Raw genomic sequence first — 72,089 nt, forward strand, 5'->3', positions numbered from 1 at the left:
TGCTTTCTTTGAGAAAAAGGTTTCCTCACTGATAAAAATCCAACAAGGTTTATGTAACTATATGGGTCTCCTTGGTCCCTTTTCAATCCTTTACTCTGTGCTGAGAGTCAAGACACATCATCTTTCTTGTAGTCTCCTCACATTAGAACTGTCCTCTTCAGGACTTGGGTTTATTGGCAGAGAGATCCCCTCTACCCACTCTTTGAGCAAACTGTGGCTTGTCTCCTGACCCCACAACCCACAGGCTGCCAAACCTAAAGTTCGAATGTATCCAGTTCAGTAAATGTTTTCAAGGGAAAACTTGATTCTGTGCTGAGCCCATCTCTATAAAGCCATACTTTCACTTTGTTGTGGGGTTCTGACTATTACTTAATTTCTTGAGGAAAGTTAAGGGCATTTAAGTAGTTTTGAAATATTTTATCCAACATTATTAGTTGTTTCTAACCAAAGATGGTCAAGGAATCGAGGCTTCATTCTTTTTCAATTGTAAGATTTCTCAAATTCTTAGGTGTTTTTGGACTGTTTCCCTAATTTTTGTTTCTGCAATTCTTTCTTTTGTTCTGTATAATACTCTAGTATTTTCTAACTCCACCTCAACATGTTAACTGCTTCTATCCATGTGTTTGATGCATTTAGAGCAATGACATTAATCATAAAAATATCGGTTGGCTTTTTTCTTCATGATAGGCCCTGTGGTCAATGCTGGAGGCCATATGAAGAGCAAGAGGGGCCAATAGTGTGGCGTGACCTTGAAGAAGGGGTGGCCAACCTGGAGCAGAAGTGAGCCCAGAGAAGGAGGCTGCAGGCCAAGGTAGGGGACTCTCCAGACAGATTATTTTATATCTACAGAAATAAATGAAAGAAATGATTTAACATGGAATGTTTAAATGAAACCTTGTTAGCCTGGTCACTTGCCACTTAGATCAGCCAATCAGATTCAATCTTTTTTATTTCAAACCATTTCATTATTCTTATTTTAGAGGCTATCTTTAAGTGCATGCTTTAGCCATGCTTTCATTTCTCATCAGCTCCACCTAATGCCACAGTGTAGTCAGAAATAATTTTAGATATGTGGACATTTAAAGAAGATGCTCTTATTTGACATTTGACTTTTGTTGCATACAATTTGGTTACAGGCTGACCTGAAGGAGGCAACCATGGTGGAGAGAAATTAGCAAGAAGCGCTGGATGAGAAGGCCTCAGGTTTGATGCTCTCTCTTTTTCACCTGTTGATTTCCATGGACAAGTTAGGAAGGACCCTCCCTGAGCCTCAGTTTCCTCTTGTATTGAATAGAGGCAACACTGAATTTCCTTTTCCACTTTTGGCTAGAACAAAAATTATAAAAATTCCACGCTAAATTGATGCTTATAAAAATTTAATTAATTCATTTCACACTCCTGCTTAAAACCCTTCTATGTCTTGTCATTTTACTTGGAATAAAATTTGATACCCTTACTAGTGACCAGAGACTGATGCATTCGTGTGGCAGGGACAGAAAGACCAAAAAACATCCAAGTGCCTAACAGCATTGTCACCCTAACTCTAATACCACCTAGTTCCAGGACCTTTGAAAATGTGGGATGACAATGTTGGATTCTGTTGTCCACAGAGTCCCTCAGATGCTCTCCTCTGGCTGGCTCCCCATGGAATGTAAGTAAGCCCCTTGAGGGCTAGGATTTTGTCTTTCTTGACCACTTCTTTTGAGTTTTAAATTCCATAGCAGCTACAAAGTATTCTATTAGTGCATCTGGAATAAATGAATAAGTACCAGCTAGCATGCTTATTTAAAACTAGGTTGCATTATTCAAATGCATGGCATTTTGACTCCAGTTTATAGTTTATTTCTTACGTAGCCCAAAATTACTTTACCTCTGAGTCTCTAAGGATAGAAATTACCCGTGTAAATTCTAGTGTCTTTTGGGTGGATTCAGGGTGGGATGATCTAAGTGGCAGAACCCCCATGATAACCAGGCACTAGGCTCACACCAGCTCGGGTGTCCATGAGGGCTGCTCAGGGCACTGTTGGAAATCCTGAATTCTAAAGTGCATTTTAGAACTGGATACGGAGACAATGTCTGTGTGATGGCGACCCCTCACATTCCAGCTCTGACAGGTGCAGAGGTGGTGCCTGCTCAGGCATGTCTCATCACATGGAAATCTCTTCTTTGTGTACTGAGGTCAGCAGGAGCTGCTTTAATAACACCTTAAAATTCTGAAGTGCTTTTCATGGACATCCAGAACCCCCTTTGTACTGCCCGTGGCTTTCCATGTCATCATTCTACTCAGACACACAGCTGACTTTATAACAGCATCGCACTGCGAACACCACAGGGCACGTGGCCATTGACAGGTGTCTCAGATATGTGGCCTCTTTGGTTCTTGTGTCAGTGGTCAAGCATGTAATGTAACTGCTCCCCAAAGGTGCCATGTGAGACAGCAGTCTAAGCCAAGCAAAAATCACTTAGTGTGTCTTCTCAACCATGTGGAATGATCTTTCAACCCGAGTGTGGTACAATCCATCTCAGTGCAGTCAGGAAGCCACTCCACTGCTCAGCTCACCCAGACACGCTGCCGTAGAGTCCTGCCCTACTCCTCCCGGCACCAAGTCCTGCTATTGAACATTGCTTTGTTTCTAACATATGCATCGTTTCTCTGTCACAAGTTCTGGGGAACAGTGATGAGAGATAATCAGCAGAACCCTGCTTGTTTCTTTGTTTTCCTCCTTAAAACGCCTATTTTAAGGCCCTTGATCCTTGATGGGAAGTTAACCTCTTTACCCTGGAAGGTTGCCTTCTGTGACCAAGCTTTTATTTAGAGGAGGGACTGATGGATGCATGAGGGGAGGAGGGCATACCTGTCTGTACAGGGGGATGGGTCTAACTTACTCAGTGCTTACAGAACAAGGGGTGTGTATCCAGACATACCCAGTTCTGCCACACCTTCATTGCCTTTCACACTTCAACTCTCTTTCTGGTGTGATTTGAGATTCTGCTCCTCCATGAAGCCTTTCTACAATAATCCATCCTCCAATGATATCTGGGTTTATCATTAATCCAAAGGCAATTATGCCTTCAGTTAGCTTTTCTTACAGACTGGAGAACTTCTCTGTCCTCTATCTGACTGTTGGATTTTCTAGTCTCTGCATGGATATGCCCAGAACTGAAGAGTTTATGTCATTCATTTTTGTAGACTATTCCTTATCCTGTGCAATCATATGGCACTCTGTATTGTTAGTATTTTTGTGGAGAGGGCACAGAAGTTAGTCATATGTGCTCTGGATATTGGCCTATTACTAGCTGGGTAAACTTAGTCAAGCCACTTAATCTTTCTACTCAGCTTTTATATCTATAAGTGGGAATAAAATCATAATAATATATACCTCAGAGGTATTAATAAACATGATGAACTTAGACTATTGCCTACATGTAGAAAAATGTATTAATTATTATTATATGCATCTTTCATAGTCCCATAGAATTTAGCATATTGACATTCAACTCAAAGTCCAAAATTATCAATTTATGTAACCTACACTGTGAGATTTCAGAAACAAAGTCATAGTGTAAACATTCAGTGATATATATCCTGAATTTCATTTATTCAACTTTACCTAAGGCCATGTGCTCACCCTGGCTCAGTGCCAGACCAGCTCAGTGCCACTTTCTGGGTGTAGTCAATCATTGGGGTTCATTAGGCTTTGATGAAGTGTGGGGGCTTGACTAGTGCCCGAGGCTTCAGGAGAGTGCCGATGAAGTCCTGCATGATAGATGGATTGGCACCACAACACAGTCAGGGCATGCTGTCCTCAGCCCATGAGCTTGGAAACGATGTAGCTGATGCTGACTCTATTCTCACAACCCCAGGCTGTGTGTTGGGCTGGGCTCTGGACTCTGGTCAGAATTGATGGCGGGGTGCTGTGGTGGGTCAGTTAGGGGCTTGTCTAATACTGACATTTTTGGGGTCACGTTATCAGTGATCCCGAAGCAGGTGGTATCAGAATTAGGGCTGCAGTTCCACAATATTGTTAAGCACTCAGGTGTCTTTCTGTTCTTCTGTTTCTGCCACATGAACACAACAGGCTCTCTGGTTCCAATAGGGACATGCATTCAGGGTACTACCTGCAGACAGGATGGCATCCGATGAGAGAGAGTTGTTTTCTTCTTTTAGATACTTACCGTGAATATAAAGAATTCCCCCTGTAGCCACCTTAGGCCCTTTCAGGGAGGATTGGGTCACAGACTCCTTTTCTTCCTGGAAGAGGGGCAGATGGAGAAATCTGGCATATTCAGTCTGAGGTTGGAGAAGAATAAGCAGTAAGGTTCTATCTATCTCAGGAGTGTCAGGTGCTGTGTTTCTTTCTGGAAATATACTTAAGAATAAAACATAATGTGCTGTCATAGAACGTAAGGGCTAGGGAAAGGGACATAAGTAAACAGGAACTTGCCTTCAGGGTGATGAATGAGACCAATAGTATAGGCACAGGGAGTGACAGAAACATTCCAGAAGGCACTGCGCCCCAGTCTGGGGACACGCCTAGAGAGTGGCTCCCAAGCCAGGGTCACTTGGGCTGAAGCCCAAGGAGCATATAGTTCTGGTCCAAATGGAGCAAAATAGAGGGGTAGAAATTTAACTGGGGGAAGCATTCACTTATAAATGGCCAGACATGTGTAAAAGAGATCACTGCAAAGATGTGCTATAATTCCATTTGCCTAGAGATTGGGAGTATGTGTTTGGGGGGCGATCTGGAAGGATCTCCTGGCATCACCTCCTTGTCCCCTGGATCAGATGATGGTCAATGGGCTGTTACACCCAACAGCAGTATCTGGCATGTGGTACAGAGCTCCACTTTACCTTAAGTCGCAATGCACATGGGCAGCATCCATATTAGTGTGAACGGACTTCTACAAGTATTGTTTTATTCAGTTTTTTACTTAATAAACATTCACTAACACTTGCCATGTGCAAACAAGTGGAAGAGAGTTAGGAAAAACGTGCCATTCATGTGGGTTCCCATCTTGAGATGATCTGGTTCCTATAGAAAACAGGCACAAAACACATGGAACCCAGAGTGAAAAACATAAAAACACAGGGAGCTCAGAATATCGCCATTCCAGTGTGAACGCTATAACTGACATGGTCTCATGGTTTGTAAATAGCAGTATACATGTATCTTCTCCATTAAAATGCAAACATTTGACTTTATAAAGTTTCAGGTTCCATATAGTAAAGGTAGAAAATTTCCATATCATTGCAGACTCTATGAAAGAAGCTTTTAAAAAGATTTCGAAATGTTTAGTAGCCTTGTAATAAAGTCATTCTCTAATCAGTCGACAAATTTATCAACTTTGATGAGTGTTACTGCAAATATTTCAGAATCCTTTATAATAATGCTTTACCTCTGAGTCTCTAAGGATAGAAATTACCTGTGGTTTCCAGCATCTACACACATTTGATTGCCTTTCTTCAACTCTCAAGCTTTACTTCATTAATGTACATGGATAATGTTCAGTTCTGTCACATCTTATTAAGAACTAATGAAGCTCATCTAGACTTAATTTTAGGACCCAGTGGCTGCCTAGATTTTCTTGTGTCAGCATTTACTTTTGTCATCACAAGCCTTGGTAATTTCTCCTTTTCACAACGGCCGATTTTGTGATCATGGTTGCCCCAAAGCATCTTCCCGCCCCAGGATTCTGCCGTGGACATCGCAGGAATTCTGTTCTTGCAGAAATTTGGTTCTGTGTACCTTCCCCATCGCAGGTACCTCAAGGTCCTAAGCACAACATGAAAATTTCACCTTCCACTCATCAGCAGTATAAATCAGGCAATGAGTGCTCACACTGTTATAAAACACATTTTCTCTCATTCCTTGTTTTTTAAATGTTTTTTTTTTTTTTTTATTCTGTACAATTGCTGTCTTAAAACATGTAGTATCTCCTTTGGGGAATGAATTCACTATAGTGAATATAATTAAGTACATTTTCAGAGTTCTAGGGTTTTAAATTCTATGTCATAACATTGACTTGCTGTCTAATAAAGTCAAGTAATGATGATAATAATAATAATAGCAGCACCACTCACAACAATAGTATCCACCACACTGCTGATTGCAAAGTGCTTGGGGAAAAATTACAAGCCTGGTAATGCAGTTAGTGGATTTCAAGTACTGAGCAACTTTTTATCTTCCTTTTCTTTTCATAGAGACACTAACTCTTCAGGACAATATAACCTGACAACTATTTATGAAAAGTGATGCCCTTCCCTTAGGGAAAAGGAGAGCGAGTGTTTTTGTAAAATATTCTAATTCCCATGAATCTTTTTGTAACTTCCCTTTTCCTCTTAGCCTCCCCATATCAAGGTGCAGGAAAAGCTTGCTGCATTTCAAAAGGGGAAAATAATGTGGGAGATTTTATGTGCTTTATGAAAATGATCTGCAAGTCAACTAAGGTCTTTAAAACAAGGAAAACTGAAGTCTTTGTCTTTCATGTTGCCAGGTGAGTCATAGATTCACTCACCTGTTGGATTTACATCCAGAAAGTCAACACCACTTCTGCATGTTTGTTCACATTGAAGAGTTTGTCAGCCAAGAGCTGAAAGTTGATCCTGCTGTGCTTCATGAATGTTCAAAAAAATTCCTGTGCGATAATCAATTCTATTCATTTCTCTGTGATAAGAGAAATTGCAACCTCATTCTTTCCCATGTGCATTTGTTACCATTGTTAAATGAACACTCCTGAGAAACTTTATATCACCTGAACTATGTTTAAAAAGTATTCTGAAGTCTTAGTTCACAAACCTCCAAGGGTTCAATAGAAGCAATTAGTATGAATCCGAATTAAATACTACAGAATGAACCCTCTTCTTCTACAACAGCCTACTGTAGTTATAAGAAAGGAAAGGAAGTTAGCCGGGATGTGTCTGGCTTGCATACTCTCACTCTTGAATGTAAACAAGTGGGCTTGATATTACATCTTTCAGAAAGCACTGTGCTTGTGGAAATGCCATGAAGACGGAGAGGAAATGATTCAGTTTCCAGATGTTCCTGCATATTCATGATAGATTTAGTGAAAGCTGTTTAGAGTTCCCTTAAGAGGCACAAGTGTCCTTGTCTCATGGACTCAATCACGAGAGAGAAAGATTCCTAACTGGTTGGGCAAAGTCAAGTCAATCTATGATATGTCCAGAGAGGATGGGGTCTGCCTTTAGAAATGGCAATGTATTTGGGGAGCAAGTGCATCCTTGTCTCTGAAGGCCCCTCAGGGTCCAGCTGCCACGGGAGACCACATAGGTGGTCTGGTCAAGAGTCCAGCCTCTACCCGGAGCACCACCCAGGGAACTGGACATGTTAGTGAGCAACCTCCATGACCATGTTCCCTGAGTGATCCTGACATCAGGAGTCTTGTGAAGCCTCAGATGTCATGGAGTAGAGACAAACCTCTCTAATTTACTAGCTCACAAAGTCCAGGGCCAAATACAATAGTTGTTGATTGCAACACTAAGTTAAAGGTTTATTACACCAGCAATAGCTAACTGAGTGGCAGAGGGTATGTTGGTGTGCAGGTAATGGAAGACCCATAGGCCGATACAAGACCCCACATCCCTATGTAGAGATGCCTTGGTTAGGGCAGGGTGGGCAGAGAGGATAGTGCCGTTTTAGAAGAAACAGATTGGTGAGGAATTTTGAGAATTGAACTTGACTCTCATTTCAGCAGTGACTATAATGTATGAAAGGCACTAAAGCCAGAAGATACTAGAATAACTTTAACATTTTAATCTGCTCTTCAACCAGATTGGAGTCCTTAGGATGGTAAGACTCATTTTACAAATGAGAGTGACATTTATTGTACCAGTCAACCTGTATAGTTCAAGTTGACACCATTCACTTACTCAGTGAAGGAAAGTTAGTTACCCTGTGGAGACTGGGTCTTTGAGAAGTAAAGCTGAACTGGAGTGTGAATGCCATTGGCAATTTTCATGAAAACTGAGCATTTTTGTTCATTGAATTGTATTGACAATTAGTCATTTGTAGCGAGTGAGTTAAAGCTGTGCTGCTGTGTCTTTTCCCATGAGATGATTTATTTTCTAGGCATTTCGCTATCCAAAACAAGAAGTACACTATTCATTTATCAGGTTTATGGAGACCTTCGGAGGCTCATTTGCACCAACTAAGTCCAGTGGAGGAGTCACTGAACCTCCACACTCACATCCTTTCATGTGTAAAATGAGCCAAGAAAAACTCCATGGAGCACAGATCCGCAAAGGAAATGTGATTCTGAGACAGCAGCATTCTGACATCTGGCCCATGGGGGAGAAAGGCAGGAAAATAAGTTACAGGAAAAGGAATGAGGCTATTACAAATGGTGGATAATTAGTGACTATAAATATGATGTTTTCACTGTATTTCTTCATTTTTGATTCTGATTAATGGTGAAAGACTTCAGCAAATATGTATATCATTTTATTGAATGTTTTCCCCAGCAAATGCCTCATTGAGACCAGATGTAAAATTACTTAAAAATTAGTCAGCAGTGTTCCTCAAAGGCATGAATGATCAAAGGTTGCTGCTCAGAGATGATATATGAGTTCTCCTAGAAGCACCCAGTGATGAGTAAAATATTCATGTTTCTTTCTTTATCCATCTCACAAGGAGATGTAACTGGGTGAGGAAGAGGCACCTTATCACGTGTGGTTTTGTGGTTGTCTGTGAGCCAGTATGATTGCTCATGTCAAGAAGAAATGACAAATTTCACCAAGTTTCACCTTAGATCAGACAGGTAGAATTAATAAAGGAGAGTCACAAAGACAAAAGGTATTTTTAAGACAGTGAAGTGTGTTGAGAATAGTACATTAGGGTGTACAGATGCTGTGCACATTAAGCATTGCTGTGCCGGAAGAATGGGCTTGTCTCAAGCACTTTGCCAAAACACTTTTATGCTTTTTCTAATTATTAACACACTTTTTAATGCTCAGGAAAACATGCTATTTTTTTTTGCACTGAATCAATGAGGTTTAATAAGAAAGGAAGAGAACCCTCCTCCTGTCTATAAAATACTCTGTGGTTTTTTTTTTCAAAACAGCAATAATGAAAATAATGATGCTACTTCACAATTACATTCTGATTTTATACTTACACAGATATTTTACAAATTTATTTATAACAAAATTGTGAGAGGAATAAAACAATCCTAAATCAGCCACCAGCAGAATTTCAAAAGCAGATTGATGGCCTCTTGTTGACTACTCAGAGAGGAAAATCACGATGGAATAGGAATTGGGTACAAGGACATTTGCATCCTATTTCTAATGCCTTAATGACCTTATTAATGTCTTTAGTCAAGTCATGAAATTGTGTTTGTGTCTTTGTTTCCTTATGCATAGAAGTTGAATCATAAATTACTATCGATCTGTGTGACACTCTAATAAAAGAGTTAACATACAAATACACATAACAACTCACATAATTAAAGGAATCTGAATATGAGTTTTAACTATAAAAGATGTGAATAAGTATCTGTGACATACAACTGGATTAGCAATATATTTCTTAGGCCAGTAGATTTTTCTTGCTTATTTACAGCTCTGCAAAGTGGGGTAATAATAGTACCATTTTATCGTGAAGATGAAATGAATTGATCTACATAAAGTAATTAGAACAGGGCTAGCAAAATGGTCATAACTATATAAAAGTTGGTTGTTATTAAATCCTAGCAAGCATTTCAGCAGCAGTTGACCCATCTTGGATTTTCATGAATAATTAATTCATTTTTACCAAACAATGAACCTTCATTTTACTTAACCTTGTATATATTGTTTTAATATAATAAACATACCCGAGTTATATTTATACTTTTAGTCATTTTTGGGGTCAATTTTAAGAGTAATTCTGTTTGTTGATAATGAAGAGGTGTTCATCTTCCTGTGATATACTGCTATTTACATTTGTAATTTTTTTTATTGTTTTATTGCTTAAAGTATTACAAAGGGTATTACATATGTGTCCTTTTTTCCCCCCACCCTTGACAATCCCCTGGCCTCCCCTACCCCCCCCCGGTGTCTTATGTCCATTGGTTATGCTTATATGCATGCATACAAGTCCTTCGGTTGATCTCTTAGCCTGCTCCCTCCTGCCCCCCAACCCTCCCTGGCCTTCCCGCTGCAGTTTGACAGTCAGTTTGAAGCAGCTCTGCCTCTGTATCTATTATTGTTCATAGTTTATAATGGTCTTTATTATCCATGAATGAGTGAGATCATGTGGTGTTTTTCCTTCATTGACTGGCTTATTTCACTTAGCATAATGTTCTCCAGTTCCATCCATGCCGTTGCAAATGGTAAGAGTTCCTTCTTTTTTACAGCAGCATAGTATTCCATCGTGTAGATGTACCACAGTTTTCTAATCCATTCATCTACTGATGGGCACATAGGCTGTACATTTGTAATTTTGATGACATATATGAACTTGTTATTCTGATACATGTGATTTTAGTTTTGTGCCGTTTCATTTGATAAGTGTGAATCTCTCTTAAATTCTCTTAAAACCTTTTTAAAGGTAGATGAGTGTTAATTCCTGGATGTCTAAGGTATTACCTGGCTTGTGGCAAGCCCACATGCTTTACTTTAAAACTGGATTCATTATCAACTCCTTAATATTTGTTAGGTAATTTCTGAGTGCTGGAAAGTATGTACAGATTTTACATACTGTTCTATCATATCTTTGTATTAATAGAAATAGTGCATTGATTTCTATAACATGGAAAGACACAGCTCTGTATATCCCAAGTTAATAGGAAGCCCAGTTTGAGAAGCAGGCACAATATTTTAAGACCTAATATTTTAACAATTTCTTTTCTTTTGTTTCATTATTCATTTATTTAATTAAACATTTTTCTGTGCTTATTATATTCTATAATATCTTTTTTATTTTAATAAAAATCTTAAGGCACTGTTTTAGAATCAAATCCATTGAAGCCATATGGTCTGTGCAGTTTTTTTCCAAGTTCATTATTTGCTAACATCATCTGCCACACTTAAATTAGAGTAGAGAGGTTTGGATAAAGGCCAAACAGCATTACATTTCTCACATTCTTGTTGACTCATCTAGTTTATGGATTTTAAAACATTGTATTAGTTGCCAAGGAAATAATGTTTGATCTAAATATTGAACAAATGGTATAAAGTAAATAAGAATTTAATAATTTGAAGCTAATGAAGTATAGTAAAAGGAAAAATTGAGATCTTGTAGCTATCATAACAGAATTTACATATATAAAGATTCTATTGTATTTAACTAACTTTTAGAACTCGGCCTATCAATGACTTATTGACAACTTATGGCTTTACTTATGGTTAACGGATTGATTATTCTGTTAAATGCAAGAACATTTATGTTCATTTTATTTTATATTAATGAAATGGTATTTTGAATTGCTAAATTCCACGGGAAAAATTGAGTTTTGGATGTGTCCTTGAAGTAGCTTCATCATTCACATAAAATATTTAGCATTATATTGTCAGTTGTGGCCCATGAAGCTTTTCAGTTTACAGCATATGTTTTTTATGAGAATTACTCCTTAAAGCAATGACATAAGATACTTGATCCATAATCTTCTATCACATTTTCTTCCCTTGACATCTTTTAAATTGCTGACACTCTATGTATGTTTCTCATATTACTCGAAGAACAAGTATGATACATTTCTGGCTACTTTATACATCTTCACTATGGTTTTTAAAATATGGATACTATTATAGTCTGATCTCTTCTCTAGGGACACATCACAAAAGTAAGATCAGATGATGAAAACTACCTAATTTAATGAAATGGATAATGTAATTGGCACTTTTTCCAGCAGAGTAATTGTAAAATATTTTTTAAAGGTGCATTTTATTTATACTTCAGTGTTACACAACTTTTCTTTTAATTTAAAAAAATAATCTAATTTCAAAAATAAAAGCTTTTAAGACATTTCATTTGCATCAGAGAGTAACTTTTCAAGAATATTCTTTTCATTTGTGATTAAAGAACTAAGGAAACAAATGGATACCTTATTTATTTAATTTACTCAATAAGTGCTTCTTTAGGACCCACTGTATTTTTGGCATTGTGTAGGTGTAGGGTACAATTATGAGTGAAAGAGAAGTAGACTCTGTTTCTCTGAAGGTTATTGTCAATTGGGTAACCCCCAACCCCAAATCTGTTCTTTCATAGAAAGAAAGCAAAGCAATCTCTATCTGGTAAACTTAGGACTTTTTATAATCCAACTAGAGGCCAGGTGCACAAAATTCTGCACTCGGGGCGTCCCTCAGCACAGCCTGTGACCTCTCTCAGTTCAGGAGCCTCGGAGGATGTTTGACTGATGGCTTAAGTCCACTCCCCTAAGTGCAGCCTAAGCTGGTAGTTGGACATCCTTAGTGCTACCGTGGAGGTGGGAGAGGCTCCTGCCACCGCTGCTGTGCTCGCCAGCCGTGAGCCCGGCTTCTGGCCGAGCAGTGCTCCTCCTGTGGGAGTGCACTGACCACCAGTAGGCAGCTCCTGCATTGAGCATCTTCCCCCTGGTGGTCAGTGTGCATCATAGTGACCGGTCGTTCTGCTGTTCGGTTGATTTGCATATTACGGTTTTATTATATAGGATGGTCTATTTATGACAGTACAGCTAAATATGTTATGTCAAAACATGTATCAGTTGATTTCTGTGACATTAATCCTCTAGAATCATAGTTAAGATTTACTTAGTCACAAACACTGAGTAACAAACACTTATTTGGAGTATAAATACATGAAATGTTTTTAATTGTTGTACACTTAATGTTGTACAGTTGTTAGCAGTGCTCAGTAAACATGTTTGGAATTAATGAATGGATAATTATGTGCACATATCACCAACTTGAGATACAGACTTAATTTCTGTCCTCAAGGTTACACCCTTGTGGGAGAAACAGACAAATAAACAAATGATTGTTGCTCTCTGTAATCAGTGCTAAGCTAAAGTCACAAGTGCTCAGAGATGGGGCATCACATGTGCCCTCCAAGGGTCAGGGAACCTTCCTGGATATTAAGATAGCTTCACAGGATCTCTAGGAGTTAGGGAAGAGGAGAGAGGGTTTTGCACACGTTGGCATGTGGGTGAGGGATTGAGACATGAATTTGTAACAAAGTACTATGATGAAGAGAATGGTTCAAATTTGTACTGCCCATCCAGTAGCCACCTGTCCCATGTTGCTTGTGAGAACTTGAAATGTGGCTAGTGTGACCAAGGACTGAATTTTTAATTAGCATTTAAAAAACCATACATGACTAGTGGCTCCATATGGGACAGCGTTGAATTGGAGGTTGGCAGGCCAAGCTGAGTCAGTAAGCTAGCCACGGTGGTGGAGACATGATTTTAGTCACTATCAGTGGGGATACACATGAGAAGTTGTGCTAAAGAGGAGACCTCTAGTTATTGTGTGAATGGCCAAGTCCAGTGTAGTCATTTAGTGACATAGGGGATGAGGAAGAAGAGTAGGTTTGGGTCAAAGGTGATTCACTATCTTTTAGATCAGTGGTTCTCAACCTTCTGGCCCTTTAAATACAGTTCCTCATGTTGTGACCAAACCATAAAATTATTTTCGTTGCTACTTCATAACTGTAATGTTGCTACTGTTATGAATCGAAGTGAAAATATCTCATATGCAGGATGGTCTTAGGCGACCCCTGTGAAAGGGTCGTTCGACTGCCAAAGGGGTCACGACCCACAGGTTGAGAACCGCTATTTTAGATAAAGGAGAAAAGAAAGAGTGAGATGGAGAACTGGGTGAATGCTGTTGTTTGAGGAGCTGACATGGATGACATACCCTATTAAGGAGATTGTTATATCTTTCATATTGAAGGACACTCAGAAACTATGCTGTTACTAATTCTAAAAGAGTTTTAAAGAAAGGGTGAAGGTTTAAAAGTGTCAAAATTCCAGAGAGGCCAGTAAAATAAAGACTAGGGACTGTCCAGTGGGTTGGAATTTTTATATCAGAGTTAATTAGACAAACAGTTTCATCACAGATTTAAAATCTCTGTGGGCTCAATGGTTGAGAAATAAGCCCTTGTTAAGGGTTGATAAATGTAGGCTATGTCTTCTTATTTAAACATTTAACTTGATATTAAAATAATTAAATAACTATAACAACCCAATTGCTGCTTTATACAAACCCTCTCACACAAACGTATGCATTCACCTATGATATACCAACTATTCATCAGAAGTCTTAGAGAACCTCCAGGAGATAACTCACATAAATAATCTTTGTTTTTCTTTGTCTGAAGGGGAAATTTCTGCTCTTTTGGAAAATGATTATTGTTCTGAAACTATCCATTGTCTTTCTTATGTATACTAGTATATGCATACTTTCAGAGAGAGAAAGCATTTCTTGTTTCAGGATCATAACCTGGCAGGGGCAGATTGTTACTGGAGTCCCAATGGTTTGGGTAGCATGGACAAAAAAAAAATCTTGCTAAAGAAGCAGCAAGTCAAACCCTGTGAAGTAGTTTTAAAGTTCTTGATTGGGCTGACTTGTCGAGTATTCTATCATTGTAGAGAGGTGGGTGAGAAGCAGGAAGAACATACTGGTAACTGGATATTGTGCTATAACTCCTAACTCTCACCCCCAGTCTTAGGATGACTGGAGAAGGTACCCCTACTTCAGAGCACAGCTGGAGAAGGTTATCTAAAAGTTGCATTTCTTCTCTGGTGCTGCACAATGCTTTCCCTGAACCTTTTCAGTGGGGTCACACTGACAGAATTGCTAGTTCCCAACAGAGAAAAAAGGGACAGTATACTTTTGGAAGAGCTGTGCTACCGTCACAATCAAGGGCAAAAAAGAAGGAAATCAAAAGTGGCTAAGGTCTCTAGAAAAGCATCCATGAAGCAGGGACATTGGTTGCTCAAACATTTATTAACCCCCAATGCCTGATTGTGGTCTTCAACCATCATTTCACATTTAAAGGGAGAAGTTCTGTGAGACATGACTCATGTAGGTCTAGTGTACAACATGAGCCTGGAGCAGCTTGTGACACCAGAAACCAAGGCGCTATGAAACACCACCAGGGTCCAGATGAGCAGGGTGTGTCAATTGGATTTGACCCTCAGTAAGAATTGTGCCTGCAGTGGACTGAAGCACATCAAGAGTGTTTTTCTGTGTGAATTGCACCTGATGGCAAGCAAATGGTTGGCTGATGAACAAGAGTGCCTCATTATGTAATTCTTCAACATAAAAGAAAAAGGAATGTCAGAAGTAGAGTGTCACTTTTTTACAACCCTTAATGAAATAATGAATCCACACAAAGATTGTCAATGGCTGCTAACCTTGTGAAAAGAAAAGCAATCACTGAGACTCTAACAATCAGTATTTATACAGTGTTATTGCCAAAAAAATCAAACCTCAGTCTATTCTCATCTACCAATTTACTGGAAATATAGATGTGAATGTTCCCCCACGTCCGCGTGGTTCAGGGTTCAGGATCTAGGAGAGGGGCCACACACAAATGAAAGAGATGAAGCAGGAAATAATTTGGAAACTGGGGGGCCAGGCGAGAGCCCATCCCAAGAGGATGGACTCCGCCTTTGCTCAGGCCTTGCCATCCTTTTATTTAGTTTGGGATATACCTATAGCCCTTAGGCGGGCAAATTCCAGTAACAGACAGACTATCTTATCAGTAAGGATTTACATGACTATCTGGTGGGGAAGTTGCTTTAGCTACCATTGTCTGGACTAAACAGTGGGTGCATAGCCCTGACCTTTGCCAGGGCTCAAAGGTCACCAGCCTTCCGGGTTCCTTGTCCACACCTCTCTGCTAGTGAACACAATTGGCTACTTCCCTCAATAGAAAGGAGAGAAATATGTTAAATAAGACCACAGTAATACAAGGAGCAGAATCCCAGCTGGGGGAAATCTTATAGAACAAACAATCTGACTTCTTTAAAGAATAAATTGTGAGCAGAAACAGAAAAACAAAACAAAACAAAACAAAGGGGAAACTATAGATTGAAAGAAGAGACATCAGACAATGAATGTTATTTGGATCTTAACTCAAACAAACTGAAAAGTTATTTATTTTTTTTTTGCACCTGAAAAAGCCGAATACTGTATGGATATTTAAGGGTTGTATGGAGTTAGTTAATAATAATTTTAAGAGGACAATAATATTACAGTTATTGAGTCCTTATCTGTTAGAAATGCAAATGTAATGTTTAAGGATGAAATGATATGTTGTCTGGAATTAAGTTCAAAATAATCTAAGGGCAAGGCAGAGTAGATGGGGGTATATTTTGTTAGATAGCAGAATTCTGCACCCCTACCCAGTCAGGGCTCTTAAAGGTCATGCTTAGAGTAATTGTGTGGTTGGAGAAGGAGTCAAGATTAATGTGAAATGGAGGAAAACAGTGTGTCTACACTTTTATGTGGACATATAAACCTTCCTTTCTGTTCCTATCTATTTAATAAGAGTTTCTCCCTGGTGCTGTAATTCGAATTTGGTCCCATGTGGTATTAAGAACTAATATTTTCTCTTGTTTCAGGATTTTCCCTGCAACTTGAACACTGATCTATATTTTCATTCATGTCATTTTGTCAGTAATGCAAACATGGTTTAATTTTTAATTTATTTTAATTTGTCAGATGTTCTGAGTTTTTGGGGGGCCAAATTTGTCCAATTCCAAATTTCCTTCTTGAACAGCAGGTCACGAACTCTTGCTAACTGCTATACTCCTTAGTAATCAAACTCTTTCACACGGGGAACATTGGGTTTATTTTTACACTGCCTGGCAAATTGACTTCTCTGGAACTCACAGTCACTAAACTCAACTGATTCCTTCAAAACTGCCTGGCTTTTCTCCTATTTTCCTCTGGTTGGCTTGCTGTCCCAGTTCCTGGAATAGTCATTTCAGCTGTTATAAACTCTATCCCAAACTCCATCCCTTCCTCCTTCACCGTGAATCTCAGCAGATGACTACTCTTGCTACTACACCATGAAAACAGAAATCATTATATAAGAACCCCATCAACTTTCCTGATTATACAAATAAATATGAATATTTGGTGCCCATCTCTCCCCCAGCTCCAACTACTGGTAAATAGTGGAAGCCAATAACTCCTCTACGAACTACTTCATTCACGCTTTTTAAAATAAACTTACCCAACTGGGTATCTTTATTGCATGTTTTTAGCTTTTATATCTCTACTTGGTCTTTCCATCAGTATTGAAATATGGTTTAGTCTCTCCCATTATGAAAATAAAATAAAGTAAAACAAAAACAACTCTCTCTGGATGTCATAAGATCAGTCTCTTCATATAATCAAAGCCAAAGTTTTTGAAAGAAATGGCTGTATTCACTAACTCATTTTCTTCACTTCCTATTCACTCTTCAATGCCATCTCTCCTGGTTCTGTCCCACTGCTCAACAGATTCTGCTCAAGGCCCAATAGTGAATTCTATAAAGCCAGTAGATGATTTTCATTTATTGTTGACTCAGCTTTTCAGTAATTTTCAATCTAGTTGAAGGCCCCCTCCTCCTTCTGACACTCTCTTCCCTTGGCTACTATGATCCTGTTCTCTCTCCATTTCTCTCCTTCCTCCCCTCCAGCGAGTCCTCATTTTCCAATACCAGGTTGTCTTCTGTCCATTCATTAAGCATTGATGTCACACCTTTTCCTTATTTTACTCTATTCCCAGGCAATCTCATATATACCTGTAACCTCAATTACTGATATTGAGAGTATTTCCATACTTTATTTTCCTACTGAGAGTTTTATTTTGAGTCCTGTTGGGTCTCTATTTCAATATATATGTAGTATTTGCCATGGGAGTCTTACAAGTATCTCAATCCCAGTACCCTGAAACTGAACTCACACTGTCCCCCAACATGCTTAAGACCCTCTAAAGATTTTCCTTTATTCATCAATTCATCAAACTGTCTCAATTAATTAAAAAATAGTTTGACTCTGTTTCATGCATATGTAGTAATTATTACATTTATATAAAAGTCCCAGAAAATGGCTATAAAAGTAGAAATTGATTTTTTTCTGTTAAAGCAGAAACAAGATCTGTTCTTTAAAGCTGGCCATCCTTATACTTCACTGGAGGGCTGGGTGGTAGGAATTTCACCTTAATCCAGTCAAATGTTATTTATGTTATTCATGAAATGACACTTTGCACCCAGCTAATATTAATCATAGAAGACCATGTTCTTATCTTTAGAATTCATCAATAAGGTAAATCTTATTTTCAGAATTGATTTCTTCCATTAGTTACCTGCTATAGGCAGCAGTTACTTTAATTTCCTTCTAGCTCTGAGGAGGATGCCAAAAAAAAAAAAAAAAAAAAAAAAAGTGATAAAGGTGTCAGTTGGGGTTTTTATACTTGTCATCTTAGAAAATCCCTGAAGGTCAAATTCTACTCCTTTGCCTCCAACTAATGGGGTTAGATAAAAACAAATTCTTGCTTTTTAAACAGCCAAAAATTTGAGATGTTCAACAAACACTTATACTGATAAGACTTTTAAAATGGTTGAGTGTGGAGTGTGGAAGGAAAGAGGGTGAAATTTGTAACACAATTTATTTCAACTTGAATATAATTGGCTAAGATACAGAGAACATCAATTTGCATTGAGGGAATCAAACTATATGAATTGAAATCCCAGCTCTTTCATTAAAACCAAGGCTCAGCTAAATCACATAGCAACACTGGGTCTCAGTGTCTTCAATAAACATGATCAAATGCCCCACTAGCAATTCTTGCGTGTGAACATATTTTGTAATTCAGTTATAAAAGTCTAAGCTATTGCTCTCTTAAAAACTGTGTGGATTTCCAGACTTTCACATAATCAGATTCAGCCCTACTCTCGCTTAGCATTTCTAAAGCTTCCTGTTATGAGAACACTTTCATCTGGAGACCCTGCGGGAATCCAGAGACAGATCCAAACGCCTCCTGGATTGCTTGTGCCACCCACATCAACCCAGGCAAACAAATAAACAGGAAAACAAAGTAAACCTGAGCCTTTTATAATTGTCCTGTGGGACGGTGTCCCAGAATTTTATTCTAAGGCTCATGTTTATTTTGGTTCATATAATTTCACTTAAGACAAGGCTGTCAAACATCCGCTGTGAGATGCTTAGGAAAGAATGTGCTTTCCGCAGTTGAATCTTTTCTAGATGTATAAAAATTCTATAGGACAAAGTTATTATTAATGAATTGAAATTTAAAGAAATGATGACAGCTCGCTTTAATCCCTCCTTATATTTGAGACTGTTTATTTAGTCTGTTCTAGTCTATTTCTCTGGTTCATTCCTCGACCTCTTCCCTTCTCCCTCCCTGCACCTCCCCAAAGGGGAAGATGAGCGGAGTAGGTCTTGGCACCCCTTGGGGTTCTCTGTGATGCTGTTTTCCTATAAGTGATGGTGTAAGACCTTCCTCAGCTGGCTTTGCTCTCCAGGTTATTCCCTGTGACATGGACATGTCAGTCATTAGGTCCAGCATGCCTCGCCCTTATTCAAATTTCCATAGCTGATAATATTTTGCTCTCAATATGCCACTTTTAGTCCACTGGTTAAGAATCCTGGAAGATAGTACTGAGAATAATTAGGCTTCTCTAAATGTCAGCAGATACATCTAGAACTATTACGAAGCTGGAATGATCCAATCTTTCAGCATCTCTCCTATATTGTTCTCTGTTCATTGGTCAATATTTCATTGACTTTCAACTTATAAATCTGTTGAATGGGAAGAAGAATCAAATTTTGCTCATTTGCTTATATATGCTTCTTTATTGAAACCAAATACTTTAAAGCACTAAAAATGTAGAAAATATCTTTTTGTTGCCAAAATTAAATATTTATATTTTAGCATCCTTTTATCACCAAATAAAAGCATAGCCTCTTTATTCTCTTATTCTTTGTTGGAAAACAGATCATCAATGCGTTACAGATATTTTACCTACTTCTAGAGAACATTCACCCAAATATATGCTACAGGGTTCCTTTGTTTAAATTTATTTTCCCCAATCCCTTACCTCCTCCCCTCTGGCAATAATCAGCTGGTTCTCTGTATCAGTGAGTCTTTTACTGATTTGTTTATTCATTCATTTATTTATATTTTTGGTTCAAAAATATAAGTGACATCATATTGTATTTGTCTTTCTCTTTCTGACTTATTTCAATTAGCTTTATATCCTCTCCATTCATGTTGTTGCAAATGGCAAGATTTCATTCTGTTTTATTGCTAAGTAATATTCCATTGTATATATGTACCACATCTTTTTTTTTTTTTCCATTTATTGATTGATGAACATTTAGGTTGCTTCCATATCTTGGCTATTACCAGTAATGCTGCAATGAACATAGGGGTACATATATCTTTTCAAAGTAGTGTTTTTGTTTTCTTTAGATAGATACCCAGAATTGCTGGATTATATGACAGTAGCATTTTTTTATGTTGAAGAACCTTCATACTGCTTTCCATAGTGGCTGCACTAATTTACAATCCCACTAACACTGCATAAGAGTTCCCTTTTCTCCACATCCTTGCCAGCACTTGTTATTTGTTGATTTATTGATGACATCCATTCAGAAAGGTGTGAGGTGATAAATATTGTGGTTTTGATGTGTATTTCCTTGATGATTAGTGATGTTGAGCAAATATCTGCTTCATGATTCTTTTAAACACACATATACAGTTGTTCAAGCTTACCTTTGAAAAATAAATATATGTTTTATTCACAAAATGGTGAAGATTAATAATGCTACTACTAATAATGGCACCAAGGATCTGGGGACATAGGGATCTCTTATACTCCTGATAAGACATCTACATCATCATTCTGAAAGCGTGAACTTTACATAACCATTCTGAAAGCATTTTTAAAATATTTATGAAAAGCTTATGCCCCTTAACTCAGCAATTTTACTTTTAGGGAACTCCCAAGAAAATAACAGAGGCTATTCACACAACGAAGCAGCTACAAAGAAAAAATTGAAGTCTTGTTATGATAGATAAAAATGGGAATGATCTATGTGTCCAATGACAGATGGATGGTTACAGAAATCACAGCACAGTTGTACAATGTGCCTGTTAAAAACCGATGGAAGTAGTTTTCCCTGGGGAGGGGGGGTGGGGGGGGCGGGCGGTTAGATAATGGATGACGTCCACTTCCTTCTCCTGCATTAATTCATTTTGTATATCTATATTTTACTCTTTAAACAATAAAAACATGATAGTTTTTTAAAAATAAAATGTTACTTCAGTAAATGTCTTGAAATAACACCTTCCTATGACCCCTGAAGGAAAACCACATCCTTCTCTTCCCTTTCTGGATTTCCCTGCAATGATAGCCTACTGGCAAAAGTGTTTAATGGGAGAAATTCAGGCCATTGTGTTTCATCTATTACTATTATTATTTTAAAATAATACAGACCATTGATTATCTCACTCTTTTAACATAGGCAAAAGTTGAGAAACAGAAAGGGGGAGATGAGAATGGACTATGATGTCAGATTAGGGAGAATAGGTTTTTCTTTATAGTAGCTTGGGACAGTACAGTGGGGCCTTGACTTACGAGTGTCTCGACTAACGAGTTTTTTGAGATACCAGCTGTCTCTTGGCCGATTTTTTGCATTGAGTTGATAGAGTAATTTGAGTTAACGAGCTCCTTAACGAGCTCCTTAATGAGCTCGGTCTCAGAACGAATTTCGCAAGTCAAGGCCCCACTGTATTAATGTGCCAAATACTTTTCAAAGTTGGATTTGTGTTAACGATGCAAACAAATGACAGTCACTCAGTAATTTAATAGGAAAATCTTGTTAAGATCAACACCTAAGCAAGGTCATTGTGGATTTTTTTCTCTCAGTAGCTCAAAATGTTGAAATAGGTGTTTGAGTAACAAAGCTTTATCCTTTCACTCTATTTAAATTTTATTCAATTATGTAAAGCCATTTGCAGACTTGGCACCAAACATGCTGAATAATTTGTTTTTTCGTGGGGGGGTGAGGGGGGCTTAATTTGGGTAGTGTGTGAGGTTTTTCTTTAACTCAGCCTGTTTTAGCAGCATTGTTGGAAGAGTTGTTTCAGTTTACTTTGTTTATACTTTATTCAGGTCCTCTCCTCCCAAATAAACAACTTAAGTACAAATAACATTTACCTTGACTTCTAAAACTAGACAAAGCCTGTTGTCTTGCTTGGGTCCATAGGGAATTTCCAGAATGCTGAGTGAACAGCATTCTTGATTATCCATTATGTCCATTGAATTAATTTCCAACAATGGCCATACACTTCTTTAATGACTTTTCAGAACATTCCAACAAAGTAAAATGTCTAAGTGTCTGAGACCTTTATTTGTGCAAAGTAAATTGCAAATAGAAAGGTGGCTATTGTAGGCACAAAAACTAGAATCGTTATGTCTTTTTTTTAGTGCATGCATCTAAAAATGTCAGATTATTGATGCCAAGATCCCTTTGAATGGAATGTCATTTGCTCTTTATTACAGATAGATCAAATGCAGCTCTGAGTTCAAGGAAAACCAATCAATGATGATAAGCCCTTAGAGCAGTGGTTCTCAAGCTTCTGGCCCTTTAAATACAGTTCCTCATGTTGTGACCCAACCATAAAATTATTTTCGTTGCTACTTCATAACTATAATGTTGCTACTGTTGTGAATCGTAATGTAAATATCTGATATGCAGGATGGTCTTAGGCGACCCCTGTGAAAGGGTCGTTCGACCGCCAAAGGGGTCGCGACCCACAGGTTGAGAACCGCTTCCCTAAAGGAACCTAGCTTGTCATCTCTCTCCAAATCAAGCCCTTTTGTCCCAACAGTGTGGCTTTAAATCTGTCGATTCAGAGTTCTCTAGATGGGCATAAATTCCTATTGACTTTAACTAGAAAAACTTACCTTCCCCAAATCTGCTATGAAATGTGGCCACATGGACCCTAAAGTACTATTTGAGCTTTTCAGCATCTTTCAGCTAAATGACAGACCTAAATGCAAACTCTATGACTAAAGGACAGTGGATGAATTTGCCAAGATCTCTGGAGAATTCAGTCATGAATCACTGAATGATTGTTTTATAAGCATATATTTTCTTTTGATGGTTTAAATTATTATAGTGTTGAAAATTACTTATTTACTAATCAATCTAGTTATATCTTAATATAGTTAACTTTTAATTGGCTTTAGTGGAATGATATACCTTTTTGAAATGGTTTAGCAGGACTCCTGTGTCCAGAAATATCAATAAATAAATACATGATCTATGATACCACTGACAGATCTGTTGTGAAGCCAAAGCATTTATAAGCTTCTGTAACAAACTGTGCCATAATTATGATGCTGGTTTAATCAATTCTACTCATAATTTATTGATTTGTTCAGTTCAGTTTATTGAACTATACTTTATAGTCCAATATAAAGTATTGAACTATAGCTAATCACTTTGAATCTGCAGCACATAAGTGCATGCAAAACATAGGTTTCTATATAGTTGTGATTTTTCTGCACATGTGGCATATATTTCTTTCCTTGCTGCCCATTTAGGTGGACTTTTATACATTTTAATAAGGCAGGTTGACTGTTCCATTTGCTTCCTTCAGGCAACAGTTTCACTTTCCATTTGTAAAAAAGGGGTCTGATCTTATAGAGCTAAGTGATCAAAACTCTGAAGTTCAATGTTAGGGTATCTTTTTAAAAGACAGACAACTAAATAACCACATTGTTTGCCACTAGAAATTTGGACCTCCTGAGGACTGCATGTTGACCTTGGACATCCTGAGTTTCTCTAGTTCCTTGGGTATAGTTGGGTTGGGGAAAGCAGTATCCGTAGAGTTCAAGTGCTATTGGCAATGTAAAGTAGGATTTAGGAGCTCAGATTAGGGGTCACTGCCTACCTTTGATTCCAAGATCCTTCACTTTCTAAATCTAAGAACTTGGACAAACCCCTTAATATTCTGTGTCAGTTTACTCAGCTATAAATTTATAGATTTATAAAGGGAAAAGGTTCAGCAGCTAACCCAACTCACAGGATTTTTTTGTGAGGATTAAATGAATCCATATGTGTAAAATTATTCCAGGCATACAATACTCAATAAATGGTAGTTATTATTATTTATCAAGTATTATTAGGTGATTTCATATGATACATGACTTATTTCTCATAAAGATACTATAAGATTTTCATCTCATTTCTAAATTAGGAAATTAAACATCAGACATGTAAATAATTCACCCTCAACTCATACAAGTTAGGTCACAAAGCTGAGATTCTTTGAGCCTTTGAACAAGGTTGGATCTCTCCATAATATCCTCCCCTAATACCCATAACATTTCAGTGACACACTCAATACACTTGTAATTATTTGTGAAGTGTTTATTGCCTAGTAGACTGTGTATTTCACGAGAACAGGATTCACATCTGTCTTGTTTAGTATTCCTAGAACACTTTGCCAAAAGCACCGAGGATCTTAATAAAAATGCATTGAGTAGATGAATGAATATGTTGATCCCAAAGTCTTTCTCTTTTTTTCAACGAATACACATTTTATCTACTTAGAACTACAACCAAGAGACAGTACAGTGTTGGCTTCACATCTTCTCTGACAAATAGATTTTCTGTATTATTTGTAGTATTCAAAATGCTACTTTGAACATAATCTATAACATTCTTTTTAAATAGTACCTAGCAAAAACCTATCATCTCATGTAATAAAGCCTCACTCTGTATTATGGGTTCTCATAGGTTTCTTTGTGTTTTCGTTTTCCTTCCTCAAACCCTCAAAACCTACCATCTCTTTCAAGGTACACCTTGGTAGAGTTCAGTGGTTTGAAAGCATATGTTCTAAACAACTTAGCCTGGTAGATGTTCCAGAATGGAAAATTTCCATGTTCTGTAAATTTGAACTACCTCCTGGGGATTCACGACACACATGATCACATTAAAAGTGGTTTAAAACCCTACAGGGATGAACTTTTGTAACTTTGTTTATCCTAGACTCTCCAAAGTTTATTTGAAAATAGTCTTTTTTCCTAAGTTATAACTATTAATTCTTAAGTCCCACTTTGGGAATGAACAGGCTATAAAGATCTTAATTAAAATCTTGGCTTCATTGGGTATAACCCTAATTAAGTAATCAACCTCAGTAAATCTCAGTTTTCTCATCTGTATAGTGAAGATGACTCTATTTGCCTCATAAGACACTCATAAGGAACCAGTGGTATAACTTGTGGTCATCATATGGAAAATACACATAAATGTCAGCTATCTTCCCTTAGGGTGACTGTGGGTTGGGTGGAGTCTTCATTTACAGATGAAAATGGAGAGTAACACTGCTAAATAATGGCAAAGCCAGTACTTGACTAATTAAAAAACTCACTGCCCTTGTCCTCTAAATATCCTTTGTTCTAATAAATCTGCACATCTATATTTAATATATTCCTCTAATGTGAGGTTTTAAAAGGCATTTCTGACTATGCACTATGATTAAGACACTCACTCATCAAGCCTCCTTGATAAAAGTCAAAGTTGATTTTTATTGAATTTTGCTAATAGATTACAAAATTCTTTTGTAATTTTAAGGAAAAACTAATTGATGTGGCTCCCCCTCCCATTCTATTTCTCTAGTTTTCAAATGCTATTTTATTTTGGATATTAAGTAGGTAAAGAAAAAATATTAGTAGATTAGAGTTATTGGTTACTCTTCAGAAAAATAATATTGATGTAAACAAAATCCTAAGTAGATTTAGATAAGATTTGTCATGGAAAAGGGTTGTTAGTTTTAAAGTTGAATTACATGTTCAAATGAAAAGTATTAAGAGGCAGTATTTAGTGGAGATAAGAATCATGAGGGAGAGTGGTGGTTTTTGTAAGTACAGAAGTGCTAAAAGAATCCAGGATGAAGATGACTAATGCCAGCATCAGGATGGGCCTTTGGGGATAAAGAATAATTGAAAATCTTTGATCTTTAATAGAAAAATGTATTTTGTGTATAGAGAAAATTCCAATCACCTTGAGAAGGACACCTTTTATGTAACACTAAATTCCATTGTAACTCTGAAATCTCAAATTCCAGGTAAAGTGAATTGTTCCTAAGTCATTTCATCTGCAATTAACTGGCCTTTACCTTCTTTTATTAGAAATTACAGATTCTTGCGTAATAGCTAATATGCCACCCTACTAAATTTATCACTATATGGAATAAAGTGCAATTTAAGCACTTAAGGGGAACAATATCAGCCAAGTGCTGATAACAGTTTAAAACATTTACCCATAAGAAATGTCAGCAGAAATAAAATGTCTTGACTGAGAGGACAAAAGCCTGCAATGAAGCAAGAAATACCCGTGGCACTCACCTTACAGGACTATGGGAATACAAAGCCAACATGCAGTAGTCAAGGTACTGGGAGCCTTTTCTGTCCTCATTTATCTACAAATATTTGTATTTGCTATTGTCTACAGATTAAGAAACTTTCTATTTTGGGGAAATTCAAAGCCTGACTTTAGCACAGTCTAGAGTTGTAAATTTTTAAATGTTAAACAATCCTAAGATAAATCTTACTTTCATTAATTTTATATCATGATGCTGGCATTAATTTGCTAATATTTAATTGGGTGATTTTTTCATCTGATTTCTGTAGATTAAGTTGCAAAATTTTGTTCTTCTTTTAAACGTGTTATAGACAGAATATTTGTGCACCCCAGAATTCATAAGTTCAAGCCCCACCCCTAGTTGTATTTTGAGTTGGGGCCTTTAAGGATGTGACTGAGGTTAAAGGGGGTTACAAGAGTGGTGCCCTGTCAGATAGGATTAGTGTACTTATAAGAAGAGATACCAGAGTGCTCACTGCCTTCTCTCTCTCTCTCTCTCTCTCTCTCTCTCTCTCTCTCTTTCTCCCCCCCTTGTCTCTCTTCTCACACACAACCAGGAAAGACTATGTGAGGACATAGTAAAAAAACTGTCTACAAGCCATGAAGAGTTTCCTCACCAGAATCTAAATTAGCTGGCACCTTGGTCTTAGACTTCCTAGTCTCTGTAAAAGCAAATACATCTCTGTTGTTTAAGCCAACCAGTCTGTGGTAGTTGTCATGGCAGCACGAACAGACCAAGACAATGCTTTGGAATATTTTAGATAACATAAGAAATATTTCTTCCATAAAGATTTCTTATACTTGATAGAAAAAAATGAATATATTATTTTATATATTAAATATATCTATGTACTTGATTTGAGAGAGGAAGGAGAGAGAGAGAGAGAGAGAGATGAGAAAGAAGCATTGACCAGTTGCCTCCTGTATGCACTTGAATCTGCAGCCTAGGCATGTGCCCTGACTAGGGATTGAACCCACAGCCAACTGAGCAACCAAGCCAGGGTGCTTTTTAAATTTTTTAATAAAAGCTTTTTTTATTTTTATTTTTTTTTTTTTTACAAAAACCTCTTTGCATCTTTAGTTCTGGCTTCTGTTTACTATTTGAATGTTATTTCTTACTTTCTCCCGCATTCTCTAACCAGAATTAAACAATGTTTAGTTTATTGGTTGTTTTAAAGACCAGTTTTGATTAACAAGGATATTTTTAAAATTTCTATTACTTTAAATCATAGTGTTCTATAATTCCATTCTTCTTTATAATTAACTAGGTGCCCGGTGCATGAAAATTCGTGCACTTGGGGGGAGGGGGGAAGGGGCGCATCCCTCAGCCTGGCCTGCACCCTCTTGCAGTCTGGGACCCCTCAGGGGATGTCCACCTGCTGGCTTAGGCCCACTCCCCAGGGACTCAGGCCTAAGCTGGCAGTCAGACATCCCTCTGGCAGCCTGGGAGCCCTTGAGGGATGTTTGACTGATGGGGAGCGGGACTAGGTCACAGTTGGACATCCTTAGCACTACACAGGCTGTGGGAGAGGCTCCCGCCACTGCCACTGTGCTCGCAGCCATCAGCCAGGCTTGTGGCTGAGTGGAGCTCCCCCTGTGGGAGCATACTGACCACCAGGGGGCAGCTCTTGCATTAAGCATCTGCCCCCTGGTGGTCAGTGTGCATCATAGTGACTGGTCATTCCACTGTTAGGGTCCATTTGCATAGTACCCTTTTATTATATAGGATATTTCTGGTTTTCTTTATGAAGGAAATTCAGGACTGGATGACTAATGATTTTATTTTCAGTGTTTCTTGTTTTCTAGCAAAAGTGCATTTGAGGTTATGAATGTTCTCCCTGACTGCATAACATTGATTCTGTCATCACTGATATTTAACTCTTAACAGACTAAGATTTCCATGTTGATTTTTTAAAATGCAAGAATTATTTCAAAGGTGTTGAAAGACCTCCTCTCTGTCTATTGCACATAGTGATTGCAGATTATAAACTATGAATATGATTGATTCTGTATTTATGTGTGGAATTTAATTTTTTTCATGGCCTAATAAATGCTCTTTTGGCTTACACATCATAGATATTTGAAAACTATAGGCATTTTTAGTTTTGTGTGTAAAATTTTATGCATATATTTATGAAAACAAAGTAGGTTACTCAAGCCTTTGTTTTTCCTAGTTGCTATGTTGATTTTTTGAGAAGTGTTCATTAAAATTTTGCATTGTAACTATGCACATAATTATTGCTAACATTTTGTATGTGTATTTCCAAACCATGTTGTCACCAGCATGGGGGTGTTGTACCACTTTGTGCCCATTACCAATCAGATATGCTTGCTCTGTATTGTTGGAGACCTGGGCACTGGTCTATTAAATTCTCTTTGTTGAAATATGAAGAATTAATTTTATTTTCCTGATTAGACCTTGACTAAAACAACTCCCTTAACCAAATATGGGTTTATGAATCAAGCATAAGAAGTTTAATGGAAATCCAGCTTTTGGGGTGAACACACCACCACTCCAAACAGAATCACATTTGTATTACTATGAAGAAGGGGAGATGAATAGTAGCAGTGTCTGCACAGCTTTACAGTTTTGTTTTGGTTGTGGGTGTGTGCATGTATGTGTATTGATCAGTTTGATAGTTCATCTTGTATTAGAAAAGGATTTGGATATGCCTGCTCTTAATTTATTGATGAGATTACATTTCCTATGCTTTTTTGTATACTCACTCTTTTCCCCCCTTTACTGTATAGGAATGCCTTTGTAAGAAAAATATTCAACTCGGAAGATTTTAATAAATTATTAAATTTAATTAATTATTATAAGTCAATAGAAGTTTAATTTTTATTCTGTCTTGTATTCCAATTGCTACACATTTCTTTCTCCTTGTTTCCCACACCCTTCTCACTGCTAACTTTATAAAACTTTCCTTCACATTGTGTTTCTTCTTCTGTTTCCTGGTTACCCACCAGCAGCCTCTCTCCCTTTAGCTTTAAACATAAAGCTTAATTAGATTCCTACATACTTGAGTGATAGTATGGCTGATAGCTAAAACTGTGGGCATGAGATTTCTTTTTCTCATGGTGATTGTAATTAGCTCATTAGAGAAATGCTCTTAATTTATTTATGAGATTACATTTCCCATGATTTTTTGTGTACTCACTCTGTTCCCCCATTCACTGTGTAGGAATGCCTTTGTAAGAAAAATATCCAACTTGGAAAATTTTAATAAAATAAGGGTTTATTTTTTCTCAAATGTTAGTGTCTTCTGGTGTTGGGGTCCAACCCCAGCAGGTCCAGGGGTCCCCAAAGGTGTGGACGGAGTCTGCAAAGAAGGAACGACACAGAGGCAGTGTTCAGTTGATCAGCAGCCTAGCCAGGATCTCTAGCCAAGTTCTGGTCAGGATCTCCGGCAAAGTTCTGGTTAGGATCTCCAGTGAAGTTCTGGTTAGGATCTCCAGCCAGGTTCTGTGTCCATGTTCTCTTGCTAGGTTCTCCAGCCAGGTTCTCCAGGTTCTCCAGCCAGGTTCTGTAGCCATGTTCCCTCGCTAGGTTCTGTCCAGGTTCTCCAGCCAGGTTCGGTCACCAGGTTCTAGTCAGGTTCTCTTGCCGTGTTCTATCCAGGTTCTGTAGCCAGGTTCTGTCTCTAGGTTCTTCAGCCAGTTTCTCTCGCTAGGTTCTGTCTCTAGGTTCTGTCTCCAGTTTCTGTCCAGGATCTTTTGCCATGTTCTCTCCAGCGAAGTTCTTCTGTCTCTAGGTTCTGTGTAGATTCTGTGTCTAGGTTCTGTGTGGGTTCTGTGTCTAGGTTCTGTGTCCTGTTGTCTTGTTACATCTGTATTTATACCAGTTGATTCCAATCCTATCAATCTCTATTACAAAGGTTAGGGCGTTTCTTATCTCCATTCCAGGGAGTAAAGATTATGTAGCTTAAGCATGATTGTTCGTAGTTAAAGTGATTAATTACCCGCCTGGCACTTAGTTGAGGGGTTTTATTCCCTCCCTAACTTCAGGGGAAAATCCCTACCTGGGGAAACAACCTTTCTCAGAGAGGTGACCTTGGTTAAAAGACATAGTGCCAAGAAGGTGAGCAAACATATTAAGAACAGTATGCCATATATGCCAGGTCCCTTGAAACAGCAAGGATGGACCGGCTCCCGGCATTCTGGCAGTGGTTATGTGATAGTTCAATGATGCTAGATTGAACATCTCTATGGTTGTGCTGGCCTTTCCTTATGGTTGCAAGATGGCTGCTGTGTGTGCATCATTATGCCCACATTCTAGATGAGAAGAAAGTACCAACCGTGTGAGTGTTTGGTTTTTTTTTTATCAGAATTTTCCTAAGTCACTTTGAAAGGTACATTTTCTTACTTGTTCATAGACACCGTCAGCTGCAAGAGAGAATGGGAAAGCAAGCATCCTGCCCATAATCAAGTAGCTTCACAAAAAAAAATCAGGAATATATCTATGCACTTACTTCTCAGTCCCCCAGAGGCATTAAGAGAAAAAGGGGGAAGTGGATCCTTGGTAGATATCCTATCTAATAATAGAGAAACATGGTAATTAACCATAACTTCACTACCCTTCCCATTGGCTAATCAGCGAGATATGCAAATTAACTGCCAGCCAAGATGGCGGCCACCTGCCAGGCAGCTGAAGCGAACAGAAGGCTTGCTTGCTCCAGTGATGGAGGAAGCCAATGTTCCCCGCCTGCTGCAGCTCAGCTCTGAGCTACGGATGAAACAATGTTGCAATTATAGAACTTAAACAAACCCCAGAAATTTGCTTTCAGCCAGCGTGGCCTCAGAGCTTAGAGCGGCCAGTGATGGCAACAGAGTTTCAATTATAGAATCTAAACAAACCCAGGTACCTGCTTTCAGCCTGCAACGGCCTCAGAGCTGGAGCCGGTTCTCAGCTCCAGTGACAGCTATAGAAGGTAAATAAATCCCAGAATTAAAAAAAAAGAAAAAAGGAGAGGCTGGGAGCTTCAGTTGCCCACCAGCCTGAAAACAGCCCTCAGCCCCTCACCCAGACTGGCCAGGCACCCCAGTGGGGACCCCCACACTGAAGGGGGTGTGACCAGCTGCAAACAGCCATCATCCCCTCATCTAGGCTGGCCAGACACCCAAGTGGGACCCTCACCCTGATCCGGGACACCCTTCAGGGCAAACCAGCCGGCCCCCACCCGTGCACCAGGCCTCTATCCTATATAATAAATGGGTAATAGGGAAATTGACCCTAATAGCAGAAGGACTGGGAATGACTGGTCACTATGACACACACTGACCACCAGGGGGTAGACGCTCAATGCGTGAGCTGCCCTCTGATGGTCAGTGCGCTCCCACATGGGGGAGCTCTGCTCAGTCACAAGCCAGGCTGATGGCTGCCAGTACAGCGGTGGTGGTGGGAGCCTCTCCTGCCTCCTCAGCAGCGCTAAAGATGTCCGACTGCAGTTTAGGCCTGCTCCCCGCTGGCATGTGGACATCCCCCGATGGCTGCTGGGCTGCCATAGGGATGTCTGATTGCCATCTTAGGCCCAATCCCCTGGGGAGTGGGCTTAAGCCAGAAGGTGGTCATCTCCTGAGGGGTCCCAGACTGCGAGAGGGCACAGGCCGGGCTGAGGGACCCCCATCGCCCCAAGTGCACAAATTTTTGTTCACCGAGCCTCTAGTTAAATCATATGTGTCATTCTTCATATCTTTAGAAATTAAATCCCGTGTCAACATTTTGATTAGAATCACTGCAAGATTTCCAGTGATACTATATATTTATGTAAGTTTTTATCTTTTTTCCATTTTGTCAGGATTGGGGATGGTGGAATATTTCTATGTTGAATCAGAAGCCTCTTTTTTTTATTCTAATTTTCTACTTTCAATCCATTTTGCACTCCATTTTCATTTTGTAATTGGTCTTTATTTTCTTAGTAAGAAATTCAGTTAAGCCAGTCCCTGTCTCACAGGACTTTACAGGGGGTGGGGAAATGGTCCTTCAACCTCTCTGCCATTGTCCCCATTGCTTCTTGGGCTGGAGTCCTGCTTCTTGGGGAGCACCATGCTTTTCTCCAGTCCGGGCCTCTCCCCATGTTGGGTCCTTTGATTAGAACACATGTTCCTTCTTGCCTCTATGAAAAACTGGCATCCATTCTTCAAGAACCAACTTAAGGTCCTTTCTCTTTGAATCTTTCTTCATCTCCTCAGATGTCATGGTAGCTGCCCCTCAGCAATCATGTCACCCTGCTGTCCTTGCTGGAGCTTACTTCTCAGTCCCCCAGGGGCATCATGGGATCAGAATGGTTTATTCATCTCATTATCCCTGGAACTAAGTAAAGTGTCTGTAACATGGTGAGAATTCAAGTATTGGACTAGATAAATATATAAGTAAGTGAATAAAGTCACTTGAATGAGAAAAATACTTTTTCTAGATTACTAAAGAATAATTTTTTATTCTTTTAAAAAAATATATGTTATTGACTTTTCACAGAGAGGAAGGGAAAGGGATAAAGAGTTAGAAACATTGATGAGAGAGAAACATCGATCAGCTGCCTCCTGCACACCCCCAACTGGGGATGTGACCACAACCAAGGTACATGCCCTTGACCGGAATCGAACCTGGGACCTTTCAGTCTGCAGGCCGACACTCTATCCACTGAGCCAAACTGGTTAGGGCAAAGAATAATTTTTTAAAAAACACAACATAACTTTTAAAAAAAGAAAATAATATTTTGAGAAGTCTTACCCTGTCCAGCACTTACCTGTCCAAGAGCTAATCTCTGAGCATAGGCTTGGGATCAATTGTGAAAGTCTATCTAATCTCTCTTTCTCTCTCACACACACATTACACATGTAAACACAGACAAACTCAGGCAAAAGCATGACTAAATTACCTCATACCTTTACATGTTAATTCTAAGTTTCTATTTTTACAATAGCTTACTTAATTATGTATTGATCTTAAAAAAATAAAACATTATTTATAACTGGCATGGAATTAAAGAAATAATAAAGCCTTTAGTTGCTATATTTGTGAGATGTGCCTTCTTAAAGATGTTCTTAAAGATAAAAATACAAAGAAGTGTGTGGGAATTGACATGTTCGTGGGTGTAAACTGTAATGTGCCAGAGAGTTGAAAGGCTTATTAAAAATGTGAAGATTAGCCTGACTCCAAAATTCACTCTTAATTTTCTCTGCTTTCTTTCTTTTCTTTTTTTTTTTTTTATTTGAAGGTATTTTATATTTAAAAGGACAGGGGCTACTGCTCCCAAACTTCCAAGTCTAAAAAATATTGTATGAAATATTGCCAAATTTCTCCTTAGTGTTCCCCTCACTCATGATGACAGAATGGCCTATATGAATCCAATCTAATAATTTGACTCACAGAGACTCGGCTTTTATTTTGGGCAACACATCTGCCTGAAATGTCTGATTCTCAGGCTTTCTTTACGTGGGAGGAAGAATACCGATGTGAATGCATTAACTCTAGCGACATGCTAATAAGACATAAGAATTGAGTGGAACAGTATGTGCTTGAGAGCTGTCACTCCGAATGACAGCTTTCCCATTGGTGAGTCAATGAGGCAAAGAGTCCTGTCGAAGGGTGCAATCTACGATGGAAAGACAGGGTACAGTGATGCTGCGTAGTTTGTCTCGTAGACATGCCAAAAACTTCAGGCTAAATATCAGGTGTCTTTTCACAGTGTGTCGAATCTCACTTTTCAATTGCTTTCACAGTGAAACAGAAATTAGAGTTTAAGCCTTTAATTGACCCTCGTCATTCTCAGTTTTTTTTCTCCTTTTTTCTTGTCTTCAGACCAGTTGACATCTTTGGAATTCCATCTTCAGTGACCTGTCAGGTAGAAAGCAGGTAGGCTTCCCCCATCATCCCAGAGGTAATGCTGTTTCCAGCATGGATATCAGGGATACATATCAACCTGGCTCAGACAACTCACAGCCTCAGAAGAATCATAATCACATGTCTTTTCTGGGCCACACTTTACCTGTCATGTACATACCCCCGTCTCCACACTTACCCCATGTCCACCGATGGTGTCTTAGTGATATCTCCCCAGTGAAATCTCACGTATGCAACTTCCCATTAATAGAGAGAAATGGAATAGGCACATTATTTTATTTTGGTCCATCCCTCTCAGTTGTGGTGGAGTCCTCAGCAGCCTCTCCTGGTGTTCTGAAAGGTCATGGAATAATCAGGCCTAATGAATTATGAAGGCCCTCTGACCTATGAGGGAAATCAGTTCCTGCCCTGTGCACACCCTCATCTTTCTTATAGTGATGTCAACCTCTTTCCAGATCTGATGCATTATGGCTACACATTAATTCCTCATTTTATTTGATTGGACCAAACTTATTACCTGACCAAAAATGTTTGTCTCTTTTCACCATGCATTTTTCCTCTTCTATGTCTCTCACTTTTTTCCTTCCTCCTTTAAAATATTCCTGGGCCCTCACTGCATGCTGTGAATTGCGTGTTAGAACTGGGGCTACAGTGGGAAGCAGATCATATGCACTCCTGACAGTCCAGTGGGAAAGACCAACACATAATCAGATGGAAAGAAGAAGGAAAATAAAGGAAGGATTGAGTTTAAATAATTTATATCAGAGAGGACAATTGTGAGGAGGGAAACTTGAGCAGAGAGCTGACACAGACATAGGCGTGAGCCAGGCAAGAAGAAGGAAGAGAATCCCAGGCTGATAGATCAGGAGTGCAAAAGCTCCAAGGTGGCAAATATACCAGTACCTGTGAAGAACTTACTGTACCTGTGGTCAAACAACAACAGTAAGAGTGGTGTCTATATTCATGAGATGAACCTGGGATGAAATGCAGGATGCTGCAAGACAGGGAGAGGGTTTTGGGCATTATTCATATTGGGAGGCCACAGCTGCTTATTTTCCTGTATAGCAGAGAAGCAAAAGGATTTGATTAGAATGAGGCAAGTCAGGAAGGCTATTCAGAAAGCTATCCATGAAACTATAGCTCACAGAGAATTATAAGTGGAATGGGCTGGTAGCTGTGGAAATGAATACAATGATGGGTAATGACATATTTTGGAATTCAAATGGATAATGCTTGATTTGGATGGGAAGAAAGGGAGATAAACAAATCATGGGCAACTAAGATTTTTGGTATTACCAACAGGGTTGATGGAATGAAATTTTCAGAGATGTAGAAGACTGAGAGAGAATCAGATTTGGAGGAAAATATCAAGGGCACATGTTTTATTTAAGACCCTGTGAGACATTGCAAAGGGAAATGTCAGATAAGTTACTACATAAATGGATATGAAGTTCTCAAAGAAATATATGTCTTGGAGTCCTCAGCATTTGGAAGGAAGATGCAGCTGTGGGGGTTGATGGAATCCTAAGGACAAGAGTAGAATTCAGAAGCTTCTAGTTCCAAACTCCAAGGAACTTTAATATTTCAGAGGTTGTGCAGTGGGTAATAAGGAGAGTATGGTTTCATAGAGGAAAGCACATTTTGAGAAAGGAGAAGTAGTCAACAATGTATTTGCTACTGACAAGTAAGAAAGGAATTGAGACATGTCTGTTGGATAGAGCAAAATGGGTATCACTGAGTATCTACCTATAGTTGCCTGAGTTCATATTTTATTCTCTAATATGAGATGACCTCTCAAGGCTTCTCAATGACCTTAGATCAAGTGGAGCTACCTCCATACCCACCCTCCAGAGTCATTTTCTATACCTCCATCTCTTCTACCTGTCTCCAGCCCCAATCTCTTGTTTTCCCTGCCCCATGACAGTGTCCCAGCACCTTTTTCTTAGAAGAAATAGAAGCAAGAAGCATTAATTCTCTCAGCTCTCTCCTCTCCATCCCCAAGCTTCTGTGTAGCTGCAGGGGTCCTTCTGTCTTTGTGCCTCCATTAATCTCATCTCTCCCTTTCTTCTCTGGGACATCATTTCAGCAATTACTGCACCAGAAGTTTCTTGTCTTTTATTTGCTTCTCTGACCAGAACTTTACTGAAGCTACTCCATCCCCAAATACTTCTTCTTGAATCTGCCTGCTTTTCAGAGTGCCATTCTAACTTTCTACTCTTGACTGATCTATGTATATATATTCCCTAATTCTCCCATATAAACAGCGCTCTTCTCTGAGCTCTGCAACACTTGGACTCCACCATAATAGCGCTAGTATTCACTCAGTGCCTATTTTTGCCACTAAATTATGAGTTCCTTGAGGGAAGGTGGCCACATCTTATTTTTCTCTGCATGCTGCTCACCGGACTGTGCATGATATAGGAAAGTAGCTCAACAAATACATGATGAATAATTATTATAACTTGGGAAATACGATTATTAACATAAAATTTTGGCTTTAATAATGCACTGAAGCTTATACTTCTCCACCATGACCCAGTTTTCATTGGTGGACATACTTGAGTGTAGATTATGCAAGTTAAACCAACACAACCCCTTTGAGAAAATGCATACATAACCTTTCTTCCAAACTAAACCAATATATTAAAAATACTAGAAGTCTTTTGCTGACCCTAGAGAGAGAGATCTCTGACCTACCCATAATAGACTATTAAAATCCTAGATTCTGTCCATAAAGAATTGTTGCAAGCTTAATTTTTGCCAAGCAGAGAGAGAATTCTGCATTCCTTACCCACTGAAATGTTTTAAAAACCAGCTGTTGCAATGACTATACTAATTTGAGAATATTTGAAGTTCTTCTTATATTTGCATAATTCTTCATACATGGGTGCTCATTGGGTGTTTATTTTTCCACATTCATGTCATGTCTGTCTTGAATATCATATTTCTGATGACATCCTTTTTCTCTTAAACCTAACGATTCAGGCATATTCAGGGTTGTCACCTGCTTGCTAATGCTTGGAAGAGCAACAGAATTCTGTAGGAGAGAGCACCTGGATCCACGGGTTACATTCAGTGGATTATTTAAAAGAAGACTTTCATGGAGAATAAGCAGCCTGGCCCATAAATTCGCTTTATCCTGCTTTGAGTGCTAAGTATCAGAGTTAGTAGAGTGTGATAGAAATAAGAGTGATCAATCTGGTTGCTGCATTTCTACCTGAAAAGAAGTAATATTATAGGATATACATGTGTGCTAATATAGTTGGCTATTTAACAACATCGTTAGGTGAAAATACACACACACAATTTATAGAGAATAAAGGATATTTTTCCTGGTTTAAAATAAGATTTTTAAAAATGATTAACTTTCAAAATGGAAATTATATAAGACTAAATAAAATAAATGCCAAAAGTAAATAATTTTATGTTACTTGATTACCAGAAGTTATTATGCTGATTTTTGAATGAATATATCTACAGAAAAGACCCAACACATATTTGAACATATACATATATGTATAAAATGTTCTCAAAGGGGAATTTTTGTTTCTTTTATTTCCAACATCAAACAAATTTTTTAAAAATTTTAAGTTTACTGGGTGGCATTGGTTAATAAAAGTACATGTTTCAATGTATAATTCCATGATACATCACCTGTATATTGCATTGTGTGCCCACCACCCGAAGTCAAATCTTCTTCTGTGACTACACATTCAACATCTTCTACTCTTCACTATTCTCCCATCCCCTTTCCCTCAAGTAACCACCATACTGTTGTTTGTGCTCTATGAGTTTTTGTTTGTTTGTCTTGTTTATTCATATTTTGCTTTCATTTTTATATTCCACATATGAGAAATTACATGGTTTTTCTGTCTGACTTATTTCACTTACCACATCCTCAGGATCCACCCATGTTGTCACAAATGGCAACATTTCATTTTTTCTTATCACTAAGTAGTATTCCGTTTATGTTCTTCTACATCTTTATCTAATCATCTATGGAAGGACATATATTTTTTAAAGTACCATATAAATTACATTGAGCATTACATATTAGCATCAAAACATCATACTTTTTTTTTCTAAATAAAAAACAACATTTTCTAAGAGAGCTTGGACGGCACACCAACCAGAGCTCAATAAGTTCTTTGGAATCTAATGATACATCTTTTCCCCCACTTACAAGGAAGTGCACCCAACATGTTATGTGGGCTCAGACTACCTATTCTGTGTAATGGCAAGAGTGCTGAACCAGGGGCTGGGAGCTCTTTTGTGTTTGAGTCACACTTCTGCCAGCAAATAGTTTGGGGCCAATTATTTCTCTTTCTGAGTCTCATTTTCTGTAGGTTTGAAATAAGAACACTGTCTAAAAAATGCAGTCTAAATACTATTCCTTAGCAAAGAATTACTATTGATGGGCCTCAAATTTCAGGCAAATAAGGTGATAAATCTCTGGAGACCTGCTGTGCCAGGTTGTGCCTGGGGTTGATAGCAATTGCACACTTAAACATTGTTTAAGGGGGCAGTTCTTGCGGTAGGCATTCTTTCCGCACAAAATACAACCTAATAAAAGAAAAGTGGAGGGCCGTGTGTGGTGAGGATGAATTGAGTGAATGTCACTTTGACTTCTCCAGGTGCTCTTTTCTATGGTGAGTCTGAGCTGCCATGGCCTGAGTTTCCTTCTATCTACTTCTGAAATATCTTAAGGAGAAAAAGACAATGACATGGAAGGAACTCTTGAGATGGAATAAATAATGTATGTATGGGATGACCTCCAGCGACCCTTTGACATGGTTCACATCCTAGGCAGGATGAGGTGATCAAAGACCTAGGTGTGTGTCTGAATGGCTGATTGATTTTCTAATAAACAGACTAGAAGAAAGGTGCGGCTGGAGAAGAAAGCTCAGAGAAACTAGCAAGGAAACAGAGGTTACAACTGTGAATACATTTTAGCTTTAAAATGTGGTTTGCTTTGAATAGCACAGGTAGTTGGGGGACCTGGAGGCGCATCAAGATGTGAAATGGCAGCATGTCAGGGTGAGGTCTGGGTATTGCACCAAATAACTCAAGAAAGGTTAATATCACACACCTGCTACAAATGTGACACAAGGGGGACTTGGGGGTTATTTATCACACGGTTTCAATCAAATGGTTTAGGTGTGGGTTGTTGGGCAACCATAGCACAGGGAGAAAAAACAACTTCTGGGAGATTTATAGGGAAAAGTGCACCAGACTCCAGCTCCCTAAGCCAGTCACGACATCTGGCTGGGTGCCCGGGGGCACAGCAGAAGTTCATATGCCTCTATTTCAGTTTTCCTGACAGAGAAGGAGCTGGGCCCTGGTTTAGCAAAATCTCAGATAAATACATAGAGCAATAGTGTTCCTGGTTTAGAGAAAACAAGCTCAGGGTAACTTGAGTGAATTAGAGAAATTATAACCACTATCTGACCTGGAACACTGTTTTAATTTAGTGTAGCAATGTCATGGTTTGGGGTTTTCCATTTACTTTTAATGGGTTAATGGAAGTAATCACTAGTCATATGACAATTAATGCAGCATCTAGCCATTGTAGGAATGGAGAGAGAGGACTGTTGTCTGTATGGAGACAATGCAGTTGCTATTAGATGGCCCATCTAGTCCAACTCCAGTTTTTGTGTGTGTGTGTGTGATTTTCTTCATTCTCTAGTTAGTGGTCCACAGAGAAGTTACTAACCATCATGCTACTTTAATTAAAGATAGATTTCTCCTAACTCCTATGGGGCCCTTTTTGGGCACCGATACTGGACTTTTTTCACCACTGCCTGTGTCCTGAGCTGATTATAATATGCATTATTGATGCTCTAAGGATGTTTCACAATATTTTTTCCCTACCCCAAATGATACAGGCTAATTTTAGCATCATGGAATACTGGCCTCTGAAACAGCGCTTCTCTTTTTGAATGAATGTTAATGAAATGTACAAATTGTAGGCTGTTCCAAACCATCAAAAGGCTTTTCTTGACGATAAATAAAATATGCTAGATGAGAGCCAACTGCTTTATAAGACACGTTCTATTACTAAAGTAAGACACGGAGATCTGATATGTATGTAATACACTAAATAAATTGAATTGCCTAAAAATGCGCAATTTCCAACCAAAGGGCAGAATCTCCTCACAGAAGACATGTTTTATGTAAACTGAAGAGAAAGCAATGTGACAAGAAGGCATTTTAAACTCTCCAGATTCTTGGTTGTGGCCTCCTTTTCAGACTTGATATCCGGGCTTTTTTCCCTCTTTCAGTAAATAGTGACAAAGCACTGTGGTCATGGAGTTGATGATGACACAGTGATTGTCCCTGTACCACTGTGCTGATGCAGGTTATGTTGCTGTTTCTGCTGGCGGGGGGGGGGGGGGGGGGCAGGGTGCGGCGGGGAGTCAGCACTTTCCTTGCCATTGCAAACTTCAGAGCAAGCCCAGGAGTGGTATGCGCTCAGGATGCAGACAGTGGGTGCAGAAGCACGCACATATGAGTGATGGTGACTTAGACCTAGCCGTGACTTACATATAAAATTTATGCTAGAATATTGACAGATGGAAAATTTGCTCAGTAACAAAATGTATACTCTTTGCCATGGCACCCCATCCTTAAAGTATCATCTTTGTGATTGGGCATTGATAGATATAAGAACCTTTTCTTCTAAGCAAATATCTGCCACCATGTTAAAATGATATTCTTGATAAGAGCAGATATTTTCATTATTCGTTAATCTATACAGGTTCTCAAGATAAAGCTTCTTATTGCAATAATGAAAGCAACACAGTAATATATAAAGGATAATTTTAAAAATAGTAAATAAATTATTGTTACTCCTAAAGGAATTTATAAAGTGTACTACCCACTTTATATTTACAACTTAGGAAGAGGATAGTTACAAATGAAAGCTACGGGAATGTAGTGTTCCATAGTTAGCAAAAAGGTATGTTGGGCAATAGTATTCCAACCTTTTGATTTCAAGTCAAATGAATTCCATAATAGTATCCAAAATTACATTTTAAAATCAAAAATAACTCATCCCAATCATCTAGTTTTATGTATATGTTATATTTTGGTAGGGCTGTACATATACATATTTCAGAATATTTTCATAAACATGACCTAAATTTATCTTCCCAACAATTTTGTGGGTTGAGTATCACTATTAATCTCAACATAAAAATAAACAAACCAAGACCCAGTGACTTGGCAGACTCATGCAACCTTCAGGGGAGATCATCTTCAGAAAGACATTTATACAGTAAAGCTGAAAATACAAACAGTAACCTTTTTGTATTATAATAGCTTATTTTTTTCTAATTCTGTATTGTTTCCCTAGCTGTGCAATTGGTTCTAAATTTAGTTTTTTAAAATTAGACTGATTGCCATAAATATATTTTTCAACTTGGTAAGCTGTTTTCTGACATTGGCTTGGAACTATGATTTCAGATCACTGCCCAAAGCTATGTCCACTTGGCAGAGGTAGAGGCATCCAATGGGCCAGAACTCATAGATAGCACTATAATGGCTCTCAGGGGGCTTTTAAAAAATAAATATTTTCTTTAAAATCCATACCTGGTGAAGTAATCATTTTCAAAACCTCTTCCAATGGGTTGCAGCCAGAGCGAACCATGACCTTGGATAATCTTATGTGCTCTCACATAGGGTGGTTCTCAACCATTTGAAAGTGTCTCATTATTATCAGGATTTCCTTAACCAATACTGTAAATACTCTCCAGACAGGCTAGAGTCTTGGGCAAGATCAACCTGCTTCCGTATGGTGAGAGGTTCCTTGGGACACCTTGTTGAGTTGTTTTTCCCACCAGTCACCCTGGTTAAGTTTCTATCAGAACACCCTTCTACATTTTACCTTAATATACTCTGTCCTACTTTTGTGACTTTCAGTAGAAAAATGTCAATAGAAATACCTGTACTGTTCCTAAAAACAGACATGCTGTAAAGGGACCAATCCGGAGGTTTTTCAAGGAGAAAATTTCTCTGAGTGGGATCTTCCAATGTTTCACTCCAGAATTCCCTAAGAGCAGGTCAGGAATCTATTTTTAACAAGGTCACCTTGTTTACACCAGTGTTTGATAGTCATTGTTATAGGACAGTGTTCCTACACATTATTCATCGTATGTTCCTTTCGATTATCTGTGATGGTAGTCTCCTAATATTTGCAACTGATGTGCATGTGGTGCTATAGTAATATGTTTAAAAAGTCCACAGAAGGTAGTTATGAGCATTTTCCATTAAGCTTCACAAAATTTTGTTAATGTTGCTTAAAAAATTGTAGAGGTTTGTCTTCATGCTCTGTGTGCTAATTGTGATGGTTCATAAGGTAATAGTATCTTACAGCATAATATCCAGGCGGGGCCTCATAGTTGCTAATAATCATGGATGTAAACTCATGTTTTCTTTCAGTAATGATAATGTTTTGGTTGATTGCCATATCTGTTAAAATCTAGATTGTCACCTAGTTTGACCAAACTGGGGAGCTGATGAAGATTCTGATTAAATAGCAGGTCAAGCTTGGCCTCTTCATGATGTAACTTTTCTAACAATCAATCAAACTGATGCCCAACTTTTTGGAGTGGATATCAGACCGACCAGAAGATTCTGTACTCCTCAGTGAGGCATCAGCTCTGCCTGGGCTACCACTTCTCATCTTTTCTTTCATGGTTTCTTTTTAAGAATCTTCTAAAGCTAAAACTTGTTTTGTAGGGATCCGTTTAGTTAAAATTGTGTCAGAGGACCTTTTAAATCCTCTTCTGTGGTTTAAACTGTCTTAAACTGTAAACTTTAAGACAGACAAATGAGGCAACTGAGTCATAGACAGCCCCTCGCTAGTGATGCTCATTTTCTTCCTTTGGGAAGCCTTGCACTTCGAGTGTCTGAGCCCAGCTGCTACTTTAACCCAGTGGATGTTCCACGCCCACCTGTGCTCCAGGTAGTAGTGAACTCCACTGTGTGTCTTATGTTTCAGATGCTATAAGGGTTATTTATCCTCCCTGAACTGTGTAGATAACCTCCGTACTTTGGACACTACCATGCCTTGAAGATAAGAAAACCGCATTGGTAAAATGACATTCACTGTTTTGAAACCGGGAAAAAAGGGATGTCAGAGGCATAGAAAGAAAATAAGGGCTCACGGGAATATCTGAGAGAGCTAGAGAGATAAAAATTGAAAACACGGTCAGGGAGGGGAAAAAAAACCAAACTGGGCATTTCCTTTCTTCTACTTTTAGTCCTAAGAAATTCAACATCATGTCTTTAGATTGCCAGGAGCAATGAAATGACATGCATTTAAATAAAAAATCTGCAACATACTTATTAAGTGTCTTAAATGAGAATGATGCTAATTTTTAATAATTAAGTGTGTCTCAAACGTTGTATTTTATATTAAGAAGGGACCTACTATTTTAAAAAGAACAAGACAGATGTTTTATTAGAGCTACAAAAAAAGAGAGAAAGCTTTGTATATATACTTTGCTTCATTGCTGCTTTGAACGCTCTTAGTTTCCTAACCAGTGAACATACCCTAAAATAGAATATTCCTGTAGTAAAATATAGTAAGCTCTATTTAATTTTCTCTCTGATATCAAAGGCAACAAAAAATAATAAAAAGGAATAACTTAAAGATGAAATAATGATTATTTGACTGCTTACAAAGCATTTAGTGTGCATATGTTGATGACTTAGCAGGGAAAATAAATATGCTTCCTTTGTAAATAATAATATATAATATACAAATCAAATTTTGGAGATATAAATTGTTTTAATGATGTAAATTGTGCAATATATATGCATGCCTTTCTGTGCTCAAATGGATGTTTAAATAGGCAACACATTTATCAACTTGTGCTACATTGAAATTATTATTTTTAAATGTATTTCCCATCTCAATTCATGGTAATTTTCATGCTAATTAGTATTTTTGCATTCCTGTCATATGCATAAATTAGCATACATATCTGGCTATATGTCTAAACTGTATGTGAAAATGCTTTAAAAGCTAAGAATAACTTGCAGAGTTTATTGTGAGATAAGGCTGCTTAATATTTGTAACTATATCATTTCTGTCATAAGACCTTATGATATAAATAATGTTTGTTCTGAGTTAAATAAATTGTTGACTGAATTACTTGCAGATTACTAATGGTGTTAAACAATCTTGAGAAACTGATTTAAAAAATGAAACTGAAAAATCTGTAACTTTGGTCCTTCTGTAAAATGATATGGTCCACGTCTCTCTATAATTCTGGTCCTTTGTGTGGATAGAAAACTATATAAAAATATAGACCTTTCTGTTTACTTAATCCTGGAAAGAAGACAAGACATGTCTGGATTTAAAAATGAGTGGGAGCTATTTGAGAGCACTTGGTTGGTACTGCTCAGGAGTAGGGAGCGTGCTGAGGCGGCATCTGTTCATTATTCCGACACGTCTGCACGTGCTTCCTGAGCCTGGTGTGTACCGCAGGCAGACTCATTACTCAGAAGAGCTTGGCCTCTTCAAGGGACTGCCGTTCTTTCCTAGGGAGCTGGCCCAGGGGAGCTGAGATGTGGTAGGAGATAACTGTCAGAACACAAACGAGAAGCACAGACAGGTCTATGGGGTGGCCTAGAACTTGTGCTGTGGGTCGTCCATCTTCTCCCACTCCTCTTGTGTGTTGAAGGAAGGACCAGATGGGTTTACCTGGTTCGTCAGGGCAGGGCAGGTCTGGGATACCACCTGGACTATAGCCACGCCAGATGCTGCTCCCGAGCTCCCACTAACCTTCAAAATTATTGTTGTTCTAACATATTTACTATTTATAGGGTGTTGCTAAACACTAGCAATCTATTGTATAGTCAGTTTTTATGTTCCAGCTGTGGGCAAACTTCGGCCCATTTGGCTGTTCTATCCGGCTGGCGGAGCCGAAAGAGCGGAGGGTTCTCTTGCTCTCCCCTCCGCTCCTTCACCAGCAGCAGTGTTAACATGTATTAGTTCACACAAACACTCCATCCATGCTTTTGTTCCGGCCCTCCGGTCCAGTTTAAGAACCCATTGTGGCCCTCGAGTCAAAAAGTTTGCCCACCCCTGGTTTAGACAGTTTCATTTGTTTTATGTTTTACATATTTCATGTTGTGTGACAGATTCATTTTACATATTTCTCATGTATCTTCACCCTCTTTCCTCCAATTTTTGAAGGGTATTAATGGGTTATGCAGTGAGAGCTCCAGTATTTCTCAGGTCTACTGACAAATAGGACCAGGGAAAGTAACAGCTACGCGTACGATGCAGTGTTAGGCAAATCCTGCATACTGCATCTTTAAATCTTACAGAGCTCTCTAGAGGAGGTACATTGGTCTTCATTTTTACAAATGAGGAGACCAAGATATTAAGCAGCATAGTCAGTGGAAGCGAGCTCCCAAAGCTAGGAAACAGTAATGCTGGAGTTTTAGCGAGCCGTGTTTTACTGCCAGGTCTGAGACGTTTCATTACACAAAGTAATCCCCTTTGACAGATGCACTTAGGAAGTATTTGATTCATTTTAAAGATTATTTAATCTCATCCTCATCATATTTTATAAGCTTGTTACTTGTAGCTATACATTTCTGACCCTTGAATTCCTGAGTTTTGAATCCAGCTGCACATTATAAGCATGAATCACCTGTACATTCCAGGGTGTTGTTGATGGTGTGTGTGTCCTTATTGGTTTGGTTGATTTCATTTAAGATCACAGTTATCTGGATATTTGAAGCATTTTACAAGCACGTTGGCACTGCTATTAGTAACATATCATATTAGTTATTTACATCTAAGGGATCAACCACTCCAATACCTGACTTAAAACCACCCTTTTGTTGGGCATGATTCTGAGTGGACACGAGGTGTGGGTTTAGCTGGGCGTGTTTCCTGCTCCATGCGGCAGTGGCCAGGCTGACTGGTGCATTTGCAGCCAGTTAGGGTATAGGGTCAGCTGGTCACTGCTGTCTGGGACCCAATGTTGAAGTCTGGAGCGGTGGATCTCTCTCCCCACACAAGAACTTCCTCTGCACTTGGTGTCTGGTCCTCACTGAAACCAGCCTGGCCATGTCCACAAAGCGGCAGGCCGTGCCGGAGAGGGTGAGAACATAAACTGAAAGACAACCCTGAGGCCAATGGTGAAAGTCACACAGTTGTCACCTCCACCAGAGTCTCTTGGGCAAAGCATGTCACAGGGCCAGCCCACTCTCAAGGGATGGGGGAATAAACCTCCTTGCTTCACAGGAGGTGATGGAAAGAATTTGTTGCCATTTCTAATCCACCACGAATATAGGAATTTAGAATGCAGTTGTGACAATGAAGCTTTCAGTTCCAAAAGAATCCAAATATTCTTTGTTTGAGATAAAAATGAGCTCCGTGTTTTCCCTTTCCAGATGCGATATGCACATCTTAACTTGTTCTAGTACTCATGTGTTCAGATAACCTCTCCCAACATAAACTGTCAACTATATGACTTATCTGACGTTGAGTGCTCAGCTGGAGGCAGATCAGATCAAATTTTGACATTGACTGTTGAGAGCAGGACACTTTATTTCCTTCCATGTGTAAATGAGGAGATTGCTCTGTGGGCTGGAGTCACGGCACCGTTCCTGTTTAGCTTGCTACCTGATAAATGAGAGCAGGTTCATTGAGAAGGAATGTTATTTATTTATACTAACACAGTGCATAAATCCTAGCAAGGTTTACTTTGTGTAAATCAGATAAAGGAATGATGTCTGACTTTAGATGCAATGCTGGTGTGAACCTCGGATGCGTTCAAGCAGACTTTGCTACACAGTCAGCACCTAATGCGATACTTGAAGTCTGCTGACGAGGGCCTAGAATAAGATGACATTGAGAAATCAATAGTCTTTTTGTAACACAGTCAATCAAAAACAAAATATTGAATTAGCTGATAAAATGTTTCTGGGCTTTTTCTATATGTTTATTTTAAAGAAAAATCACCCTTATCATTTGATAAGCCTCTTCACATTTTAATATTTTGTTTAATAATTAGCTGTGCTGCATTTTCAAGCCACATGTATAATTAACCAATGTTACTCTAACTTTAATTTTAAAAGAGAAGAAAGTATACTCCCAAAAAGTAGTTAGCTTCTAGAGGAGAAATTTGCTATGATAAACTGCTAAATATTTTACCATTAACTAAATGATTGATCTATGAGAAAGGTTGTAACTATGTGATACAGGCAGTTAGGATACATTTGGGTGAAAAAAATCCTAACCAGGTATCCAGTTCTTTAGCCCTGCTAGTTAACTAAAATATTACAATCCAGAAAGGGTTTCATAAATATATATTTGGACTTTCACTATTGTTTAGATAGGTTCAGATGGGTGGGTATACAGAGGAAAAAATTGCCAGGTTGAAGCAATAGTTGGTGAATTTTAAAATATGGTTACAATTGGTGCTGACTTCCTTTATTAATCATATCACTGTCCATTCAATAATGAAGCATGACTTTCCTTCAAGCAAAGAAAGTACTTCATTGATGTCATTATATTAGTAACTGCTTCTATCAGCAACTTCTCAGATATTGTCCTGGTCTCCATGCATTGCCACTGAGTTTCATTGTTCAGAGGACTGGCCCTGGAGTTCACATTTCAACCTTGATTTGCTTTTGCACACTTTTTGATCACTTACTTTATTACATTTATTCTATTACTTCCAGAGTTCAATCGGGGTCATAACATTTTAAACACGGAGATGGACTCAGCTCTTTTCATATTTTTCTATTTAATTAATGTAAGGTGTAAGAGTGCAGTAAAGTAATTTTAGTAGTTGGTTTAAAGATACAGTGCCCAGTGCTCCTCAGGTCAAGAAGCCACTTTACACAGGATACAGAAATTCTTTTATTAATTAATCTTCTTCAGTGCTACAAAAGATGTGTTAGTGGTATAATTTATTTAAAGAAATATATATATATATATATATATATATATATATATATATATATATTCCATAAAGAAATTGAAAGTCAAATATTTTTATGCAAAGCACAGGTATTTTTCTTTAATTTGTTTGTTTTTGTTTATTTCCTAACCATCATTATAAAAGAGAAATTAAATAGACATGAGTTGTTTAGGAATAATACACATATTCACATACATGGGTATACTAGTAAAAAGTCTAAAGACAAATGCATAAGCCAACATATTTTATTTAGTGTAGGGAATTTTTATTCCTATATACTCCCTCCATGGTTTATATACATACAGTAGATTTTGCAATTCATTAAAAAATGTACATACAAATTTTTCAAAGTGTCTGAAAAAAAGTTTCCAAAAGATTTATACCTATTTATAGTAAGCTTTCTGTCATAGAACAGTATTATTATATCAAATATGATATAGGGACAATGAATTTCATTTGGAAAAGTATCAAGGCAGAAACCAAACACTTGCTGTTCTTGAGGATGCTGATAGCTCATCACATATAGTCAGTTAACAAACATGTAACTAGTGCATGCTGATATGCTGAAGTTGAATGTGACCTTCCTTTTATAGAAATAGAGTTGTTGCAGATGTAATTAGTTAAAATGAGTCATGTTGAATGAGGGTGGGCCCCTGATTCAGCATGATTGGGGCATTATGAGGAGATAGCCTTATGAAGGCAGGGACAGGTAGGGAGACAATGTGACAATAGATTGGAGTGATATCTCTACAAGTCACAAGTGATATCTCTACAAGCCAAAGATTGCAAGCAGCCACCATAAACTGAAAGAAGCAGAGGCAGTGCATCAAAGGTGTGACCTAAGAGCACTGGTTGGCCTCAGCAGCCTTACATAACCCACCTCAAGTCTTTAAAGTAAAATTGCCACTGTTGCCCTAATCTGATCTTCAATCTCCACCATCCAAATCACTCCTATGAGCTAGGCGATGCCAACAAGGCCTGTTCTCAGGGGCTAATGTTTAAATGTGCATTAGAGAGAAGAGCAGATAGAGGCAACAAATGAATATAATTTTGTATAAATCAGTATAACATCCTAGTACTTCATCTTGGTGTCACTTTGTATTTAGTACTTAGTAGAGTATCTAAAATATACTAAGGGCTGAATAATTATCTTTCTTTGAATGAAAACCATAGAGGATCCTAAAGGTCTGGTTCTAAGACTACCAACTCCAAGCACATCCCTAGCTCCATTCTTGACAAGACCACATGTTCCAGGAGTAATGGCTCTGAAATCCAAATGAGATGCTGCTGAAAATTTATTTAATCTCTTATTCTAGATTGATGTGTCTTCATTTATAACTAAGTTCAAAGTCTAGAAAACATACAAAGTTCTCCTTTTAGACTCCACTTGCTATCACACTTTTTTCTTTTCTTTTTGTTTCTTTAAAACACATTCCTCCCTCAGCATGGCCTCTCAACTCTTGAGTATTCATTTTATGACTTTGGGCGGGATGCTTTATGAACTCTTCCCACCTCCATTTCCTCATCTATAAAATATATCAATACCTACCACATAGGGTTGCTTTGACGAACAAATTATCATGTATAGTAAAGGAATTCAATAGTATTTGGTTACTCAGGAAAATGGTAGAGATATGGCTATGATTTATTTTCAAGACCCTATTTATGCATCAACTATTTCCTGTTTCCTGTTTCCTCTCCTTCTGTGTGCTCATGATGTTCTCTGCCCAGGGCTTTCACTTTCTCGTCACATTGCAAGTTTATTGTCTCCTGTCTGCCATCCGTTAGGTCTGGGACTGCAGCAATCATAATTTTTGGATGGATTTAAGATTAGAAACATTGTAAAGATCTACAGGCAGCAGGGAGATCTGGGTGTTGAAAGGGCGAGTCATCACGGCGCCTACGTGGGCCGGCCGCCGGGCCCCATGAGGCACAGCCTGACCACACTGCTGGCGGCCTCGGGCACCGACTCCCTAGCCCACAGCGGGAGCCCGGCGCAGGCCACTCGCCCACCGCCCCTGGACTGGACCCACACGGCAGCGGTAGCGGTGGCAGCGGGGCGGGGCGTGTGCCCTTGCCCGAGGAGATGGAGGAGGAGGTGATCGCCAGCGCCCCCAGGGACGAGACGGAGGATGTGGACTTCCTGTCTGGGCTGGGACTGGTCGATCTGCTGGACCACTGGCAACCGGACTGGCCCCTGGAGCCCGGGCTCAGCTCGCCCTTGGGGGGGCGAGGACTGCGTCCTCCATCTTGCCCTGGGTCCTCCATTTTTGGGCAGAGCCATGTGCTCGGCGGGGGCTTCTTCCTGGAGGCCCAGGCCTCTGCTGGCCACGCCCAGGATTTCACTGGACTAATCAATGATAATCAAGGGAAGTGCACGCCATCAATATGACCACATCCTGTGTAACAAGACCTGACTCGCGCCTGGCCAATCGGCGGGGCCCACAGTCCTCCCCCCTGCCCTTACTATAAAACCCACAATCCCATCAGGCCTCACTCTCTTTCGGCCACTGGGCTTACCATTGTTGTATCGGTGAGTGTGGTCGGGGAGCCGAACTAGTTCGAAATGAAGGACTCTTTGCTTTTGCATCGGACTCGCTGGCTCCCTGATGGGCTTTTTGGGAACCTTGAAATCTGGGCACAACAGGTATCTGTATAAGTGAAGAAAGCATGAACTTCTGGAGAGTCCATGTGGAAAAGAATGGGATTCTAAAAAACAGTAAAGAAATCAAAACCAAAATTTGCCCTCTTGATGTTGCCTGGGGCCAACCCTCCTATTAAACATTTGTGTTGTCAGCAAAAGATTGTGTGACTGTTCCTTGGTTGTCTGTAGATTTTAGGTATTCTGAACACTTTAGCTTGCCATCTGGTTTTAGCATAGCAACAGCAGAAATTGCAATCTAACATCCCTTTAACCAGACTATGAGCATTTTTAAGTTATTCTGCTTAGTCTTTGCTTTACTTTCATTCCTTTAAGCAATTAAACATGTTATGTGTCATATTACAGAAATGTTTTCTAGATCAAAAAGACTTTTTGATACTTCAGAGTCTTATTTCTTTTGGGGGATGATTTCCTGATGGTTTATGTATAGTGTAAGGATTGGGAGTGGGTGGGGTGGGAATGAGAAGATGGGTCCCATCTTCTGGACAGATCTGTTTCTGGTTCTGCGGGAGACATGCTTTAGGAATCTCCCAATCCTTTATAGGGGTGCAAATCTTATAGGATACCAAAGAAGAAGACTGAAATATTTTAGGAGAAATGCAGTTTAATTCCCCCCCAGTTCCAATTAAATTGAGAAATGATCAATTTCAAGAATTTTAACTTTGCGTATCTTGATGGCTTAGGTTATGCTCACAACTGTTATGAAGAGCTCATAAATAATAATACAATTTGAAGGAATACTATTTTCTGGTTATTAATTTTCTCAGTTTCTTTTAAAACTTGCTGTTTATACTCTGGACTATGGGAAATGAGAACACATTGAACAACAAAAATCCCATCATTTCTGTTATCTTTGTATCCCATCTAAAATTCAGAGCTATAGCCACCATGTGAAAGCTCTATGAGGGAAAGTTAATGGCTTTTTGTTCTCAATTTATTTTCATCATGTGGAATGAGAATACTGAGTGACTTAGCTTACATCACATAAGGAAGCAGCATTCTCTACCATAGCATGCTTATAAGCAATCACTGACTGCATAGGTTTGGTGAGTAGCTTAAATCATGTGCTTGTTATTTCATATTTGTTCCTCCAGAACCATTGTTCAGTCTTCTCCCACCTTGTCTATGGCCTGGGATATTGTTTCTATTGTTTACATCATCCAGATCCTCTTACCTTCTGGCTTCTAATTGAGTTTGGTCAATGGGAGGTAGGAGAAGAATTTGAGAAGGTGGAGGAGAAAGAGGTCAGGGTATTCATCCTTCTCACCTCTTCCCTCCTGTGGCCGAGCACCTTTTGGATTATAGCTCCAATTATCTCTGGGTTCTGTAGAAATAGTGGCTTTCTATGATAACTAGTCCCTAAATGCTTCATTCTTCCTTCTCAGTTTCCTTAATCATTTAATCTCTTTAAATTATCTCTTGCTTAATTACTTGCCCCTCTGAGTTAGCCATTTTTTTTTCTTTTTGGTCCATGAGTGTGGACTTCTTAATTTTAGGATGAGTGAGACCCGCGTGTATTCTCAGATAAGAGAGATCATTTCTTACTCTAACGTTCCTAGTAGAAACTGGAATTTATTTACCTGTGTATTTGTATATCCATATTCAGAATCGGTGAAGGAGCATTTTTTTTTTTAGTACGGTTTTGTTAAAAGTAAGCACTAATAACTTATCTGCAATGAGGTAGTGGTTATTTTCAGCACTTCCCTACTGAGAAAGTTTATACATTCATCTAATTGTCTTTCTTCCTGCAGACAATTCTTTCTAATACAGTTTATTTACCCCAGGATTTTCAATCATTCTCTGAGATTGAACAGGTCACAGCAACTTCCAAACTGTTAACCTTGATTTTTCACTTGTGTTTACTCTGTTAAGTGTTTTAGATGAAATTATGTTTTTTCATGATACACTATTTCTAATAGATGTCTGGCATTTGGAAATTGTTGACAATTGTCTCCTCTCCCAGGTTATAAAACAATGTGCACAGGAAATGAAGAAGGAAGATAGAAAAATCTACAGGGAACCTTGGTCACAATTCTATTGTCCCCTAGGCAATTGCCAAAAGTCCCTGGTTGACACTGTAATCCCACGGGGATAAAGAGTAGATTATTTCACAGGCTATTTCTGTGGGGGTTTGTGTATGATCTAAACATGAACACAACCCAGTAAGGAAGGAGGGGGATTGAGAATAACATGGGGTTGGAGAGATTCTGAAGAAATCTCTCCTCCTTTTTCATTAGACTAGGAGGTTGAGCAGGGTTAGCAGGGCACAGGGCAGTTTGAGGGAGCAGACAGGGAAGGGCCTCTGATGCCCAGGTGAACAGACCTGAGGGGCAATGGGTGGGAGGCCTGAGTGACTGGCCCTGGTTGGGAATGAGGCTGGGTGGCTCTGGTCAGCAGGTCCTGCAGTGCCCTGGGGTCATGGAAGCGATTCTGTCCTCTATTATCATTAACCCAATAATAGATGATCACAATCTTTTTAGTTTTGTTATCTGATCTTTTTTTTAAACAACAACAACAACAAAAAGATTATTCTGATTATTACAAAGCTTGTGTGCTAATTTCCACTGCTGTCTGTAGAGATGACAATGCATGGGAAATATTTAACGAAGAACTCAAAATAGCAGCAAGCCCACACTTTGTATTGGCTTCCTTCACTCATAGTATTTAATACTCTTCACCCCACCCCCGAGACATAAATGGACAATGCTGTTTGTTTTTTTTTTTTTTTTTCCTGAGGGAAAAATATTATAGAAAACATTCCACAATAATACTTTAGAACTGATTTTAACTAGACACTTTCTAGATTATTGATTAATCTCTTTTCTATTTTGGAGGACATTTTGTGGACCAACACATGGGAGTTTTGTGTTTTCATTGTTTTGTCACTTTTTTCTCTGACCTATTGTATTTGACCGTGTGGAGGGCAAGGCCATCCCCACATACCTTGGTAACTAGCATGGAGCTCAGTACTGAAAGAACGGAGTTGGCAACCTCTGCAGGACTAGGCCAACATTGTTCTTCTGATTAATCACTTGATCTTTTTTAAAAATAACTAGTTCATAATGCTATGTGACATGAAAAGGAAAAAAGAAAATCTACTTGATAGCTTTTTATTAGAAACATCATTTTTATTTGAAAAAACACTGTTTTTAAATACTTACATCTCTAACTTTTATCATTTTGTGTGTATTCCTTTTAATTCATAGTATAATAGATCACGTTTATATAAAAATCAGAATTTATATATAATTATATACAAATATATTTTATATAGAAATATATACTTGTATTAAAAAATATAGAAAAATAAAAATTTTATATATGCACATATATTTACATTTTATATATTATGTACATTATATATGTAATGTAAAATACATACATATTTAGCTTGTGCTGTTTATTTCCCTTTCCTGGTATTTTTTTTTCTGTTGAGTTGAACATTTATGATATAAGAATTAATCAGGCCGAAACCGTTTGGCTCAGTGGATAGAGCATTGGCCTGTGGACTGAGGGGTCCCGGGTTCGATTCCGGTCAGGGGCATGTACCTGGGTTGCAGACACATCCCCAGTGGTGGGTGTGCAGGAGGCAGCTGATTGATGTTTCTCTCTTATCGGTGTTTCTGACTCTCTATCTCTCTCCCTTCCTCTCTGTAAAAAAATCAATAAAAAATATATATATTTTTTAAAAAGAATTAATCAGTTAAAATTGTGTCTAAATTAAACAGGTATATGTGAAAATAATGATAAAATTATCATTTATGGAGTGCTTAACTTATGGCAGATAGGAATAACATTTTTCATGCATTACTGCTATCTTAATTTTATAAAAATAAACTGAGCTCAAATGACCTGATATTTGCAATACCCCACAGTTAGTAAATAATGGGGTTCAAATTTGAGTAGTCTGATGCCAAACATCGTGACATTGAGATTACACTCCACACAAACTTACCCAAACACACACGTACTAGAGTGAGGAAACAGTCTTGGTTATAGGGATGATGTTTTAAAAACAAAAACACCAGTGGAAGAAAATGGCAGAGGTATAGACAGACATGTCCCATGCCTTGTCCCGGAGCAGATAGGGTGAGCAGCTGAAACGGGTAACATACAGCCCGAATAAGCAGAAGATATTCGGCTGGGAGACAGTTTGCAGCCGGGAAAGGTAGAGGACTCCCGGAGAAAGGGGACGTTTGGAGACTGCGGCTGAAATCTCTCTCGGAGCGCCGGCTAGGCAGCGGAGACCACGCCATCTTGAGTGGCTGTTATTGAAAGAGTATACATCCAAAAACCCGGCATCCATGGCATCCAGAGATTGGCTACTAACCCGGAAACACTGGATCTCAAGCAGCGCGACTACGTGGACTCAGAGGAGCCCTGCTTCTCCTCACAGAAAGCTGAGAGAGAACTACATAACCAAACACCTGGAGAAGAGAGATCATGAGGAGACAAAGAACCAGCCTGCATATGAAAGAAAAACAGGCATCACCAGAAAAGGAAGTAAATGAAATGGAGGCAATGGAGGCAAGCAACCTGTCAGAGAAAGAATTCAGAGAAATTGTCATAAGGTGGATGAAAAGAATGGAAGACAAATTCAACAATATGTGTAAGAACCAAGAGGAAATGAAGAAAAACCAAGAAGAAATGAAAAAGACATCACTGCTATAAAGAACTCAATAGAAAGCATCAACAGTAGACTAGAAGAAGCAGAGGACCGCATCAGTGAGCTGGAAGACAAGGTAGGAAAAAATACCCAAGCAGAGCAGCTTGTAGAAAAAAAAAATTAAAAAGCAGGAGGAGAACCTAAGAGAACTCTGGGACAACACAAAATGAAACATCATCTGCATAATAGGGGATCCAGAAGGAGAGGAAACTGAGCAAGGAATAGAAAACCTGTTTGAAAAAATAATGACAGAAAACTTCCCTGATATAGGGAAGAAAACACTAACACAAATACAAGAAGCTCACAGAGTCCCAAACAAAATGAACCCCAAAAGACCGACACCAAGGCACACACCAATTAAATTGGCAAATACCAATGACAAAGCAAGAATCTTAAAAGCAGCCAGAGAGAGACAGAAAGTTACTTACAAAGGATCCCCCATCAGACTAGTGACTGATTTCTCAACAGAAACACATTAGGCAAGAAGGGAATGGAATGAAATAGACAAAGTCATGCAAAGGAAGGATCTGAATCCAAGAATACTGTACCCAGCGAGGCTATCAATCAAAATTGAGGGTGAAATCAGGAGCTTCACAGACAAAAAAGGACAATGGGAGTTTATTACCACCAAACCAGCAATGCAAGAAATGCTGAAGGGTCTGGTGTAAAAAGAAAAAAATAGGAAACGAAGAAGGAACACAGGGGTAAAGAATAAAAATGACGACAAACAAGTATCTATCATTAATAACTTTAAATGTAAGTGGATTAAATGCCCCAATCAAAAGACATAGGGTAACTGAGTGGGTAAGAAAACATGACCCATAAATGTGCTGTCTACAGGAAACACAGCTCAGAAAAAAAGATGCACACAGACTGATGGTGAAGGGATGGAAAAAGGTTTTTCAGGTGAATGGAAACAGAAAAAAAGCCGGGGTAGCAATACCTATATCTGACAAATTAGATCTCAAAGTGAAGGACATAAAAATAGATAAGGAAGGTCACTTCATAATACTAAAGGGAGCAATCCAACAAGAAGAAATAACTCTGGTAAACATATACGCACCCAATATAGGAACGCCCAAATACATAAGAAATCTTCTGGAGGAGATCAAGGGAGAGATTGACAGCAATACAATCATAGTAGGGGACTTTAACAACCCATTATCATCATTGGACAAATCCTCTAAACAAAAAATCATCAAAGAAACTGCAATCCTAAATGACTCACTAGATCAGATGGAATTAATTGACCTCTTCAGAACATTTCACCCCAAAGCCATATTCTTCTCAAGTGCACATGGGTCATTTTCAAAGATACACCATATATTGGGTCACAGGCAAAAGTCTCTTCAAATTCAAGAAGATTGAAATCATATCAAGCATCTTCTCAGATCACAATGGCATAAAACTGGAAATCAACTACAATAAAAACAATCCAAAAAAATCAAACACATGGAGACTAAATAGCACGCTATTAAACAACGACTGGGTTACCAGAGAGGTCAAAGAAGAAATAAAATCATGGCAACAAACGACAATGAAAACACAACAATCCAAAACCTATGGGACAGAGTGAAAGCAGTCTTGAGAGGGAAGTTCATAACTCTACAAGCCTACTGCAAGAAACAAGAAACAATGAGAATAAATTACCTAACCCTACAACTCAAAGAGTTAGAAAGTGAGCAACAAGAAAAGCCCAGTGTAAGCAGAAGGAAGGAAATAATAAAGATCAGAGCAGAGATAAATGACATAGAGACCAAAACAACAATACAAAAGATCAACAAAACCAAAGGGCTGGTTCTTTGAAAGGATAAACAAGATTGATGAACCTTTAGCCAGGCTCAACAAGAAACAAAGAGAGGGGACCCAAATAAACAAAATCAGAAATGAAAGAGGAGAAATAACAACAGACCCCACAGACATACAAAGGATTGTTAGAAAATACTATGAACAACTCTACTCCAACAAACTAGACAACCTGGAGGAAATGGACATATTCCTAGAAAAATACAGCCTTCCAAAACTTAATCAGGAAGAATCTAAAAATCTCAATAGGCCAATAACTATGGAAGAAATTGAAGCAGACATCAAAAAGCTTCCAGCAAACAAAAGCCCGGGCCAGATGGCTTCACAGGGGAGTTTTACCAAACATTCAAGGAAGAACTAAAACCTATTCTCCTCAGACTATTCCAAAAAATTCAAGAGGAAGGAACACTTCCAAGCTTGTTCTATGAAGCCAGCATCACCCTAATACCAAAACCAGATAAAGACAACACATTGAAAGAGAATTACAGGCCAATATCCCTCATGAACACAGATGCCAAAATCCTCAACAAAATCCTAGCAAATTGGATCCAGCAGTACATCAGAAAGATCATACACCATGACCAAGTAGGATTTATCCCAGGGATGCAAGGATGGTACAATATCCACAAATCAATAAACATAATACATTACATAAACAAATTGAGAGATAAAAACCACATAGTCATATCAATTGATGCAGAAAAAGCATTTGACAACATTCAACACCCTTTCTTGATAAAAACCTCTCAGCAAGATAGGAATAGAAGGATCATACCTCAACATAATAAAAGCCATATATGACAAACCCACAACCAACATCATAATCAATGGGCAAAAACTAAAACCATGTCCCCTAAGAACAGGAACAAGACAGGGATGCCCCCTCTCACCAATCCTGTTCAACATAGTACTGGAAGTACTAGCCATTGCAATCAGACAAGAAGAGGAAAAAAAAGGCATCCAAATTGGAAAAGAAGAAGTAAAACTGTCCTTATTTGCAGATGACATGATAATATACATAGAGAACCCTAAAGACTCCATCAAAAAATTATTAGACTTAATAAATGATTTTGGCAATGTAGCAGGATACAAAATTAATGCCAAGAAATCTAAGGCATTTCTTTACACCAATAGTGAACTTACAGAAAGGGAGACAAAAAAAGCAATCCCATTTACCATTGCACCAAAAAAATTAAGATACATAAGAATAAACTTAACTAAGGAAGTAAAAGACATATGTGAAAAACTACAGGTCACTGAAAAAAGAGTGTAGAGGAAGACATAAACAGATGGAAGAACATACCATGTTCATGGATTGGTAGAATCAACATCATCAAAATGTTCATACTACCCAAAGCAATCTATAGATTCAATGCAATCCCCATTAAATTACCAACGGCATATTTCACAGATCTAGAACGAACGTTCCAAAAATTCATCTGGAATAAAAAAAGACCTCAAATAGCTGCAGCAATCCTGAGAAAAAAGAACCAAGTAGGTGGGATCTCAATACCAGATATCAAACTGTATTACAAAGCCACTGTTCTTAAAACAGCTTGGTATTGGCACAAGAACAGACATATAGATCAATGGAATAGAATAGAGAACCCAGAAATCAGCCCAAACCACTATGCCCAATTAATATTCAACAAAGGAGGCAAGAGGATACAATGGAGTTAAGACAGTCTCTTCAATAAATGGTGTTGGGAAAATTGGACAGATACATGCAAAAAGGTGAAACTAGACCATCAACTCACACCATACACAAAAATAAACTCAAAATGGATAAAAGACTTAAACGTAAGACGGGAAACCATAAAAATACTAGAGGAATTCACAGGCAGTGAAATCGCAAACATATGCTGAAGGAATTTCTTCTCTGATAATGCCCCTAGGGCAATGGAAACTAAAGAGAAAATAAACAAATGGGACTACATCAAAATAAAAAACTTTTGCACAGCAAAGGAAACCATCAACAAAACAATAGTAAGACCCACTGCATGGGAGAACATATTTGCCAATGATATCACCGATAAGGGTTTAATCTCCAACATTTACAAGGAACTCATGAAACTTAACAATAGAAAGATAAATAATCCAATCAAAAAATGGGCAATGGACCTAGATAGACACTTTTCAAAAGAGGACATACAGAAGGCTGAAAGACATATGAAAACATGCTCAAAGTCACTAATTATACGAGAGATGCAAATCAAAACGACAATGCGGTATCATCTCACACCTGTCAGAATGGTTATCATCAACAAATCAACAAACAACAAGTGTTGGAGAGGATGTGGAGAAAAAGGAACACTTGTGCACTGCTATTGGGAATGCAGACTGGTGCAGCCACTGTGGAGAACAGTATGGAGCTTTCTCAAAAAACTAAAAATGGAACTCCCATTTGACCCAGTGATCCCACTTCTAGGAATTTATCCCAAGAAGCCAGAAACACCAATCAGAAAGGATATATGCACCCCTATGTTCATAGCAGCACAATTCACCATAGCTAAGATTTGGAAACAGCCTAAGTGCCCATCAGCAGATGAGTGGATTAAAAAACTTTGGTACATCTACACAATGGAATACTACGCTGTGGTAAAAAAGAAGGAACTCTTGCCTTTTGCAACAGCATGGATGGAACTGGAGAGCATTATGCTAAGTGAAATAAGCCAGTCAGAGAAAGATAAATACCACATGATCTCACTCATTTGTGGAATATAGAGAACAACATAGACTGATGAAAAGGGACAGACCCAAAGACTAAGAAACAGCTATCAGACTATTAATCCCCAGAGGAAACCCTTTTCACAGTTACTTTGATTGGTGTCCTCTGATAGTCACTAGATTTTCTATTTAAAAATTGTTAGCTCAATGTAACATTCTTAATTTTCAGTCATCGGTGCTTGGGGGGCGTGGGAATTAACTAGAAGGTGTGAAAAATGTAGCTTCACTTTCTTCCCATCATCCAAGGCTTTGTTCAGGCTACAGGGATTTTTAAGACACAAAGGGCACATGTATGTTAATCTGTTCCTTTTGCCAGCCATGTGTTTTAACAACAGGTACTTAGGGCTTAACTTGATAAAGAGCCTGAAAATTAGCCTGTGTATGTTTTATCTTGTGATTCAAAAGATTAACTGATTGATAATTCTCAGGGAAATTTCAATTGAAGTATTTTTTCTCTTCGATGGCAACTCACACTTTTCATTTATATTAATATTAGTATTTTCTCTTCACTTAGAAACTTGGTAATTGACACTTTTCCTTGAGTTCCACACTCAAGGCTCTAGGTAACAGCTAGCTAGCTAGACAATCTAGGGTCAGGTGGAACACAACTGTTGTTCCCTCCTTCCATTCCTCTCCCCTCTCCCACCGCCTATCATCTTCTTCCTCCTTCTTTCTCCCTGCTCCCCCTTATCATCATCTACTTCTCCTGCTCTTTCCCTTCTTTATGGCCATGGGTATCACTGTTGGGCTTGAAGGTACCAAAACCTGCAGCTCTACATCATCATCAGAGCTGCAGTTAATTACATTAGTTTTAAATCAGGCCAGTGGTGAGAACTTTACCCACACTATATTGTTTAGTCTTCAAAATAGTTCTGAGCAGTGTCTGTATCACAGTTTCCCAGAGGAGCCATCCATGTTCCAGGATTCACAGCATACTACACTTCCAATCTCTAATGTGTGCAGCCAACCTGAAAATTGGGGATTAACATACATGAGTGGTGGTTAAAAAAATAAGAATGCATTGGAGAGCTTGAAATTCATGAGGTGCTTTTTAATTATATAGATGCACCTTTAACTCTCAATGCTGATTGTATTCTGCCTTTGACAACATAGCTCTTCTTTAATACAAAATTCAAATATCTTTGCTGAAAAAGTAGATTACTTAATGAGTAAATACTTGAATTCCAATAAATCATTGTACAAAATATAGCCTAAGTCTTTTTTTAAAATTGAATTTATCTATATCATTATTGAATTAATGATATAGATTTCAGGTGTATAGTTCTATAACACATCACCTGTATATTCTATTGTGTGTTCCAAACCCCAAGTCAAGTCTCCTTCCATCACCATTTATCCCCCTTTACCCTCTTCTACCTCCTAATGTCCTCTTTCCCTCTAGTAGTCACCATGCTATTGTCTGTGCTTCTGAGCTTTTCTTTTCTTTTTTTTTCTTAATCCCCTCACCTTTTTCACCCAGTCCTGCAATCCCCCTCCCTTCTGACAGCTGTAAGGCTTATTATTATTATTATTATTATTATTATTATTATTATTAACCTGTAACTCCTTCTAGATATGAGTCACAACACGGTATAATGTAGTCATTGAAAAGTCAATGCCACAGTCTATATACTTCACTCTTAGTTTAAAATTAACTTCTGGAATATTTTGCATTAATGTTTTTTATTTTATACAAATGCACTAATTCCCATACGTTTGCCTTAACTCAGGCAGTTTATTTTCGTTTAACTTTTAAAATTCACATCACTAAGTGCTTTTTATTTTGGCATACTTTAGCCTGGGCGTGCAGGCTTCTACTTCTTGTGCTCTCGTGTATTACTTTACATCTATTTATGGACTTAGAAAATTTTATCAAGACATAATTTCTTTATGACAGAAAGTGGGATTGAATTTTAAATGTGGAGAGATTTCAATAATGAGGCATCTGTGGCATAAAACCCTGAAGAGATGTATTTTAAAAAATATATCTGAAAAAATATTTTTGAAAAGTTTGCATTCAGAGATCATTAATTATGCCTAAACTGGAGGGAATCTCAGAGATCACTTTACTTCCATCCTCTTGTTTTGTAACTAAGAAATGACTTGGAATTTAAATGAACTGCCCAATTATATTTATGCCTGTTCATCATACTCCTAGAAATTGATCGTGAAACCTACTTTCACAAACTAAAGAAAAAGTAAAGCACAGATTCCATTCATTTCCACTCTTCAATAGGACTTAGTCACCACGAAAATGTGGGAGATGAGAGAAGGTAAGACTTGAGCTTGGTTCCTGGACTTTTGAACAGGTGGACTCTTTACAGGTGGACTCTTTACCGTGATGAGATGGGCTTGGATGGAAGTTGGTGAAGCTGTGAGATAATTTGGATAAACTGTTAGATAGAGTGAACTGGAGGTGGTTTCCAGGGGATAGTGGTTTATGCAGAACTTGGAAGTCGGGGCATGGGCATAATGATGATTTTCGCTAACAAGGCACATCACACTTGGTGGTTGAAGATGGAAGGCAGGGAGGAGGCTTGGCCTTGGCTGAAAGACTGCCAGGACAGCAGAACTGAATGGACCATGAAAGAGAGGGGTTTGAAGAAAAGGCAAAGAGGTGGTGGTCTTGCTGAATGCAAACCAGAGATGCAATGGGAGGATTAGTAATTTATGCAAGAGGCAGCTTAATGGGGAGCTAAAGTTTCCAGAAGTGAAACTCTTGAGAGGTGGCTAAGAAACTTATGAGGCCATGGGCGTGGCTTCCTGAGACAGAGCAGAGACCAGATTAGAATGATGTGCAATGACTTAATGCTATGAAGTGGCATTTTTATGGAGATCTGTCACCTTCTCTCCCCTGCATTCCTGCTGCTACTTTTTCAGTTCATGCTGCTATTTTCCTTTTCTGGATTATCTATTAGTTTTCCAATTACTTTCCTTCCCCTCTGGCCTTCTCTGTTTCAGTTCATCTATTATACTTTGGATACAGAGATTCCTCTAACTATAAACTTTTAGTCTTACTCCATTACCTTCAGAATGGTTTTACCTCTTTAGCTAGACATTATCTATTTCATTCATCCTATTACATATTTCATATTCCATCTACTTTTAGCCTCACATTTTTTCATATTCTCAAAACACCCTTTTCACTACAGCCTTGCCACTCATTAAAACTGTGCCCTGGCTAAGCCAGACCCCTCATTATCACTGTGCCCTGGCTGAGCCACAGCCATCCCTAAGCCATTCCCTTTCAGCACCAGTTTGAGCTGCATTTTTGGGTCCCTTTGTGCCTCTTTGTCATTGCTTATGGTAATTTCTTCATCAGCAATACCCTCATTCTCACCCCCATTTGCTCCAGGCACCTCCCCTCTGGTATCATTTTTTCTTGGAAGCATGCTCAACCTCCTGATGGTGTGTTAGGCCTCTCAATTCCTCTATCACCCTGAAGATGTTATCATAACATGAAAATTGCATTTAATTAATATTCTACTTCTCTTTTTCATTCACAGACTAGAGATCCTTCAGAGTAGGAACTGTGTGTTCAAGTTTACTTTTCCACTTTATAGGTTGCTAAAAATCTAGGAGATAATAAATATTTGCTAACTTAACTAATGACCTTATCATAGGAAAGTATTGACCTCCTCATGTTCAGCATTCTTTCACAAACCACAGAACTTCCCAGAAAAATTTTACATATATATATATATATATATATATATATATATATATATATATCCTATCAATATCTAATAAAAGAGTAATATGCAAATTGACCATCACTCCAACACACAAGATGGCCACCACCATGTGGTCAAAGATGGCTGCCACAAGATGACCAGCAGGGGAGGGCAGTTCGGAGGGACCAGGCCTGAAAGGGAGGGCAGTTGGGGTGATAAGGCCTGCAGAAGAGGGCAGTTGGGGTGGGGGGACCAGGCCTGCAGGGGAGGGCAGTTGGGGGGGACCAGACCTGCAGGGGAGAGCAGTTAGGGGTGACCAGGCCTGCAGGGGAGGGCAGTTAGGGGAGTGTAATTAGGGGCAATAGGGTTGGCAGGGGAGCAGTTAGGCATTGACCAGGCTGGCAGGGGAGTGGTTAGGGGGTGATCAGGCTGGCAGGCAGAAGCAGTTAGGGGCAATCAGGCAGGCAGGCAGGTGAGCAGTTGCGAACCAGCAGTCCTGGATTGTGAGAGGGATGTCCGACTGATCCCTCAAGGGGTCCAGATTAGAGAGGGTGCAGGCTGGGCTGAGGGACACCCCCCCTCCCCCCAGACACAAATTTCGTGCACCAGGCCCCTGATATATATATATATATATATATATATATATATATATATATATATATATATATATATATATATATATTGATTTCAGCGAGAGAGGAAGTGAGAGGGAAAGAGAGATAGAAACATTGATCATTGATGAGAGAGAAACATTGGTCAGCTGCCTCCTGCACACCCCCATCAGGGACTGAGCCCCCAATCTGGGCATGTGCCATGACTGGGTATCAAACTAGTGACCTTTTGATGCATGGGACAATGCTCAATCCACTGACCCACACTGGCTGAGCCCCAGCAAACTATTAATCATTAGGAGTTTTTGCTTCACTCTCTGATTTAATTGTCCTTGGATCCACATTATGAAATCCTCCAGGGAGAAGAAAGAGAAGCTGCTACTTGTAAATGTTTTCATTTGTTCCTCATTCTCTAGAACAGAATGGCCTAAGGGGTCAAAGCTAAATCCATCTAATGACTTTGCTTTTCAACTTGGTGAATGTGCTGCCCTCTCTATTCCTTTCAACATTTGCCCAATTTTCTCACTCATTTCCCCCTAAATTTCTCTCCACATGTTAATGTCACTCAAATTCTACATATGATACATTCTATTAATATTCTCTCCATTTAAACCTATAGAGCACATATCGCTTCAGTGATTGACTGCAAGGAGATGTTGCTTGGAAATAGAGCTAAATTATCTCTGAAGTGAAACTGCATGATAAGGGATTTCACCTTTAGCAGGGCTAATTCCCATTTCATTTTACTTTATGGAAAGTAAAATGGAAAAACTCAAAGTCTGAGTCTCTGAGAGTGGTATATGTGTAGTGTCTCTCTTTGTTTTGAAAATAATTCTTATAAGAAAATGCAGGGTATTCTTCAAGCAGATCAGACTGGCCAGGTGTAAGCTGGACCCAGTATTTTCCTAGTACCTGCAGAGTTTATAGCACAACTATGAGAAATAGTTATCTCTCAGCTGTGCATTCAAACACTTTTCCTAGTGTATAAACTGGGACCATCAGTTATTCCTCACACATATAATCAACTTATTTGCTTGGCAGTCCCATTTCATATATCACATGCCTAATATCCTACCCTTGAGTATACAAAATTGTAGACAACATCTACTCTGACTTTAAGTAAATGCAATTGGCATAAGTAGTGTTTACGTCAGGAGTTGAATTGTCTGTCTAAGTAGATTCATGCTGTCTCTTGTTTGCCCAGCTTCATAGTAAACCCTGGGTTTGCAAAAATGTCTACAGTAAGCTCTTTCTATCTTGCCTGTCCTAGTGTGATGTTATTATCCATATGACACAGGTGGCTTGTCATTCTGCCTCCATTCTGGTGGGCATGGAGAAAGGAGGACACTTATAAGGCCACACTTCCAAGAATTCCTACACATCATTTTTTGATCATATCCAATTGAGCAGAACTTTATTACATGGCCCTATTGACCTGCAAAGGAACCTGGAAAATAGAGGGTTTATATTGAACCTTCTTATTGTGCCTTCTTATTTTTACCTTTTAAATATTGTCATCTATTTTATATGTGTATTCCTTTTTTTTTATAACTGTCTATAAAAAACACATGCGTTTGTATTTCATTAAACTATACATTAGGGTACATGAGGTTTAAAATTAAGGAAACATTGTGAATAAAATGACTGAAGCATAATTATGGTATCATTTACAATTATTAAAATATTTAACCTAGATATTTATGTAAATGCATGTAACCATATTTCTAACTCTTATTGAAGTCACATTATTAATATACCTTATATTTTAAGTAATTATTCTCTACAGGTTTTAATTTAATTTTATTGCAAAAATAGTGATGACAATTTTAATCTTGTGATAAATACACATTCTAAGTCTAATCTGGGTGATGAGAGAAATTGACATGAGTGATGATGCTTTATGGCCTTAATGAAGGGTGGTACGGGGAGTGCAGAACACACATTGTAATGTCTCCACCTGTTGGCTAATTCATTTGTTCCCTTTCTCCCTCTCTATAATGTTAGCCAGCGGGCCCTTTTCAGAGAAGAATGGCTGTTCCCACTCAAAACTCCTAATTTCATTCTAATGGAGTCAAACACATATTCTGATCTCTACATTAGTAATGCACAATTAGCAATGTCAAGAGCAGAAAATAGAAGAAAAATTGGCAATTGTAAGTCACTCATAGTAAAGTCATTTAATCTCATTTATCAGTAGTTTTGCTAATCTACACTAAAATAGGGAATTGGGAAGTTTCTGTGGGGGCAAAAGGAAAGTGAGCCAGGGACCCTCAGTTCCTAGACAACACAGAGCTTCTGAAGCAATGCATTCACTTGCGGTTACATAAACTCCCTGCTGCCAATGAGAGTGATTTGTCCCAGCCCCCAGAGCAGTGCCATGTGCAAAGCCAGAAATTAATATAAGTTCATTCAATGAGTGAATTGGTAATATGACACCCTGGGTTCTCCATACAAAACATATAGGTATTAACATTTTGTCATATTTATTAAATTATCCATTCATCATTCATAGATACTTTCTATTGTGTGACAGATATTGCATAGGGTGCTGAAAAATATCCTAAATTAACTTTATGAGTTTGATGCCTATTTGGATAAAATTGTGATTTGGAATTACATCTTCAGCCCAGGCATCTGAGCCAACATCACCATGACGAGCAAACATTACTCTCAGTTGCTATCTGATGAGGAGTGGTAGCAGGCCACAACCTTAGGGAGTGTAGTGGACAAAGTGAAATCCCAGCTAGATAGAAAACTGTGGTATTGTAAATTGTGTTGCTATGAACATAGGGGCACATATATTATTTCTGATTGATGTTTAGTGTTTCTTAGGATATATTGTTAGAAGTGGGACCACTGGGTCTAATGGGAGCTCCAGTTTTAATTTTTTGAGGAAACTCCATATTGTTTTCCACAGTGGCTGCACCCATCTACATTCCCCGCAGCAGTGCAAGAGGGTTCCCTTTCTCGACATCCTTGACAATACATAGTTTGTTGATTGATTGATGATAGCCATTCTGACAGGTTTCAAAAGAAAGGCAGGAATGGGTGGATGGGTGGGGAGAGAATGGCTGGTGAACTTATATGCATATACTAGAGGCCCGGTGCACGATATTCATGCATTCGCAGGGCTCGGGGTGGCGGGGTCTCTCAGCCTGGCCTGTACCCTTTTGCAGTCTGGGAGCCCTTGGGGGATGGGATGTTCAACTGCTGTGGAGGCAGGAGAGGCTCCTGCCACCACTGCTGCCTCTCCAGCCATCAACCCAGCTTCTGGCTGAGCAGCGCTCCCCCTGTGGGAACGCACTTACCACTGGGGGCAGCTTCTGCATTGAGCGTCTACCCCAGGTGGTCAGTGCACATCATAGCGACCAGTCATTCCACCATTCGGTCTATTACCCTTTTATAGGATTCATAACCCATGGACACAGACCATAGTGTGGTGAAGGCCTGGGAGGGTTAGGTGCAGTGTGGAGGGGGTCAGTGGGGAAAAAAACCCACCAAGGGTACATCTGTAACACTTTCAATAATAAAGATAAATAAAAAAAGAAAACTGGTAATGTTGCATATCGTATTTGAAGAATCTTAAAGAATGGAAGAGGTAATTAATGGAAGATTAGAAATGTAATAAAGTTGTTCAATTTTCAGTTTAGGTTGTTAGCTTTTAACACATGCTCTAATAAATTATTTAAACTATGATAAATTGTTATTAAATATTTTCTTTTAAATACAAGTACACTTAGAATATTTTAATAAGATCTCAAAATCTTATCTCTCTTTGGATGATATTTTTTCAAATAATATGGTCATATATAACATTCTTGAATTAAAAACAAAAATATTCTTGAAAAAAAAGTTAAAGAAAAACAAAGCTCACTGTACTATACTTGGGAATTCATACTTTGCTATGATAAGCTGATTTAAGAAAGGGGGTTGATAGACTTTTTTCAGGAGTAATATAAGAGTAAATGGATTAGAATAGACTGGAAAATGGGAACAAAGACAATACCATTTTACTTTAAAAACAGTGAACAAAAATTCAACCTTGCTGTATTTTCCATTTACAGAAGATTAAATATCTCTGAACTTGATGCTCTGAATAAAAGATGTGGTTTCTGGAAGAAATTTACTAGTGGTCCTGTTTCTTATAAAAAGGGATCTTTTCTTGCAACTTCTATGTTGACCCTCTCACTAGATAGGAATTATTCCCTATTTTGATTTAAAAATTATATTTCTTAGTAAGGAAATATTCATCTCTCCTTAGTTAATTTTTTTAAAGACATAAGAACATTTCTTATAAAAGAATAGCTAATTGGATGTAAGCCACAGATATTTTCCCATAAATATACTGTTAAATATTTTCTGCCAAATATAACATGCATTAAGGTTATCTTATAGACTCCAATTATTGTGAAAGGGATTCCCAGTTGGAATCCATAATTATTTGCCTGTAAACTGAAAAGTTGTATGTAACTAAAAATTTACCCAATTAGTTACTTGAAAAGTTAAAGGAATAATTATCCAAATATTAAATAACTCATATAAACATCTGACTGTGGACACAAGAATGCACTAAATGGCCTATCTTCTGTGGTTCTTCAGTCTAATTAGAATTGACAAAATGACAACAGATTATGTATATTTTTATTTTAGATTTATAGAATAAATTAATATAATACAGTTCCATACCTAGTAATACATTTCTGACAAACTACTGGCATCCCAACATTTAATGTTAGTGAATTTACTTAAATTCAAGTTGTACCTCAAAACTCAGTAAATTTATCTTTTCCCAGCTTTATTGAGGTATGATTGACAAATAAAATTGTATATATTTAAGGTATACAACATGTTTTGAAATAGGTCTGCATTGAAAAATAATTACCATAGTCAAATAATTAACATATATATTACCTCACATAATTGCCATTCTCCCTTCTTCCTCCTCCTCCTCCTTCTCTCTCTCTTCTCTCTCTCTCTCTCTCTCTCTTTCTCTCTGTCTCCCTCCCTCCCTCCCTCCCTCTCTCCCTCCCTCCCTCCCTCCCTCCCTCCCTCCTTCCCTCTCTCCTCTACAGAAACCAAAAGTATTAGAGGAGGAATCACAATATTGTATTATATCTCAGGAGTAATATTAAAGGTGACCTATTATATAACTCATACATTTATTTCTTAAAAGTCTTTCGTCTTTTTCTCAATTCTTTTGTTCATGAGAGCTACTCAAACAGCTCATATATTAGAAACCCTGAAAACTTTGCTAGACATCCAGTCCTGGGATCATGTGAAGTTCTGATGAAATCGAATGAATCTAAACTGGCCTAGAATTGACATAAAGACACAGAGTCACTACTCTGTCATGTTTGTACAATTCCAGGCCCTTGTCCAGGCCAGACCCTCAATACCTCCCTGAGTTCAAATAGGTTAATTTATTGCTTAATAAAGTTATGCTAAGAAATCTGTTTGCTGTTTATTTGCACACCTCAATAGTCGCCAAAAGACTGGAACAATTAGAAATTCTAAGGCCACTCAAGCTTGTCTTTCTCATATCTCACCTCTCCATCCGAACTCCTATTTCTGCCTGAAGATTCAGTGAAATTATGACTCCTTCCAGTGAGAACTGAAACATCTTCTGGGCTTCTCATCCACTAAGACGTACACAACTCCCATAGTTACCAGGTTGCATTTACTACTTGCATTTTCAAAGGGACTAAAGCTTTTGTAGCCAATAAATCTTGTAATCATGTTCATGTAAAAAATAAACAATAGGCAAACATATTTTGGAATCATGAGGGCTTTCCAGTCCTCACAAAAATAAAAAGAAGTGGGACAATAATCTATATTATACCTATTTTCATTGAATAATTTTGTGGTAATAACAAAGACAAAATATAATTATTAGTAATTATTAGTAGTATTATTCCTACATTGAAGATGGTATAACAGACTAAGAAAGATTATGTTATTGGACTGTATTGCCCACATAGTAAATGGCGGAACACTGAATATAAACATTAAATGTCTAACTTCACTGCACTCACCTAAAACTAGGTTATACTAGTAGTCTATAATCACACATGTGCATGCATAGCTAATTTGATATGAGGTTTTGCTTCAGTTGCCTTGTGATCATTTGATCAAATGTTCAGGGGCAGGGCATAGCCAAATATAAGTTTCTGTTTGGAACAGTGATGTGCCTGCTTTCTTTCATCATTTTATTTTGTCCATCTCTGGTGCCAAATTCAATGACTCTCCATAGCCTGTGGTGACTTGGTATGTTTGCCATCCATTACTCTTGGCACACTTGATTGAATATTTAAGAAATAGTCTTAAAACACTTGATTGGATATTTGATAAAAAAGACATTTGGTTGTACATATTTTTCATGAAGACCTGTAAGGTTTTTCTCCCTATTGAAGTTGAGGGAAAATGGATATGTGAGGCGTGATTTTCAACAACAGGCGAGCATCCTCAAAGGTCTGACTCATGCAGTGTCTGAATACATCAACATTCAAGAATATGTCTTTTGCTTTTCTTTTGGTATGAATAGTTTTACTTACTAACCCAGAAATAATAGCTATAGCTAAGAAATTGACATCATGTTGTACATTTATTTTTCAGCTTATAATAGAATTTCATGCACATTTTGTTCAATTCATGGGAACAGTATAGTGAATTAGATAAGCATTACTCCATATACAGCTGAATTAATTTTAATCCTTAAGTCAAGAAGTTTATGCCCTTCTGGGTTTGCTCAAATTCTGTGATGGTATTCATTTGGGAAGAGAAACCTTTGCTGAGCAAATAAGCAGATGTGTTTTATGAAGAAAGCACCTGTAGTATTCAACTTGCAGCATGCAGACACTTTCTGACTTGTAGAGCACAGACTGACTTTTATTCTGTTAGTATATTGGAATGCTACCAACACAGTGTTTCTTATCCTCACATGTGCCCTTGTGCTGGGTTATATGAGATTGGTTGCAAATGTTAGACAGTAATGGGGCAGCATTATATAAAGATGGAATTCTTTCAAGACTCTCTTTTTTTTAGAGTTGTTTTAGAGTTTACAGAAAAATCAAAAGAAAGGTACAGCGATTTCCCCTGTAACCCTACCCCAACATATGAATAACCTCTCCTGTTATGTAAGTCACCACAGTGGTACATTTGTTATGATTGGTTTATTACAATTAAAGCTACATTGACACATCATATTCACCCAAAGTCCATAGTTTACATTAAGGTTAACTCTTAATGTTGTATATTCCTTGGTTTTGGACAAATGTATAATGATATGTGCCTATTCTTATAGTATCATACAGAGCATTTTTGAAAACCTAAAAATCCTCTGACCTCTGCCTATTCACCTACTGCTGCACCATGGCCTCTGTCAACCACCACTGATTTTTTTCCTGTCTTCATAGTTTTGCCATTTTCAGAATGTCATAGAATTGGAATCAGATAGTATGTATTTTTTAAAGATGGGCTTCATTCGATTGGAGATATGCCTTTTAGTTTTATCCATGTCTTTTCATGTATTGGTAACTCATACTATTTAGTGCTGAATAGTATTCCATTGTCTGGATGTCCATAGCTTATTCATCCATCACCTACTAAGGGACATCTTGTTTGCTTCCATAGTTTGATCATGAATAAAGCTATTGTGATCATCTATGTGCAGGTTTTTATGTGAACATGAGTTTTCAACTCATTTAGGCAAATATAAAGGAACATGATTACTGGATCATATGGTAAGAGTGGTTTTAGCTTTGGAAGAAACCACCAA

The sequence above is a fragment of the Myotis myotis genome, unplaced genomic scaffold, assembly GCF_014108235.1.
Source record: "Myotis myotis isolate mMyoMyo1 unplaced genomic scaffold, mMyoMyo1.p scaffold_m19_p_9, whole genome shotgun sequence".
Taxonomy (NCBI): Eukaryota; Metazoa; Chordata; class Mammalia; order Chiroptera; family Vespertilionidae; genus Myotis; species Myotis myotis.